Source organism: Papaver somniferum, chromosome 4, assembly GCF_003573695.1.
Source record: "Papaver somniferum cultivar HN1 chromosome 4, ASM357369v1, whole genome shotgun sequence".
NCBI lineage: Eukaryota > Viridiplantae > Streptophyta > Magnoliopsida > Ranunculales > Papaveraceae > Papaver > Papaver somniferum.
Genome location: NC_039361.1, coordinates 152,701,106 through 152,773,194, shown reverse-complemented (window position 1 = coordinate 152,773,194; position 72,089 = coordinate 152,701,106). Strand labels below are relative to the sequence as shown.

The window sequence follows — 72,089 nt, the reverse complement described above, 5'->3', positions numbered from 1 at the left end:
TTATGTTTTGTTAGGTGAATCATCCAAAAGAAGCGAATTGGCACTTAATTGTGCAACAAAAGAAGTTAGCCGTAAGTGGAGAAGGGCCAAAGACCAAGTGGAACATTGTTCGAACTTAGGAGTCCTTGATATCATCTCGAATAGGATGAAAAGACGAAGCCAATGACGAAAGAATGAAATCATTCCGACATCGCACGAAGAAATTACGAGCATTTGAAGCTGGTCAAAGTTGCGCAATTTCTGAACCTACAGAATTATTATATGCACCTGAGTTTTTACTTAGGGCAGCCACATAATAGGAATTACAATTCAGTCTTCTAAGACGACAGTTGAATGGGAATGTTATAACAGCAAGATTAGGATCTAGGTAGTTTCACGGAGCTGCTAAAGAATGGGTGGTCGAGACTGTTAATGGCGTTGCTACCATGGTCGTTTCCTAGGTAAACGATGGAAGAAATGGAGTAAGTTGCTGCCATTGGTAGTAATGATGATGCTCGTGATCATTGAGAGGTTACTGCCAGCGATAAAACAAGATGAAGGTCGGGAAGGAGAGCTGGCAGTGATGCTGACTGAAAGAGTGAATTCGAGAGATAAAACAAGATGAGTGAAGGAAAGTGGTGATTGGTGCATGGTCTCTGCTGCCATTATCGGCAATCGAAAACTGGGGTTGCTGATTGATGGACGTGGTTTAAAGATGAACACCTCGAGTTTGAATGGGGTTTGGCTGTAGCTCAGCAGAACATGGCAGTGTTGAAGCTTGGTGTTTGTGACTGGAGTTTGCTGGTTTATTGCCATTGATGATGGGCAGAGAATGACGATGGACTGTACAAGATACGAGCTGCTGATGGCTGACGATGGAAGATGGCATTGATGCTGGTGATTCTCATGCAAAGAGATGGACGAGCTCGAGAGTTTCAGGGAGAAGAAGTTATCTGCGAAACAGAAGGGCATGGCAGTTGCTACTGTTAATATCGGTGAGCTTGAGTTTGAGAAGGAAGTGCATCTGTGGAGGTTAACGATGACAAGACTTGAGTATGGACTTGCTGCCATTGCTGTACGTCATGTTTATGAAGATACAATGTTGTGCATGGTGATTATCGGTGATGGATAAAACATGGAGTTGTATGGTTTGGAATCAGAGAAAAGAGCTCGACTGGCAGTGACGAGAAGAAGTGGAAAAGTGAAACTAAGATGGAGTTCGAGTTCAGGGAAAGAAAATCATAAGAGAATCCTTTTCTCGGAGGGCCTGGTATATGTGGAGTTATTGGCTTAGGTTTGAAACTCAGAAATAAACTGTCTTCGCGGCAACCAGACTATCCGTGGAAGTTATTTGCCGGAGTGAAAATTCAGGGAGTTTGAAAAATCACGGAGATACTACTGTCCGTGAATCTGACGAGAGGAAAAAAAATCCAGAGAAAAAAATAAATCACGGACAGAGGATTGTCCGTGGAATGGCCAAGTCGAGGAACAAAATTCAGGGAAAAAGAATTCTTACGGTGGTAATTCTGTCCATCGGAAACAATAGGATTCTATTGTCAGCTGTACAAAACTGAAAGTTGAATAGGCTGGACTTCTTGGTCTTATATGCAAGCCCAATATCTGTTTGGGTTAGTATTGACACGGCCAGATTTTTGACGTGAGTATTAGGCGAGATTTTGGCAAGTTTGGTGACTACTTTACCCGGGATTTGGTGCACGGGCGCAACTACGGTTTGGGTACCTATAAAAGATACCTTCTAGTATTTTTGAGAGACATATTTTAATTTGATACAAGCCATTGGATAGAAGAACTCAAGAGAAGAAAAGGTAGGGTTTTGGAGCGATTCATCACCGTAACTATTTGTTTTCCATTTTATCATATATATCTCATGGGTTTTGCTAATCCCATGAGTAGCTAAACTTCTTAGTGATTGGGGATGAATCTAGCTCTAATACATGATTCAATTTAGCATATAAATCTATTCAAAAATTATTCATATGATTATTGTTTGTTTTTACTATAATAATTTTATGATTGATTGATAAATTGTTTAGGTGGCCAACTAAGTCAGTTTATTAGTGAATCTAATGCTAGTATAATGAGTTAGGATATCCGTAATTGTTGAATAACTCTTACACATGTATAAATTGTGAAACCTTGCAGAGGATTCTGTGGAGCAATCGCAAGTAAAAACAACCCTAGTAAGTGGACCGAGCGTACTGAGTTTAACTGCTAGGATCAAGCCTAAGTTCACAAATCTTTAGGCATTCGACTGAATTACATCTTGTAAGCGTACCTCAAGGTGGTTCGGACGGATAGATTTTGGAGACTAAGCGTATGTTTTCCATTGATATAGGGAATTTTGGGGATAGCTAAGCGTACCTGCTTTCCTACGGTTGGTAATAATATGTGATTTACAAAGAATAGATGAATATGATACTTTGATGCATGTTTAGTAAAGAAGAAGGATTCCTTGATCATATTTCTCTCCATTGCTTGCAATATGGATTACTTTTCATTGCTTTATTATTTATTTAGCTTTAAAAATCTCAAACAAACCCCCATTATGACACTTTTTCACAACTAAAACTCCATACTCTTCATGGGAACGAATCTTATTTGCTACTATTTATTCATTAGCAAAGTAGAATATAAGTGAATTAATTTGTGCACTTACGACACACATTAAATTTTGGCGCCGCTGCCGGAGAGCAGTCGGTAGCTTTAGTTGTTGTTTCTTTTAGTTTTATTATTCTTTTTTTTTTTAGAATATATTTTTATTTTTTGTTTTTAACTTTCTTTTCTAGTAATTTTATTTCAGGTACCATTGTTGAATTGTTAGTATTCATTGCCTGAGAATAATAGATGTTGGAGAATCCTTGTGATAGTGAATCTAGACCTTTGCCTATTTATCATATTATTAATGCTCTCATTCCAAGAGAAGATATATGGTTTGGAGGCTCTATCGTGAGTGATGGAAGAAAACGTCTTAATATCCGAAAACTTTCTAAGCAATATGATCATCTAGAAGAAGCCGGAGCATCAAAAGAGACTCTTGAAGAAATTAACAGAGTCATACGAATGGAATTACAACGTCGTTGGGATGTTGAATATCATGAGGATGACGAAGGTTCTTATGAAGATGAGGAATCCTTTGCAACAATGAAGAATTTATTCCAACTCCGGATCATTATAAGGATTCTTTTCCTATTCAAAAGGAGGAGACCGGTTACAACTTATCTGTTATTTTAAACGGTGTAACATACTCACAAGAAGATCTAAGGATTTGTACCGAAGATGACTTTCTTGGAGAATGAACCGATTCCGATGATAAGAATGTTGAAGACATGATGCTCGAATAAAACCAAGCTGAATGAATTCGTGGAAGACCCAATTAAGCTTGCCAATGATTATAACGATGCTGACACTTTGGTTGAAGCAGAAAATGATAAGATATGGTTGCAAGGTTTGAAAGAGGACCACGAGATACGAGAAGTAAGTAATTCACTTTAGTTATCTAAGGATGAAGAGGATTCCGCAATACAAGAGTTCTTGCAAGGTTTGACTAATCCTTTGCATATTGATTCTTCTCTTTTATCTCAATTATGCTTGGACGCATGTGCAGCAGAAGTTTTATTGGATTATTTTGCTTCTAAATATCCACCATTGGAAATACTTGATTTTCACATTTTTCAAGTTCACCAAGAGGAATCCATAGAAGTTCCCAAATTATTTGTTCTCTATACACTTCCAGGTGTAGAAAGGACTAAGTGTGGGGGAAACTTCTATCGAGTGATAGCATCACTATCATTATGTGCTAACATCGTTGTGAAGTTATTATTTGCAGTGCGGATTATTTTCTGGGTGGATCCTCAAATTTTCAGATTATTGGTATTTGAGGAGGTTCAACTCCAAAAGGTGGATGTAGACTCCCTTGAGTTTCAAGATATACTCCCTCTGGAGGAGTAGTAAGGAGAATGCCAAGTCGGGCTGACAACTTTAAACCAAGCGCTAAATGGGAGGCAACCCATAGGTTTTGTATCTTAAACCCTTTTATTTTTGTTTTTATTGTTTTTGTATCATATCCGCATGTTTAGTTTCATTGAATCCGGAATCTATCTTAGAAGATAATTATGACGAATGCCTTTTCGTCAGAAAAATTCAGACTGCGCGTAGTTTAATCCAAAGACCATAACTGTTATAACGTTTATCAAAACACTGTGCCCTTTTGAAACTTTGTAGAAAACACATAGATAAACAACTTTTGTGAAATGAAGTTTTTCAAAATTCCTTACCAATTTGCACAAGTTTTGCGTTTTATATGTTGTTACGTCAGAATTCAGAACTTTCGGCTTTACACACAATGTGAAGTTTAAGTGTGGAGGAGTATTTTGCATATAGATTTTTCACTTTTTTCTACATATTTGCATGAAAACTCCAACTTGTATTTAGTTTAGAGTCACATAGTTGTAGATGGGGAAAAACGATTTGCTGGTTTTTACGGAGTTGGGGAGATGATCGTGCAGAGACTCCTTGAACCGAACAAATGCTTAACCTCACACAGATGCACTGCAAGAAGGGGGTGCTTTAAGTTCGAGAGATCAATCTGTAGGACTCCATCCTAAACCAAGACAATGGTCGTCCCAGAGTCAATTCAGTCACAAGATAGGATGAGTTGATCTATAGGAGGAAAGCTAAGAAATGTGTGAGATCAATGGTGATCCAGATTGTAGGTGTGTTGTGTATTGTGCGTAAGAAAGTTCTGAATGATTGAATTTTACTCAATTGAGAGTGATTGCTCAGACGATGAGTTCGTGTAGACGAAAGATTTTCTGTGTAAACTTGTCGAGAAATTCTTGTTTTTTTTCAATCAGGATTCAGAGACCTTTTATATTGCTGAATTGAAAACACCATGATCCCATGAAGTGTGATAGTTGCTGGAGTCAAAGAGTGGGGAACTGGAAAATCGTGTTGAAACCAGTTGTTCATCATGCGGAGACTTGGTTAACTTTCCACCCACTACTTTGCTAACTCTTCCGACTGATTACACAACTTGCTCACATTCTCATCGTGTGTATGAACACACGTGTCGTAGACCGCCAGACCAAAACCCTAGTTAATATCCCCCATATTATGTGATTGACATCTCGTGACTGTGGAGTCAGTTGCTGAATTTATGGGACGATGAGTCCTTGTATTGCTGAGTTGAACATAATTTACAAATGTTCTGAGACTCATGAATTGAGCATGTCTGCTGAGACAAAAAATATCATTGTCGAATAAATGTTGATAACATGAGCAAACTGTGCTGCTGAATCGTTGAATATTGATAGTTGAGCCGATATTCCTTATTCTGATCAAATATTGCTAGTCTGAGCAAATGTTTCTCATCTAATGAATTATTGAATATTGATAGTTGAACCAACATTTATGATTTGAACAAATATTGCTCGTATGAGAAAATGTCGCTTGTATGAGCAATGCTGCTCGCATGAGCAAATGTTGCTCATTTAATGAATTATTGAATATTGACAGCTGAACCAATATTCTTAATATGAACAGATATTATTCATTTGAGCGAATTTTTCTCGTCTGAGAAAATGTTGATTTAAGATGCTGACATCTGAGCCGAGCATAATTATTAAGTGTTGACCATGGGATCAACGTAAAATTGTTAGTGTTTGAATCTGCTCAGAATTATGTTTTTTGCAGAGCTCTGGATTCGAAAACCCTAATTTTGATCAATTGCTGAATCGATGATAAATTAATGATTTACTGAAAATCATTCATGAAATGAAGGAGGGACCGACTATATGGGATAATGAATCGACCATGTAGCGCCCGGATGCTCAAGTGAGCAAAATACCAAAGTCTCCTGAAGACCAGTTGGTGAAAGGATGATTAAATGCTGGTTTAATCATTTATTAAAAATAGTGCTCGTGTGAGCGTCAGATAGTAGAACCTGATTATGGAGAGATGAGGGACCGACCAAAGGGTCATGGGATCGGCCTTTGGTGGTGGTGGGACCAGTTGATGGTCGTGTGAGAAAACTCCAAGTTGTTTGAGAAGAGTTTGGACCCAATATGAGCAATTCAGCAAATTAGGTCAAAATTGTTAAAATACGTGGGACCGGATCTTTGCAAGCCTCAGGACCAGCCTTGGTCGGTCAAGGAGACATACCCGTGTCACCATAATATCCGTATCTCAGTCCTGAGAGTTCCGATATTTTCTGATGCGCGTTTGAGCAACATTTTGAGAAAATATAAAGAAATCAGGGATTTTGCTGAAACTAGGAAAACTTCATGAGATGAATGAGTAAATAATAAAATTATGAAGGAATCATGAAGTGTGGGACCAGCTATGGCTAAGGCATGGCCGGCCGTCTAAAGAGCCGGTCCCAAGGCACTTTTCCTAATTTTATAATATTTTTCATGATTTTAGGGAAATATCATAAAATCCAAGAGTTTGTTGAAACCAAGGAATTTGTTGAGATCAAGGAGTTTCCATGAGATGAGGGAAACATAAAAAAATAATAATAATAAAATAAGGAGCGTGTGGGACCGGCTAGGGCATGACCGGCCGGTTAGGGCCTGGTCCCACGGGTTTCCCTAATTTTATATTATTTTCATGACTTGTGGGAGATTTCATGAATTCAAGGAGTTTGCTGAAACTAGGGAGTTTCCTTGAAGTGAAGGAGTTTCCATGAGATGAGGAAACAAATAATATTAAAATAATAAGACATGGGCGTGTGGGACCGGTCACGGCTAGGGCATGGCCGGCCGGCCAATGAGCCCGGGTCCCGTGTGTTTTTCTCCTTAATTTATATAATTTTCATGAATTTAGGGAAATATCATGAAATCAGGGAATTTTCATGGGATGAGGGAAACAATAAAATAATAAGGAGTCATGAGGTGTGGGACCAGCCATGGCTAAGGCATGGCCTGACGGCTAGTGGGCTTGGTCCCGCAACACCTTTCCTAAATTTTATTATTTCTTTGATAAAAGGAAACACCATGAGACTGGGGAGTTTCCTTGAGACGAAGGAGATTTGCTCAAATGAAGGGATTTTCATGAGATCAGGGAAAATAATAAAAATATGATAAAATATAAAATTAGACGTGGAACCGGCCACGGCACGACCGACCGGCTGGTGGGCCCAGTCCCCCAGCGTCTCGATTAATATTTTATTATTTCTTATTTCTTCCTATTTTGCATAGTTTCATCATTCCTTCGTGTTTTGGAATGCTCGTTTGCGCATTCAGTTGCTCGTTTGTGCATTATTGCTGAGTACACTTGCATCATTTTAGTCGGGGGTTACTCGAGAGCTGCTCATATTCCCACACGTTGAATATTTATCACTAACCCATGGAATTCTGCTGGGAAGAACCACAAATTGAAATGACGAAATATTACGAAGAATCGTAGAATATTGATGGATATTCAGTTAACGAGAGATAATTAATCGATGGCTCTATACTAGCAGGCATGCTGTCTAAGAGCATTAATTATATGAGAATTGAGAAACATGAGCTTGTTGAAACGTCATATTTCCTTTATATAGTCAGGGAAAACCTTGTTGCATCCTTAAGACGTTATTGCTCTATACTAGCAGGTATGCTGTCTAGGAGCCGTTCAATCTTTCGATTCTATATAGAAATAATTACTGATATTGCTCAGTATTCATGAAATGTGTCGGTGCCTCAACTGAGATACTATACATATACATATACTCTAAGAGACAGCCTTCTCAATCAGATATTTATGGCATGAGCTTTCATGCTTCAATGAGAGACATGAGCCTCAATACTCATCTGATTTCCGGATCAGGAGAATGTATAATTATGGTTTTACGATTTTAACCCTTGTCGAAAATCCACCATCTAAAATAGTATACATGTCGCTAAGATTACATCGAAATTCTCGCAAGAGTGACTGAATTTAAAGATGACATAGAACGTGATCGGGTTTCTTGCTTGTTTGAGAGTTAAAGTTGGATTTAACCTTGCCAGTGGAAAATGAGGTGCGGACTGAATACGACATTAGATTTGTGATCCCCTATGGTGGATACTATCTATTGTTACATCATGTGAAGCACCGACCTTCAATTCTTTGTACATGTCTAAATATGTGCTTTTAGAGTGTGTGTTATCGTATGTTAATTCCGGGTAGAATGGTGAGCTACCCAACCTCCCACCAATAGAAGCACTACTTTGATCTCTTGAGTGCTATTTTTTGCAGTTAGCACCATCCACTTTATCTCTCTCTACACCAACATGTCCATATAAACACTATCATCAACAACAAGAACGACATCAAAATTCGAAGGAAAGTTGAAGAGGTTCACGGTTTACAGGAAACGGTACAGAAATGAGCGTATTTTAGATTCAAGTAAAGCAACAAGACAAGGAGCAGAATTTCTACATGTTGAAGACTTATGTACAGGAGCGAAAAATATCAAGATGAAAGTTCAAGAAGTTTATGATATCAAGACATACAAGTTGTGAAGAAACAGGCGGTAAAATACTTACACCATGGCCTTTGTATTTTCATTTTTATTTTATCTTTATTTTTATTTGTTTTATTTTCTCTTGTCTTTAAAAAAATTAAAAAAAAACAGACAAGAGAAAATTTCTTTGAATTCATTACTAGTTTTGTTATTTTGTTTTCATTTAAAATCCAATTCAAAATCAAACAGAGCTCTTTGCTGGAAGCCTAGCGACAAGCTGGGGTCATATATAAAAAAAAAGTGAAAAAAAAAAGACAAGGAAAATTTGTTGTATCATATTGTGGCCTAAACCAAGAATCTGTTCTAGACTTGCTTCGGTCACAAAGTGAAGGAGATGGGGTTGATCTTAGGGAGGAAAGCGAAGAAGGTGTTGAGATTGTGAAGGTGTTGGTTGTTTATGACTTGTATCAGAATGATGAACTGGCTTGCAATAATGTAAGCAAGCAGCTCTGGATGTTTTCTGGATACGATGATAACACTTGGTTTTTCTGTGGAGATTTCGGTCAATATTTGGACAGAGCATTTACAGGAATTATGAAAACCGAATTTGGAAATATATTGCATATCTTGAGAAAATTTTCGGTTTTGAAAATTCCTTGGTGTCCAAACTTCCTTGACCTATAAATATTGAAGTTTGCATTTCGAGCAAACTAATCCTCAGAGCCAGCAAAAATACTATGTTGTGTTGTTACTGGTAGAGCCATATATTCGGAGAGGAAAGTACCCTAATTAGGCGAAATCTCTTACGACCGCTCGTTTTAAAGACTTCTTTGGGAATGGGAAGCTCTACGAGTAACGTTGGTGGGAAACTAGATAATTGCAGTTTATTATTAGTTTTCGATTGATTTAATAGACTAACGGTTGTTGAACTTTGATTGCACCTAGTTTGTTTATTCTTGGGAATATTCTCTTCTGATATAAGATTCACTCAAACTAGATCGAAGTATCGACGCGTATCTTTAGACTGTTTGTATATCTAAAGACGTCTTGTGATAATCCATCGTTAATAGACTCCATTCTGTGTGTGATTGATCACAAGAGATTCAAGTTGATTGTATGTAGGTGTTTATTGAAGATCTAAGAAGATTTGAAGACAAAGAAGATTTCTTATTTGAGTTCATAATCTGTAGTGTGCAAAAAACTTGATCGGCTGGGGATCCAACTATAATCGGTTTATCTTTGTGATAACCTTGATTGATTAGTTGAGTAGATCGGCGTCAATACGATTCTTTGTGATTCAAAGTATTGATTGCATGGTCTAAACTATTAGTTGAGTAGTGTTCATATGGATACCTCGGTTAACTATTGTTGAGCCAACAAAGGTGTACACTTTTATTTACGGTTATTCATATCTAAATGAAGTCACATTTTATTTGTGTGTAACAATCTAAGTTCGATCTAATGGTTGAAACATATTACCTTGAGTCTAATCAGGTTTTCATCTAACAGTAAATATTGAATGCTTTGTTCCAAGGTGACATTGATTCCAAACCTTGATTTGAAGACTACATAAAGGAGAACTCTAGCAACTAGGAAACCTAATCCCCACACCTCCTGTGTGATACTAGTTGCGACTAGAGTCGATTCTCCTTTAACCTTAGGTTTTTCACAAAACTCTTTAGGTTAACGACTTGAAGACTTCGTTGGAATTGTGAAGCCAGACCCAACTATTTCCATGTAATTGCGTATTCCGATTTAGCTGTTTTCTATCGTGATTGAGTACTATCTTCTCTAAGATTGGCTCGATATTTAATCTACGATAGGAAAGATAAAAAGTAGTCACAAACATCTTCGTATCATCGTTTGTGATTTCACAATATCTTGTTTCGCTACCATGCGATTAAGATTATTGTGAGGTGATTGATATTTCTAGGCTGTTGTTTGGGAATATAATTCCAATATATCAGTTGGTTCGTGTTCACCTTCATTTATCAAAAGATAGAACAAAACTCATAGGTTTATCTGTGGGAGACATATTTATCTATTCAATTGACTTTTCTGTGTGAGACAGATTGGTTTATCAAGTCTTCGACTTTGGGTCGTAGCAACTCTTAGTTGTGGGTGAGATCAGCTAAGGGAATCAAGTGCGTAGAGTCCTGCTGGGATTCAGAGACGTAAGGAGCGCAACTATACCTTAATCAGTGTGAGATTGGTTAGGTCTCAACTACATTCCATTCCAAAGTTAAATTGGAGTATGCTAGTGTTTGTAGCGGCTTAGTACAGTATGGTGTTCAAATCTTGACTAGGTCCCGGGGTTTTTCTGCATTTGAGGTTTCCTCGTTAATAAAATTTCTGGTGTCTGTGTTATTTCTTTTCCACATTATATTTGTTTATATAATTGAAATATCACAGGTTTTGCGTAGTTCAATCAATTAGATAATCCAACCTTTGGTTGTTTATATAAATTGATTAACATCTAACATTGGTCTTTGCTACGTTCAAGTTGTTTCACATAATAATCAGGCTCACGGATTTCTATCTGTTTGATTTGCTGATTACATTGTGAAACATAGATACAACTCTTGGATATATTTTCATTGATTGAGTCTGACTGTCTAGTTGATTCTTTTGGAATTATATTGGAATTATATTAGGTGTGGTTGTTCGACCCCCGCTTTTTCATATGTGAAAAGATGAGGGTACCCAAATATACCTCAATCTAAAACTTTCCCACCTATAAGTCCTTTCTTTTAAAATGATTGTCTATGGACTGAGTCGAGACAATGCAACTAATCGGTTCACACTTCGGGTGATCTTCTATGGATACGAGATCGAGACAATACGACAACAAGATAACTTGTGTGATTGACCATGGATACAAGATCGAGACAATACAACAACGAAGTATGATTACTTAATAATAGGTTCGGACTTAACCAAATACAATAGGATTTCTGTCGAGTGATTAGGAATTGATGTTTGTGTATTTTACTTCTACTTATAATAAAACAATTATAATTGCGGAAACAGAAAAGTAAAAGACACGGCAAGATTTTGTTAACGACAAAACCGCAAATGCAGAAAATCCCCGGGACCTTGTCCAGAATTGAATACTCTCAGGATTAAGCCGCTATACAAAATCTAAACCAACTTCGTATATTTGAGACCAAGCAACTAAACCTATAGTTCACCTAGTTCCGTATGTATCCCTACGTCTCCAACTTGCAATAAGTCACGTACTTGGAACAATTCGTTTGGTTCGTATTCCAAACAGTAAAGGAACAACAAATCTGTTCGGTAACAACTCTTTTCAAACAACGTAATATGAGTTTTACAAAATACTCTTCCGTTTATCTTAATAAACTCCTTTGTTCTTTGAATAAAGACAACGGAAGAAGAAATATCCATAATAAAGTTTCAACCAACAAGGATTTGAAGAAAAAGAGTTACAATGTCAAGATTCTACAAAATTCGAGAGTTATCATCAAGAGTTGAAGACCGAAGACGAAGATGAAGACAAGGATTGAAGACCAAAGAAGTTTCTATGGATGTTGTGAGAGTAGTGCTAGCTGCAAGTCGAACGGATAACGAGGTAAGTAAGCATGTTCCCGCCTTTGTTAAGTCCTTTTCTTGGAGATCGTCAGAAAAAAAAGATTTTCAAAGATGATAAAATATGTGGGTTTTAAAAACTATTCGGAGGGTTTTTCCTTCCTACTATTCAACGTGTCACATGATTCTCTCTTCATTCCTACCTGGACACATGTGTGACCCATAAAAAAGATGTTTATTATTGAGAGAAACTTCGTAAAACCCTTTTTGGTGAGGCAGAGTCGAGACTTTCGATCACTCTCGAACCTGGATTCGTTCGATAAGGAATGGTTATTTCTCTCTCAACTTTTAAGGATGAGATTGTGTTCATATATATGTCTAACATCTTATGACTAGTGTGCAGAATCTCTATATCTTCTTAGCGCGTTGGATACTATCATTTGGGAGAACAAGTAAGTTGGAAAAGTAGGTTTTGTGGGTATATCTCTAGTAAACCCTCACGAGACTATAACTCGTCCACTAGGGACACCTAGGGGTTTAAAGGCATGTTGCATTATCTAAGTGCATCTGTTTTCTCGACGATATGGAGTTGTTATATTATAGATAGTTTACTCGAGGACTAGCAAAATCCAAGTGTGGGGGAATTTGTTTAGTGCATATTTTGCATATATTTAGTGTTCGTTCCATGCTAGTAATTTCTTAGTTTCTTGCAAATTATTGTATATTACTTTTGTTTTCTCTTGGTTACTCTAAATCTTCGTCACTTCCAAGTACTCCAGTGATTCTGAATGTGTTTAAGTCAGCATCATAGTTACTGAATATCCGTAGCCATAAAAATGAGAAAACAGAAGCTCTTAATCATTGTTATATAGTGTCATAGTATTATTACACAGCCTCAAAGTCCAATTGTATCAAAACTTTGACAATAATACTATGGTGATATGTATCACTCCCCCTTAGTCAATACTTCATCTCACATGAAAACCGCTCCCTCTTACATAATGATCCGTAAACCATATGTATTTGTAGTGTGAACTACACATTAATTCTCCTCCTCTTTGTCAATAAAAATTAGGCAAAGGTACGAAAACTAGTGGGATCCTAATGAAATTTTCATAGAGATACTTCATGACCAAAAGATAACAACATATCAACTTTTGTTTAGATGCAATCATATAGTTGAAACTAAATGCATTCATCAAGGAGTTTATAAAGATACAAGATAACTCCTACAATATTCCACAGCCGCACTCCCCACAAATATTTATAAATTAAGCACAATTTCAACTCTTCACTTTCCTTTTATTGATGAAGTTCTCCAAAAGCTTCGGTTAATGTTCACCTTCAAACGGTAGAATGAAAATGATGACTGGTTCGTTTCTTAACTTCCTCTATCTACTGAGTGGTAGAGGGATTTCTACTGAATGGTGTAGTGCTTTGTTTACCGTTGGTATATGATTATTTGATGTATCCTGGAAGTAGATTCTTGAAAATCTTGGAAGGGAATGAGGTTGTTCGTCGATAATGATGTTTATGCTATTAGAACATTCTTTCCATTCCATTTAGTAAAGAGAGTCTTATCAGCACCACCTCTAGAGGATCCGTTTTGAAGTAAAAATGATGTTAATTTTATCATACCAAGCTCTTGGAGCTTGTTTTAGACCACATAATGCATTTTTGAGTTTAAGTACATGGTCGGGAAATCAAGGATCTTCAAATTCTTTAGGTATTTTCTTTTGAGGATGTTTTATAGTGTTGGATGTAGAATTTTAAAGTTGGAATTTACGGGTCCAGGGGATTTAGTAGAATTACGTTTCTCTCTGTATGTATGGTTGTCTGAATCCTTGGAATCACGTTTCCTGCGGGATTCAGTTTTCCAGTAAATCCTCCATATGGAGTCCGACCCCTTCCCCCTAAAATTTGCTGGGAAACTTATCAAGGGATTTATGAACCTACTTTTTTTTTTAAACTCTAAATTCCATATATATGCAATTTTAAGATTTGAGGGTAATGGTACAAAGACTTTAATACAAAAAAACTCTATAAATCCTATGAATTTTAGTTGAGTTACCAAACATGCAAGAAGTTTACATGAATCGTAGAATTTATAATCCCATGAAATTATAAATTCCTGAAAACCATGAATTCTGCAATCAAACCCACCATTAATTATTTTCTTTTTTGAATTGTCGGATCATTCTGTAAGGGTCGGGAGCCCCATATCATTTTGAGCCCTACACCAGAGCGTTGGCGAAAATGAATTTTAACCGCTGAAACATATTACCTTAATATGAGAGCTATGTTGAATAACCAAGGAAATCAAGCATTTGGAATGAGAGCTACAAAGTTTATTTATTTTGTATTCCATGTGCATTAATAGTTTTTCACTAAAACTGACAAAGAGGGAGATTGTTAGAGCACTGATCGGTCGAACTCACAAGCGTTGCTATCTCAAGCTTGTTGTCAAGTTTAGTTGCCAAAAATATATGTCTTGATTTCTAGTCTACTTATATCTAAGTCTCGGATTAGGATTGAAAGTGTAGTTGAGCATTATACTTCACGACGTTCATCGGTTGAAGACAGAGAACTACTAATGGGAGCTTGTAGAACTTCATCAACAAAAGGTATGTGGAGACTTGAACTCATCTATCACTCAAAATTCTATCTACTTTATCTCCTATTTGAGACAAAATTCATATAGCTATATAGACTTCAATTATACACATTTGATATTTCTAGCTAAGTTTAACTCGCTTACATATTTCCCGAAATATGTGTTAGTAAGCCTTCGCTTTAACCAAGTTCATCTTATATTCTTGACGAAAGTCAAAAGATGATCATGTGAAAATCACATGGTAACATCTTACATGATTTGTGTGAGACAATTATTTGATGTAGACTAGGAATGTTTCGTATTGATCATTCGATCACTTGAAAATTGCTTTGAAGCTAATAGTTTGTGTGAGACAGCTATTCCCGTCTTCCAAGAGTGTTTCAATGGTTGAAACGAGAGTTTAGAATAATTGGATATAAGCATAGTATGGTACTTGCATATATGTAATCCAAGTCCGGGAACCATCGCATGCATACCTGTGTGTACTGGTTGGTTTTGTGAAAGTCCGGGAACCTTGTATACATACCGGTACGCGTACTGGCGTGAGGTTCAGTTCCGGGAATTTCTGGTGAGTTTGGAAGGTATGTGTACCAGTTCGCGTACTGGCGAACCCAAACTTAGTCCGGCCACTTAGGTACGCGTACCCGTTTGCATACCTAAGTGGATAATGTTCTAAAATCGGTTTGTTCATGAACTAATACATTTATATAATAAGGAATGAAATTTTTTGCAAACCGTGGGTATAATGTTCATGACTTGATTCGAGTGAATCAAAATCGATTTTTTTTAATTATGTCTTGTATACTTCTATGAGAATATATACAATTGAACAACTCTATAACTAGTTTCATTTGAGTCAAGTGAACTAGTTCTGGTTAAGATGAATAAGGTTGATACGACATTAAACAGACTTTATAGAGGACAAGAAACATTGGGAAAACCATAATAAGTGGTTTCAAAAGTTTAACTTAGCAACATCCACAGTTCCCAAAACCCAAGCATACAACGCACTACAGTCAGATCCTTTCTGATGTCTGTGCCACACCACTAACAGCTCATTTAACAAAATTCTCCACAGCTAAAACTCTACACAAAAATGACCTACAAAGTAAACACTGTAACTGGGACACTCAACCACCACAAAGACCTTTACTATTTAGCAACAAACAATATTAAGTCATCACAGTTAACTTAGATAGTTTAAGCACAAATTCAAATAAGAACTCTCCCCCATAATATGTCATTCCCGAAAGAACAACAAGAGCGACCTTAATTTCGAAAGAAAAGAAGGATTTCTTTGGACATAACAAATCACATGCAAGTATGAATTTGAATCCAAAATACTTAATTAAATTAACCACAAGAGAATTAATGATTAATTTAACAGGAAATGCTAACATAAGTGAACTTATGGAGACTCAAGAAGTCAATTAGATTAATCATAAGAGAAACCATAATTAATCTAATCGGAATACACAACCAAACTAATAACAAAAGTAATCAATTTAATTGGTCATGCTCGACATAAGAAAACTTACGGAGAAACAACTAAATAACCAAACAAGATGATTAATTTAGTTGAAAATTCTCAACATAAAGTACCTCACGGAGCAACAACAAAGCCAAAACAATGACTCAGTCGATAGATCTCAACATAAGACACCTTATGGAACAACACAGTATATACACAAGAATTGTGGATCGGAGATCGACCAAATACCGTGGAATAATCAAGGACTCATTCTATTTTCCATCACCATTTGCACAATGACATACAATAGATATAATCCTTGAAAACAAAATATTTTAACCTATCTTCCATCAAAAATTGACATAATAAGCTTAACTTTTGTATTTGTCAAAAGCCCATTCATTCTTTTATCAATATATGAATATCGACTTACGAAAGACTTTACTTTTGACAAGATATGGGACAATCATAGTTCGCGGATGCAAACACACATATCCCATAAGCAATTGCAATGTATAAAATCATAAATATTAATACTGCAAAAATCATCTTCCAAACAAATTTAGAATTTAAACCAATAAATCTAAAAACATGAAGATGAAATCGTTGGACATAGCTATGTGTAATCACAATAATGGCTATTCCAAACTCTAGTTATTCTTCTAACAAAAACAGAAAAATAGAAGATTTACTAGATGAACTTAAATCAAAAACAGACTTTTATGCCAATGTCCAACACGAAATAAAGTCAAATAGACGGTTTTGGATCCTCATGAATCTTGAAATCGTTGAACTTTTGATAGACAACATCTACTGCATCTTTAGAAAAGATATCTTCATTGAGAAGGTCTTTAATTTGTGCTTTCATGAGACCAAGGTCAGACGTAACCTTTTCCAACTCAGTTCTTAACACATTAAGACTTTTCAAGGTATCAACAAGCAGCAGTTTTTCTTCCTTGTAATATTTAAGAAAGTCATGAACCACTTCAGCATAGATCATCTCCTCTTTCTCAACATCCTCATTGTATAGGAAAAGTAACATGAGGCATTAGGATGATCATCTTCAACAAGAGTTCTTTTCTTCCTCCCTTTGGACTCAAAACTAATACCTTTAGCAAGAAAGCCTCTAGCAAAACCATACGCTCGTGAAGAGGAAGACATTCTTGGCATATCACAATAACTTAGAGTATGCAAACGTGACTCAAAGGTTCGGTATTTAAAGGTTTCTTAGGGAAGAAGGTTTTTAGGGTTTTCAAACTGTTGACTCGTGATGGTAACGCTTGTACACATACGAATACAACATGATCCAAAAAGAATAAAAAACTTTTGCTACATGAGAAATCATACATGGCTCAATAAATTTCATAACATCAGTGAAGAAATTTAGAGCACAAGTGTAGCAAACCACATAATTGCAATAAGACTTGCATTAAAAGAGAGGAACGATAATAGACACTACAAATACTTTAGGAAATATTGTCTGCAGTCAAGTTTAACTATAAACGATAAGAGGATAACTCAACTAAGTAGAACTCCAAATTGCCATAGTATACCTGGTTTTTAGACATCTTGCTCAACAGGATTTTTATGAGAAAGTACATAATCCTTGTGATTAATTAGCACAAGTATGAGCTCTGAGCTCATTAAAAGAATTGTGTTTACGATCGAGTCTCTTTTTCCTTCTGAATCTAGAGAGAGATCCCTTTTTATGCGAGAAATTATCATAAAACTTACTGTCATCAAAATATGAGACATAGTTAGAGTTCTTACCAGAAGAATTTTGACTTGAGGAGGATGACAACCTGTCGACAATTTCTTTATATCCTTCAATTATCTCCATCAGGTTATTTCCCATATCATCAATTTTTCTTCTTTCTTCTGGGATTTCGTTCACATCAAGGGTAAAGTTGTTTCCAGAGGAATTAACTTGATCTTCTCTTAGGCGATTCTTGTTAAGACTTTTATTCTGCTTCAGGAAATTTGAGGAACTCATTGAACTGACCTTCCTGGTAACATACACAGGGTAAGAACGAAAACCAACTAGTTTAGACATACGAATGTCAGTTACACCTTTGATAATTAAGTCTAAGGTGTGTTGAAGTTGAACCAAGGAGGTTTTATTCAACCTAGAGTTTCTCTTTTGTTTAGCAGAGCCTTTTGTATTGCAAAAGAGGCATACTTTCTTATCACAAGAGTGACTAGACAAGGTAGTCTTAACAACCTCGTTAGGATATTTCTTCCTTCCATGTGATGTGGAACATCTTTGATCAATGGGAAGTTCAGACACATTCTTTTTGACGGGAAGGGATTCCGATTATACTTTTGGAGCTGGAACGTTTTTAGTCGTTGTAGAAGAACTTGGTATATTAGACTGCTTAGAGCATCCCTGAATATAGAGTTTCATCAAGCGATGTTCTATTTCCACGACATCTTTTTTGAGGCTTTCCTCGAGAACCATTCGTGAGGAGTGATCCTCAGTATTTTCTTTGAAATTGCAGTCCCTTATTACACCAAGGAGATTATTGACATGATGTTTTAACCGATTAATTCTATCATCTTGGATTCTAGCAAGATTTAGAATCAAATCACTCTCTTCAGCTATTTCCCGTTCAATTAGAGAGATAGACTCTTTTGAACGGTAATCGGAAAAACACATGTCGAAGCCTGTATGTCTTGTTTGAACACAAGGTTCGTCTATATTTGAGATTGAAGAATCTTTCTCTTTAATAGAAGCAGACGAGACAGAACTTTTATTTCTGGAGACGCGTTTATCAGAGATAGTATCGTCCATCCTCAGATCACTACAAACACAGACTTGTAAGGTCTTAAACGTGTTTGTCTGCTCTGATACCGATTGAAAAAATGGGGGTACAACAACCACACCCAATATTTCGGTTAGCAATCTGTATGTACAAACTTCAATATACTTTCTAGAGAATCAACTAGATAGTCAGACTCAATCTAGATAAAAAAAGTATATCAAAGAGTTTATATCTCAATCTCTCGATTTGATATATACTCAAGCAAATAGAAATCTGCGAGTCTTTATCAAATATAAGAGAGATAACTTGGATGGTACCAAAGACCAATATCCAAGTGTGAATCAATTTAAATCAACAACCAAAAGGTCGGATATTCTAATTGATTGAACAATGCACAACCTGTGATATTTCAATTATATAACAAAATATAATGCGGAAAAGAAATAACACAGACACCAGAATTTTGTTAAGGAGGAAATTGCAAATGCAGAAAAACCCCGGGACCTAGTCCAGATTGAACACACACTGTATTAAGCCGCTACAGACACTAGCCTACTCCAAACTAACTTCGGTATGGACTGTAGTTGAACCCCAATCAATCTCACACTGATCCAAGGTACAGTTATGCTCCTACACCTCTGATCCCACCAGGATGCTATGTACTTGATTCCCTTAGCTGATCTCACTCACAACTAAGAGTTGCTACGACACAAAGTCGAAGACTTTAATAAACAAATATGTATCACACAGAAAATTCTACGGTAATAGATAAATCCGTCTCCCACGAATATACCTACGAGTTTTGTTACGTCTTTTGATAAATCAAGGTGAACAAGAACCAATTGATAACCCGGACTTATATTCCCGAAGAACATCCTAGTATTATCAATCACCTCACAATAATCTTAATCGACGCAGTGAAAAAAGATATTGCGGAATCACAAACGATGAGACGAAGATGTTTGTGATTACTTATCTATCTTTCATATCGGAGATATAAATCTCAAGTCAATCATTACGATTGTACTCAAAACGATAGAATCAACAAGATCAAATCAAACAACTACGAGAAAGTGGTATCGGTCTGGCTTCACAATCCCAATGAAGTATTTAAGTCGTTAACCTGGTTTAGAGAAGAAAACCCAAGGTTAAAGGAGAATCGACTCTAGCTTATGCAACTAATATCACATGTAAGGTGTGGGGATTAGGTTTCCCACTTGCTAGAGTTCTCCCTTATATAGTCTTTCAAATCAGGGTTTGTAATCAATGTTAGCTTGGTAACAAAGCATTCAATATTCACCGTTAGATGAAAACCTGATTATATTCAAGCTAATATTTCTCAACCGTTAGATCGAAAATTTAGCTTGTTATACACAAATGAAACGTCCTATTTTGGGTTTATGTAACCGTTCCCAAACATGAATATTTATTGGTTCAACAATAGTTAACCAAATGGTTAGCCATATGAGCAATTTCATATTAACCATATTCTTCTTCACCACAACTAGTTCAAATGATTCAAATGAACTAGTTAGAGAGTTGTTCAATTGCTTAGATCTTATATAACCACACAAGACACAATCGAAGCAAAAACTGTTTGATTCACTCGAGTCGGTTCATGAACTTTATAGCCACGATTTGCAAAAGCATTCCTTAGTTTATATAAACATGAGTTCAAGAACAACCGATTTTAGATATAACCAACTCAAGTTCGCGGACTGGGTTCGCGAACTTAAGTTCACGGAAGGAGTTCACAAACTCCAGCAGAAATTCTCGGGTCGAGAACTTCCACCAGTTCGCCAACTGAGTTCGCGGACTTGGATCACGCCATATTCCGTTTCTCTTGATCAATAAAGTTCTCAAACTTTGGTTCAAGAAATAAGGACTTATACATATATGTGTTTCCACAACAACGCTTATATCCACCAATGGTTATATAATCTAAACTGTCATTTCAATCATTGAAACATTCTCAGAGGACGTTATATAGTCGTTATTCACAGACCATTTCTCGTCAGAGCAATTTTCAAAGTGATTGAAACATAACGTGACAGTCGTCACTAGGTAAAGATGAATTTGGATAAAGCGAAATCTTACCAACACATATTTCGAGAAATAGATATGCGAGATAAACTCGTCTCGAAATAGCAAATGTGTATAAACAAAGTCTATATATCAAAACGATTTTTGTCTCAAGAATAGGAGATAGAGTAAATAGACTTTTGAGTGATAGATAAGTTCAAGACTCCACATACCTTTTAGTCGATGAAGTTCCACCAGTTCCTTGAGTAGTCCTTCGTCTTGCATGATGATTGCCATGGAGTTCTTGAGCTCAACTACACTTTCTATCTTAGTCTGAGACCTTAGCTATGATAGGCTAGAAATCAAGACTTATAGCATTGATCACTAACATTGACAAACATGATTGAGATAGCAACGCATGCGAGTTCGACTGAGCAATGCCCTGACATATCTTACTAGGATCAGTTCCCTAATGTCTAGAGTTGGTCATACCAATTACAATATATCGATCATACCATCTCAGATGATTACTTAAGATCGGTTTCACTAATAAAGTCACACCAATAAAAAAGTCAGGCATTGTGAATAGTTTTACCAAGATGCATTAACAAGTTATGAGTGGTTATACTAAACACACATATTGGTAATCCAAAGATTTTCAATGAATAACAATACCAATAAGCCTAGCGATTTCCCTTTCGATTCATAAAACAAGTTTATGAATTGTACTTTCTTTAAACGAATGTAAAACATTGTTTCCTAGGACGAAATCTTCACCCATACCCATACATAATCACAATAGCATTCATACGATTATGTCGATGTCTTATATACGAAGTTCAAAAGATAAACGTTATACTTTATATTGTAATTCCTTAATACTATGTCTAACTAGAGTATAATCATTCACAGCTTCGTAGTTAAGTTTTCAATATGCACGAATTGGAAGATACATTAGGAATGAAACAGTTCAAGTCAAATATTACTAACCTCAAGAGGAAGGATGATTCCTTCGTTGTAGCTCTTTACTTCTTCACATTCTTTAAATCTTCACATAATACTTGTAAGTCTCATATCCTAGTAACTTTATAGCTAACTTATACGAAGTTGACTCTAGTAATTAATCAAGCAACTCTTTAAATGAGTTTTGATTCACTAAAATATGATACCCAAACTTGACATACCAACGCTTGGTGGGTTCAACCGAGCAATGCTCTAACAATATGCATCCCGTAGCCTTTCGTAAATTCGTTAACCGGCCGGGTGTTTATGTATCTCGTATCCTTTGTAAATTCGCCAGCTCTTCGGGTGTATATGCATCATGTGGACTTTTTCTTTCTCTTTTTTCCAACGCCTCTATTTATTATTATAAATTATCATTCATAGTGACAAAAAGGGGAAACACAACTTGCCTTAGTTGCTGGGCGCCATCGTTTGTTGCTGGGTTTTCAAGAGAAGGGTCGCGTTTCCTCACTGGTTTGCTTGCTTTATGTATGTCGTGCCTAGTTTTGATTCAATGACGAGGGAGAGGGTTGTGTTCAATTGCTTTCTTTAATATATCGATTTCTCCAGCTGCGCGTTTGAGGTTGAAAATGCTCCTAATGGCGAAGTACCCTATTGTTGGATGTCATAACCTTTGATGATAATGGCAGTACTTGGCCGCGCCCTTGTCCATTTTGTTCACATCTATCACCGTCGTTGGCAGATTGATTTTCTTGTTCCTTACCTATTTTTCCAAAAGTTTTATTATTTGCTCCCGGTTGCATGGTAAAGGAGGTGGAGGGTTGTCTCGCCTTGTTCCTCTTAGTCCCCTGGGTTTCCCTCGGTGGTTTAGAACGAATCCTTCCATCCTTTGTCGTTGTTGAGCCTTACTTTACGTGGTGCTTCGACATTGATTGTGTGTTTCCAGGGGTGGTATGTATGTGTTTCTTCAACACAGTCGTCGATCCTCTTTGCTGCTTCTTCCAACTCGACAAACGTATGGAATATGAAGTTGATCAGGCTCCTCTTAAAGGAAGACGTCGTCCCGTTTATGCAAATCTCAACCAACGCTCCTTCACTGATGTCCTTGTGGGATTCCAACACGAGATGCCGAAATCGGAAGATATATTTACCTATTTCTTCTCATACCCGTTGGCTGCACCTGCTCAAGTCCATTGATGTGATCTTTCTTTTGGATGAATAAAATTTCCTGAGGAGGACATGGTTTGCCATGATTCCACGCTTACTTCTTTTAGGTTATCGTACCAAGTAAACGATGCTCCCGTGAGTGATTTAGAGAATTCTCTCAAGCGTAACTTTCCATTAAAGGCCATGTCATTCATTGCAAAAAAAAAAATTGACTAAGATGTTCTAGTGCGTTTCCTTGCCCATCATATGCTCTGAACTTTGGTGTCCTTCGGGTATTGATACTCTTTGATGCTCGCTAGGTAGGGGCTATTCATGGCGTCGTGGTCGTCTTGTCTCACCACGCGGTAATTTGACTCTAGGTATCTTGCTACAGCTTCTCGCGACATTGTCATAGGGCTCGTGTCCTTGTGCCCTTCATTCACTGTCGTTCCTTCGGAGATGTCTTGGTTTGTTATTGTAGCATGTTCCATCCACTCTCTCAGCTTCTGTTTCCTTTGTACGCGTGTTTCCAACTCCTTTCGTATGTCTTGCAATGTTAAAGGCGAGGTCTTTGGTGGTTATGTCATTTGTTGTGCGCTCTTTCCTTGTATTGCTCTTGCTTTTTTATTTTGGAGTTCGTGTGTTATTCGATGTATATCCGCGCCTTGTGCCAGTGCTTCTTCTTCGCTGTCTTCATTATCTTCCTCTATTATTACCTGGTCGGGGTCAGTGGGCTGACTCGCCGATTGATTTCTTAGCGCGCATGTGCTAGTGCTTCGTAGGTGCATCATGGCGAGCTAGGCATGAGCCTCCGGGTGTGGTCGCCAAATATTGAGGGGTGAATATGGTTTTGGTCCTACCCGTCCTAACTGCACCAAATGACTACACATTCTAGGAATGGTATGAGAGAGAACCTCTTTTCCATTGTACTATGTACCTCCTTTTATAGACTTTCCCCAAAACCCTTCCTTTTATGACATCATGCCACATGTCTTAAAGACCCCTTAATTACCACTAATGCTACTCCTTCTCTTATACAACCTCCTTCTTTTCCCTTAATTTCCTCCTTATCCTTTTCTCCTCATAGACATTTCTTAGTGGACTTAGGCCTTAGTCCCCAAGTCTCCTTTGTTCATATTGGATTTGGCAACCCTTTAGCCCCTAGCCCTGTTAGGGGTAATAATTTTCATGTATCAACAACAGTCATCATAAAATATTACTAATTATTCTCTTTTTTAAAAAAAAAATTGTAATCATGAATTAACATATGCAGTCTATAATGCTGGATTTTTTTATAGTAATATTAGCAATAAAAAATTATTTTATTTACTATAACGGTAGTTTGAACATTGGAAAATTATTGTATTACCAAATACTTATTTTACACGAGAAATAGGAAGATGAAAAAAAAGGAAGAAAAGAGATAAATGAGGAGAGAATGGAGTCGAGTGAGTTAAATGGGGAGAGAATTTCGTGTTTGACTAGTTTTATTCTTTATAAAAATCTAAAGGGTACCATCGAAATATTATTTTTGTTAGTTTATTAATTATTGGGGTAATTTGTGTTTTCTCCCCCGATGAAGATTATAATTTGAGTTACCTCCCCTATAGAGATTAAATTAGCAAAATCTCCCCTCATTACATATTCTGTCCAAGACTAGTTAGCTAAGTCACCAATTTTATACGGGTGGTGCTTAGCTGTAAAAGAACAAGAAAAAAAAATCGAAAATGCTATTCTAAGCCCCACTCAACGCCCTACTCAGCGCCCAAATGACGTGGCGGAACATGCTGTCAAAAACACAAAAAACACGTCACTTTTGAAAATTAACCGGTTTGAGCAACTTTCGGCTGAAACCAAATGTCTCGCGCGGGAACCAAATGTTTTGAAATCTGAATTATCTTTTCTTTTTAAGTCCACTTTATTCAGATTCGTTTGTCAAGGCAAATTGATTTATGCTCATGAGCAACTCCCAAAAATAACGAAGCTATTCCTCTTCCATTCCTTAACAGTTTTAAATGGAGATTTAACATCAAGATTCGAGACGAAGAATAAAGAGGAAGTTTTTTAAAAATGGAGAAATAAGGAGTGGACTTCAACTGTGAATGTAATGGTTACTATAAAATACTCTGGTTGTTGTTCTTTTCTATTTAAGAGAAATGATTTAGCAGGCTTTTAGTTTGGTAGTAAATTTCTCTGCACTAAGGGTGTGTATGGCTCTACAACTGTTTGACAAAATGTCTCCAACTCAAGATGCTAAGTTTATCTTTTTACAAGTCTATAAAATGTCTGAGATTTGATTTCCTAAAACAGCTTATGTACGTAGTTTGTAGTGCTAAATTCAATTATTTTTTTCATGAACAAAAGGCAATATTACATTTCCATGCTATATGATGGCTTCTAATTAGTGAACGGTGAGCTGGTGAGTGTTGCCAGTTTTAGATGCAGCACAAGAAAGCACAATTGTGTTGTCTCCACTTAGCACACACAATGCACTAGCTAACATTTTTGTTGTTTGCACTTCTTGTGTTGCTATCATTCCCTCCCAGTTGAATGTACAATCCAATAATAATAAAAAAAACATCCCGCAGCTTGCAAGCACCACCAAATTTCAAATTGTAACTAGCATTATCAACACAAAATAACTTCAAATGAATAACAATTAAAACTGCATCACTTAATTTTCAATGTTATAAACTCATACAGTTAATAAGTAAGGTTGCTGAGTTTTGTTATTCACATAATAACTACCAAAAAAAAACAAAAATCAGCACAAGGTTCAATATTATGCACTATCCAAACTGTCCTCCAAACATCCATGGATTAAGCACGGCGTACAGATAAGAAAACGACGACCCTTGAGTCACTGCATTCGGGTCCTATAATAATCGCAACAAAAAATTCATTACCATTCGGGTCTCACTATTACTAAGTGATCTAACTGAAAATAAGAAAGTTTAATTTTTCTAACATCTTACCATCGGCAGTCCTGCATAATTTGAATGGGGAATTGGATATAATCCCCATGGTTGGTATACAGGCGCTTGTGGTGGTACTCCATTGGACACGACACCCTCTTGTGTGGCATATGTTGCTTGAGATTGCTGGAAAAAAACATATATGATCCAAATCATATTAGTTGAGAAACAAGACGAAACTAGGACATCCATAACGTAAATGATGCTACTTAAACGTGGGAGTTCTAACACTAAAGTAGGGCGTTTTTTATGTTTTTAACAGCATGTTCCGCCACGTCATTTGGGCGTTGAGTCGGGCTTAGAATAGCATTTCCGAAAAAAAATTACACCTGGGCGAGAAAAAGATATCGTTTTTATCTTGGTTGTCTTCTTCTTTCATCTCCGTAAGAACAGGCAAAAAATAAATAAATCTGAACATGGGTTTTGTTTAAACTCAGTTTCCTACGAGTTATGAACGGGTTTGGTCATCGGATCTAGTCTGCAGAGTTTATATTATTAGGACTGTTGTTTACAATTCTGGTTTGCAGGGAAGGAATGTCCAAACCTCCGATTCCCTATTACCAGGATGAATCCATCTCGACAACGATTACCACATGCGAAAGAATCGATCAAACCAAGGTGGAAATCAGAAATTGTTTCTCATAGGTTGATTAATTAAATCGATTTAGGGCGAATAGTGAAAGAAATAAATAGATCTTTGGTGGAAATTTGTCGAATCTGTAACTATGGGTTTTAATTGTGATTTGAGGTGGTGTTGGTTTAATAACCTACGTTAATGGTGAATATATGAGTGCGGATTAAATGTGTTAATAAGGTTCAACAATGGTTGTTGAATAGGGGGAAAGATCACCGGAAGCAAGCGACAAAGGAAGGAAGAAGACGACTTATTAGGGGATAGTTCCACGCGCGTCTGATATTTGCTTTTGAAGTTCGACAACCCCCATTAATGAAATATTTTCTGTTCAGAAAGAAAGAAAAGACGAAGATTGAGACGGTAATGTTGTCATTTTTAAACTCATAATAAATCTGCCACGGGTACATCATACGTGGCAGTTAACAAATCATTTAACGGAATACTGACCAAAGGAGGTTTTGTCAATTTCATTTATGGAGGGGAAGTAACTCAAATTATAATCTTTATCAGGAAAGGAATCGCAAATTACCCCTTAATTATATTTCTGATGCAAATTAAAGATGAATATACCCCTGTAAACTTGTATACGAAGGGTGACTATGTTTCTGATGCAAATTAAAAATGAATATACCCCTGTAAACTTGTATTACGATAGAGCTGTTAATGGCTACCCATTACCCGACATCGGAATCAGACCCGGTAGGGTCTGGTTGTGGATCCTAAAATTGGACTCATTAACAAATTAGGACCCGACGGATAATTACCCGGTTGGACCCGAATCTTAACGGGTCCAAATGGGTAATACCCCACGAGTACCGCTGGTACCGGTTATTCATTCCTTTATTCATCTTTTTAGCAAAATCACGAGTATTTTGCTAGTTTGGCTTTGATTTTTTTTTCATTTTTCATTTTTTTCATAAATTTAATCTTTATTTATTACACTAATAAAGAAATAATATATTTTTTTTTATAAAAATTCGTTAGAGTCGAGCAAAAAAAGAAATATATCAAGTTTTTGAAAAAAAATTTGTATGTTTCCAACGGGTATCCAAAACCGATGGATATCTGGGATTTTTAATGGATCCGATTCTGGGTCCATAAATTTTGGAACCGGACCCGAAACCGTACTCAACTTTCATAAGTAGGATCCGGGTTCAATTGTACTCGCAAGAAATCGGATTCATTGACAGCCCTAATATACGGGCATACAAGTTAACGGGATAAAAGGAAAGAGAGGAACCCAAGCACTTGACTCCTCCGAGAAATCCGAAGTGGCACCACCGACGCAATATTTGCTAACGATTTTTTCAATGACTCTGACTCTTCTTTTGTTTCTATCTACCGTTTTATTTTTCACTTTGTCAATCAATCATGACAAACCCTTGACTTTACTTGTACATCTCATATCAACAATTCAATAAAAAGGGTCCCTTCAAAGTGCCCTTCGTTTGAATAATGCTCACAAAACAAAGTGCAGCCTTAGAAATTTTGGCCAGAGTCCATCGAGATTATGGAAGCAATACATTAGAATGTTTTGAGAAATTATGCAGGAGCTAGTTGAGCTTGGCAGTTTGCGATTACCCCTATTCTGTAAAGTTTGCTTCCCCTCTGTTTAAAGTATCATTACAAGGAAATGAAGGAAAATTTGCAATTTCATCATCCGGCCCTATAGATATCAAGTAGGACGGGAAACATTTTTTTTGTCCTTCACTGTAACCACATCCTACTCAGAAGTTTATTGAAGCTAAAAGTTAAGAAACAAGCATCTCAATATGACAAAATAAATAAATACAAGAATTTCATGTTTACTTGGTATATGGCAGTGTTGATAAAATGTATGTTCTGTGATTCAAATGACGAAACCAACAAGAAACATCTTGCTCAAATAACTTTGCTCTATCTTAAAAACCTAGGTAGTGAACTAGTCTAGTTCGAAGTAGAAATAGTAGTCTCCAGTACACAGTTGTTTGAAGATTATTGAGTTGAAGAAATGTTAAATTCACTTTGTGGGGAGTGATGAAAATGGTAAAGAGTGGAGAACCATCAAGTTACCATCGGTTACCGATATCTCCAACTGCTTCAGTTTCTGAATCAAACAGCATTAATGTTCTTCCCAGTACTTCAGTGCTCGAAAAGAATTGTTAAGCAAACTCCTGAAGACTCTGCTAAAAAGTCTCTACACCAAGTCTCTTGACCAAGTACTGTGTCAGAGTCTAAAGCCTACAATATTGGCATGATCAGTCTCTGTATCTTTTACCAAAATCTGTAACAGAATATTGAAACTGTTTTAATATAAATAGAAATGCTCTCTGCACACTGAATGTGTGGAAGCATTCACCGATAACCTATCTTCTAACTTGGTATCAGCCTGATCCAAGCCATCTTCCGCTCAAAAAAAAAAAAAAAAAAACCCACCACCAAAAAAAGAAAAAACCCAAAACAACTTCATGGCAGAGACAACAAATACCCTAAGACAGATGCAGATTCATCACCTAATCACGTTAAAACACACAGAAACAAATCATATCCTCTGGAAGGCACAGTTCAAACCAATCTTAAAAGACTATGATCTCAGTGGCTTTGTAGATGGAACAAAACAAGTTCCTGCAAGGACGTTACCTGAAAGTGACGATATAAATCCTGCGTTTACAGCATATGAGCATCAGGATTCTCTCATAGTTGGATGGCTCAATTCAACTCTAACACCGGAAGTCTTGAGCAATGTAGCTCACCTAACAACTGCAAAGGAGGTCTGGGATAAACTAGAATCCGAATATGCACCAAAAACCTTTCATCATCAGATGAATCTGGAAAAACAGCTGCACAGCATGTCAAAAGGTAACAAAACTCTCAAAACCTATTTGAATGATGCTAAATCTTTGTTTGCTCAGTTGGCAGAATCTGGCTGTGCTGTAACAACAAATGAAAAGAAACAACCCATTAGTAATGGCCTTAACCAAAGCTTTGACCCTATTCTCACTGCGTTAAGCACTGTTGAGGATATGCCTATCGATACCTTTTACTCTCATCTGATCACCTATGACATGCGCCAAGAGTCTCAGTTGTCATTGCTGCAGTCTCCAGTAGCCAATGTAGTTGTCCCAAACTTTCCCTCGACAAGCAGAGGTGATCAACGGAAGAATCAAGTCCAACAAAAATATCCATATTCTAACAATAACATGAATGCTCGTCAGCAGCAGAATCAGAGACCTCCTCAGTTCTGTCAAGTTTGAATGATCCCCAAGGTTTCAAATATGAAGAAGACAATATGGATAACGATGTTGAGATTCAATCACCTGATAATTCTGCTATATGGAATTCATATTTTGCTGATAACGATGATGAAGCCAGCTTCATGATCTCTTCACCTAGGAGCTCAAATGCTCCTGACTTGATGATGGTGTCTTCACCCAAAAGAACACAACATATGGGTTTCAATCAAAACTACAACCACGGTATCGGTGAGCACGCATTATTGCATGGGAGAGTATATCCAAGTATTCACCACTGTCTAGCAATTCTTCTCACGTAGGAGGAACTTGCAGCATCAGTAATGGAGAATCAAAGGGCAAGCTTCAGAGGGTATTTTCCTCACCGCGGAAAAAGTATACGAAGTTACTGAGACTTGATCAATTTTCAAAGATGGATGAGAACACGAATGGCAGTTCAAGTTCTAAAGATGGTGGATTTGGGGATTATTCTACTCTGAACATGCCATCTCTGGGATTTAACGCGGGAGGCTGTGAGTCAGGGATGACACTTTCCGCAATGTTGAAATGCTTACCTTCATCAAATTCTTCAAATATTTGTGAGTCTACTGTGAATAAAGTACAGAGAGATCTGTCAATGACTCCAGAGAAGAATGTGAGTTTGTTCATTCCATATCATAATCCATCACCTGCACAGCTATCACAGCAACAGAAGCAGCAATATATGTTTGATCATGGCTCCTTCGGCCCTCTGTATGCACAGGTAGCGAACACCGCAAGACTCTCTCAACTATCTGATAAACTTACTTTTTGCTGTCGTCAATCTGTCATGCTATCAACATTTACTATTGACTAACAGGATAATCTCACCTTTTATGATTTCTAATTTCAACAGGAACAGGTGACTGGGCTACAATTGCTACACCTTCTCCTGGCCTGTGCTGAAGCAGTGGCCAAAAAAGACTACATCGTGGCAGAGGTATACCTTGTTCAACTCAACAGAATAGTGACCCCCCATGGTGACTCCATGCAACGAGTCGCCTGCTGCTTTACTGAAGCCCTATCTGAAAGACTTTCTGCTATTACCACTGCCAACCCTAACTCAACTGATTCAAAAATTGGCACACTGTTTCCTGATTTAAACTCACTGGACACTATCAGAACCTACCAAGTTGTCTACCAAGCTTGCCCCTACTTAAAATTTGCTCACTTCACAGCTAACCAGGCTATCTTTGAGGCATTTGAAGGTGAAGAGAGACTTCATGTAATAGATTGAGACATCCTTCAAGGGTACCAGTGGCCTAGTTTCATGCAAGCCTTAGCTGCTCGTCAAGGTGGTGCTCCATTTCTTCGTTTAACTGGCATTGGGTCCTCACCAACATCCCTAGGAGAGACTGGTCGCTACTTGACCGGGATAGCCCAATCTTTGAAAATACCATTCGAGTTTGAAGCAGTTTCAGATCCCTTGGAAGAACTAAATCCCCATATATTTCAAAGACGCCTAGGAGAGGCAGTGGCTGTGAGTTCAATCAACGTCCTCCATCGTGTCTCAGGTAATTCTCTTGCAAACCTATTAGGAGTGATCCATGACCAAACACCAGAAATCTTGACCCTCGTAGAACAAGAAGCAAGTCATAATGGACCTTACTTCTTGGGACGATTTCTCGAGGCATTACACTACTACTCGGCAATCTTTGACTCCATGGAAGCAACATTCCTATGCAACTCAGATGACCGAAAGAAGGTAGAGAAATATATTTATGCACCTGAGATCCGGAATATTGTAGCAGGTGAAGGATCAGACAGGGTTGAAAGACATGAGAAGCTTGAGAAATGGAGGAAAGTGATGGAAGTAAAGGGTTTTCAGGCTATTCCCTTAAGCGAAAACTTAGTGACTCAGGCGAATTTATTATTGGGGTTGTATTCTTGTGATGGGTATAGGTTGACGGAAGACAAGGGTTGCTTGATGTTGGGTTGGCAAGATAGACCCATTATTGCTGCCTCCTCCTGGCGTTGCTAATTGTCGTGTCTATTTCTTTTGCAAAGCAATGGATTTTAATAGGTGAGCTTTTTAGTATCTAAAACCTTGTGAACTTACATTTCTGTAGGTAATAACCTGTGAAATGCATTTTCATAGGCATACATTCTAGCAGTTCCAGTGTGGTAGTTGTTTCTACCTCAGAGGAACGGAGACAATGAAACAGAAAAATGGTTTGTTCCCCTTGAGCAAAAAATTAAAGATTACTTTACTAATATGTGGATCTCGTAATATCACTGCACTATGCACCGTGCTTTGGTTGTAAGCTATCATGAAAGATCAAACTCATAAGGAGATAAAAAAAATTAGGACTAGAATCTAAGTGCTGTAAATCAATTTATCCAATTTGTGTTGTGTCTATGTTTTTCACTCTTCTTTCTCACTGGAAACACAGGAGATTAGATTTAGTTGGACGCACCACATCACGGGTGATAAGAATTTTGAAAAAACATTCTAGGAAGTTAAAAAGAGTTGGAAGCTACTAAAGTACACAGGCACTACCTGGTTTATACATTATATATAACATAATTATTAATACAATAATGCAGAAACATAGATGAACGACACTGCTAGGAACAAAGTATGAAACATGGTTTTCAACTCACTTGTGTTTCCAGCAATGAAAACATCTTGGGTGGAGAGTAAATATCTTCAAAGCTAAACCTCCCATTCTGCATCTTCTCCGTCACATTCAGTCTTACAGTATGGTACAGAAACAAGAACTTTTCCTTGGAGAATCGTCCAGTTTCTTTTCTGTTCTTGCAAGTAAGAAACGAAACATCAACTTTGGAAAAAACAAAGAAAAAGACATGACGACAAATGGCTACAAGATAAGCCTTTTCTCTAACATTGAAGATCGCACTGTATGTCACAATCAAATATAAAAATAGAGATCGCTTATAGCATTCAAAAATGTAGAATAATGATGCACAATTGTGTTCTCACAGCACTCTGAATGTGGAATGCAAGAAAAAAAGAAAAAAAAACAGACAGTGTTAAGATTAAGACACAACACACCTGTTTTTGCCTTCCCTAAAGATGGCTGCACAACAACATGCATTGTGATAAGCCCTCCAGGGAGTTCGCCAAAAGGATTTTTACACTGGCCAACTGTCTTGCTATTTTCCAAAATTTTACCCGCGCTTATTAGTTTCACATCATTTGCCACCTTGGGTGCAATTTTTTTATCTACAAGAAACCAATTTTTTTAGTCGAAGCTTGAATACAAACACACCAAACAACATAAACAAAAAAACATTGTAAAGTGCCCCCATTCTGCTTGAATTAAATCAGGGATTTGCCCCTAATAATGAAGCTTCTTATATCCCTTCCTAGTAATATAAACTTTTTATTCTTCATTCACAAAAATGAGGTGAAGTTTCATTAAATTACCCCCGACAGGCCAACACCCCTAAGTTACCACCAAAGAGTCATGTTATACGAATGCAAATATTTAAGCAAAACTCAGTCTTTCTACAAAGTAACTGCAAAAGCTTCAACACAACTTACTACTCAGTTGAATACAAAATATTGTAATTGGCTTGAACGATGTAAATTACGCAATAACTAAGAACACCCGAACACTCGAATTCTCTAAACGATGTAATAAGCAACCAACTTGTCGGTTGCACAAACACAGTAGCAGTTTGTGTGATAAAATTGTTCCATATTTCATCTAAACACTTACAAATTTTAGTATTTCATTCCCTTACTAGTACATAATCACTAAGCTATATGACTCGTTTCGAAGTTTTCATGTATATTATTTTGTTTGCTAATTATATCAAATTCGAGAATACGAAATTTGTAACAATCAAAAGAAGTAAATACCAGAATTCAAACCTTTAGGCCAATCAGAAACTATACGTTCCTTGAGCATCGAAATAGTAGAAGCCGAAGAATATCGAATTGGACCAATATCTGATCCATCGTATAACCTAAACTTAAGCTCAACCAAGTCTTCTTCTGGCATCGATCAAACTACTGAATCAGCTAACCAATAATATCTCTGGGATTGAATTTAAAGATCAACTTAAGAAGCCCTTGCAAAATTAATGGATCGGAGGTTTTAATTTTGAGGGTTTTAGATTACGATCAAAAACGAAAGAAGGAAAAGAGAGATTGTTTTTGCTGAATAGGGTGATAGATGATAAGCAAAGAATGTAAGACTATTACGTGTCTAGCTTAAAAGTGTGTATTAGCTTTTTGGAAACCTGGCGTTGGGCCACTCAAAAGGATTTAGGTGCCAACAATAAAACAAAAAAAGTCACCCAAATGGAAAATGTAACCAGCCCTTATCTCGCGTAATTCGTAATGGTGAAATTACCCTTATATATTCGGAGGATATGATAACATTGTTATCCTCCGATTGTAATCGGAAGCCAAAATATTACCCAGACTTCCGATTATAGTCGGTGCAGTATTTCTTGGTTCGTGTTTTGGATTCAGCGTTAATCGGGAGTTAAATATATTACAAAACCTACCGATTATAAGTTGCCGCAAATTCAAATTTTGAAAGCTACCATAATCGGTAGATATGCTAAATCCAATACCTACTGATTATTGGTTTCTCCACATTCAACTTTCGTCAAATTAGCCGTTGGAGTTTTTGGGAAAAACAAAAAGAGCCGTTGGAGTTTTTGGGAAAAACAAAAAGAGCCGTTGGACCCTAAACCGATATGAAGAAACTCATATCTATCACCCCAATTGCACCAAACTCTTTCCTCTCTTCAGTTTTAATTTTCATAACAAAAAACATGGATATTGCTTTTGCCGAAGAAGAAGATTGTGCTATTTATAGAGCGTGGGTTGTGGTAACTGCTCATGATCGTGTTCACAAGCTCCACAAATCGGAATCCGAAGAGCAGATATGGAACCGTATCTTAATGGTATTTGAGGCCTTAGATGGTAATCGAATTCGAAGATCATCCAATGACATTAAGATGAGAAAGAATGCGCTCGATAAGGAGATTGACAAACTTGAAGATGAGGAACGGTTTGTTAGGAACGCTTTTCCTTGGTGGACGTATGAAAAACGAGTAAGTATCTCTGTAACTCCAACTCACATTAACAAAAGTTAGTACTAACTTGTTACTCATTCGTAATTTCGGAGAAATCTTGCGGATCGCCGGTATGTGGACCTCTACGGGAAACGATTTGAACATGAAGGATGCTACAAAATCAAGAGGGACAATTTCTATGGTCACTGGAAGTTATGATCTGTTTTAATATTTTTATGGTCAATTAGGAGTATGGATTTAGGTGCTTTTGACGAAATTGTAAGGTTAAGGCCGTTTGAACTTTATGTAATGGATGTAATCGGAGTATTATTAATAAAAAACCTAGCCGATTATACGAAATCGGTAGATTATTTTGTTAAACAATCTACCGATTGTAATATTCGGTTATGTTATGAGTCAACTTTCTTTCCGATTATGGTGTTGTTTGGTTCCAGGAAACAATTTTTTTTGTACTTGTGATATTCGGAGGATAGGTTTTTTGTAAAGTTCCGAATGTACGATGGCCCAAAAATCAGAATTTGGAAAAACTTATACTTTTCAAATTTTGTCTTTGAAATATCGGAAGTTAAATTAGTTACCAAAACTTCCGAATATGGGCTGTCTAACCTTCAATATTGGCCCTTGGAACCACCTGGAGCCATGGCGTGGTTTGTTTTGAACTTGTGATATTCGGAGGATAGGTTTTTTGTAAAGTTCCGAATGTACGATGGCCCAAAAATCAGAATTTGGAAAAACTTATACTTTTCAAATTTTGTCTTTGAAATATCGGAAGTTAAATTAGTTACCAAAACTTCCGAATATGGGCTGTCTAACCTTCAATATGGGTTTGTTTGAACTTGTGATATTCGGAGGATAGGTTTTTTGTAAAGTTCCGAATGTACGATGGCCCAAAAATCAGAATTTGGAAAAACTTATACTTTTCAAATTTTGTCTTTGAAATAATCGGAAGTTAAATTAGTTACCAAAACTTCCGAATATGGGCTGTCTAACCTTCAATATTGGCCCTTGGAACCACCTGGAGCCATGGCGTGGTTTGTTTTGAACTTGTGATATTCGGAGGATAGGTTTTTTTGTAAAGTTCCGAATGTACGATGGCCCAAAAATCAGAATTTGGAAAAACTTATACTTTTCAAATTTTGTCTTTGAAATATCGGAAGTTAAATTAGTTACCAAAACTTTCCGAATATACCACACAAATCATTGTCATTTGAACTTGTCTAACTTAGTTACCCAAACAAATTTCCGAATGTACAACAAAAATCATTGTCATTTATCTGCTCTTCTTTACTTTACGACCGTGACTACCTCCCAGTCCTGCACGACCACGGGTTTGAGCACCTTCAGTTGGAGCAGCTTCAGCGCTCGATGAAGCTCGAGTTCTTTTACCCGTCTTTGATACTGCCACCTTGGGCTGATGCCTCTTCGTGACTTTCTCCCCAAACTGGGCAGCATAATCTTCGTTATCCATATTATCAACTAGATCTCTAGCCTCTTTGATCTTCTCAGCTGGCATGGGATCTCCGCTCTTCAGGCATGCAGTTAACATTTTGGAAACACGCTTGAACCTATTCACCTGTTTTTTATACGTAATGACATAACATCAAACGGTAATTACCTAAGATTTATAGGAATAATATAAAATGAACAAAAATATAAGAACACGCACCAGTCTATCATAACCAGCTGGTTTGTCTTTGATGATACAATTATAACTTGAACCCGCCGCAGTAGTGTTGGATTTGATTTCACGGATAACCAAAGGATGTGATACCTTGTTATACCAACTCATATAGTCTGGAGAATTTTCATCACCTCGGGTGGTTCGTCTACCAGTGTCGATAATGAAGTCATTCCTCTTATCCCAGTTATCAAGAACAGTAGGTGGGCCTGTGTGAACAATCGTGAGATTATCACCACTAGAAGAGCACAACTCCAACTCCAATTTGTAGTAATCCCCCATTTTCTCCACAGGTTGCTGTTGTATATACCCGTGTTGTCGCATCACCCTAGAGGGGTTATACATCACATATCCTGTGGGGTGCCACAATCCAAAATAAAGGGACAAGTCCGACCGAACATTTATATGCCCACTGGATCGATCTTCCTTGTATGGATCAAAGCATACGTCCGAGGCCTTCAATTGGTCCAAAATCTCCCTCATGCGAATCAACTGCTGCTCTTTTTCCTAGAACGGTTGTCTTCAAATATATACTTTGTTCCTCTAGGAGTACCTTTGCACCACCCCGGGTTCTCTCCGGCCAACTTCAGGATAGGGAAGTGGTCATAGATCCATGCCTATATACATAAGAAACCAAGTTTTAGTAAATAGATTGTGTATATTCGGTAGTAATTTCCAAACTTTATTTCCGATTATATATAATCGGAAATAAAAGAATACCTATCCGCCGAATACCAACATTCGGAAATAAGATATCATATCCTACCGAATATGAGTCATTTGGAGTTTCAGTAACCTATAGTTTTTCTGGCCTGTATATTCGGTAGTAATCCAAACTATTTCCGATTATATATAATCGGAAATAAAACTAAGTACCTAGCCACCGAATAACAAACATTCGGAAAAAGATGGATCAATTCCTACCGAATATGCGTCCTTTGGAGTTCAGTAACCTCTAGTTTTTCTGGCCTGTATATTCGGTGTAATATCAAAAACATATTTCCGATTATATATAATCGTAAATAAAACTAAGTACCTAGCCACCGAATAACAAACATTCGGAAAATAAGATGGATCAATTCCTACCGAATATGCGTCTTTGGAGTTATGAATATGCGTCCTTTGGAGTTATGATATGCATCATATGTATTGTCTACCGAATAACTATAGAGTGAGTTATAGAGTTAAAGAAAAAACCTGCAATAGAGCCACGTTCCCGGCAACTTGGCAGGTTCCTAGCCTCGACGCCTTTCTCAACTCTTCCATCAAGAATGCTAGGCATGCCGTGCCCCAAGAATAGTCACCGACTTCATGGAGAGGATCCAAAAGTTGTATAAGGTTGGCGTCGATCCGGTTGCCAGAAGTATTGGGGAATATGACACATCCCAATACACAAGGAGATATGCAGTGGCAGCGTGGTTCACTTGCTCATCAGTTAACGTTCCATTCTTTTCCTTCTCCAAGGTGCCTCGGAACATATTCATCAAAGCTGTAATGTTGATCTGTCTTGTTCTATAACTGGCATGCCTCCTAAACTCTGCTGTTGTTGTCTCTTCATCCCAACCTAAGCACTTGTTAGTTAGAGAATAAAGTTGTGCCCAACTTAACTGCTTTGTGTAGTTAAACTTCACAGCTGTGCCTTGGTCGGGAAGGTTAAGAATCTGCACAACATCATCCGGGGTGATCGTCATCTCCCCAAACGGCATATGGAAAGTATCGGTCTCAGGATACATTCTCTCCACGAACGCCGATATGGCCACACGATCATGTTCCAACAATGAATTCTCGGCGGCATTAGCTAACCCCGAGTTGGCAACAATTGTCTTGAACCTTTCACATTCACCGGATAAAGGCCACGCAAGCATTTTTGTTGGTGCGGCGGTAGGTTTGAGTAGACGGACCGCATCTTGATGATCCTATTAAAGTACATAAAAAATCCTTAATACAAGTATTACGATATAACACATAGACAATACATTAATAAAAAATAGTAATTTTATTACCTCGGTTTCATATATTTCTCTGGCCCATGAGTCTTTGTATCCAAATAGCAATTTTCCTCCATCCGCTGGTAGTCCAAGGATTGTGCCTGCTGGAATACCCTTCTTCTTCAAGTGCTGAGGGACAAGATGTGATGCTTTCTTAGCAATATCCTTCCTTACAACATCTTTTCCTTTTTTGGCTTTTTGGGTACCACTTGGTTGTCCTTCTTCTTCTACTCTTGCCACTGGATCAACTGGTTCAACACTTGGTCCTGCACTTTGTTGAGCGGCTTGTTCAACACTTGGTCGCACCCCTTGTTCACTGCCTTGTTGTTCAACAGTTGGTTGCACTCCTTGTTGACTGCTTTGTTCTTGTTCGCTTTGTTGAGCACCTGAATTATCTTTGGCACTCCTTTCCCTCCTAGCACTAGCTGTCACTTTCTTCCTCCCTTCTCGACTTTGTCTAAACAACAAAGAAAGGAACAATATTTACAAACTATACAATCGGAAGACAAAGTATGGAAATATAACCCGAATGTACACATTCGGACGTAAGAATACACATATTGTTCCCGAATACAAAACAATCGGAAGATAACTCAACATATTTGCAACCGAATATACATCAATTGGAGTTCAGAAGCTGTAAATTTTTCATCCTACACAATCGGAAGACAAAGTGCACATCTATAACCCGCATGTACAAATTCGGAAGTGAAAAGACACATATTTTATTCGAATGAAAAACAATCGGAATATAACTAAACATGTTTACAACCGAATATTCATCAACTGGAGTTCAGAAACTCTAAAATTTTATCCTACACAATCGGAGGTATAAAACATTATATTATCTTCCGAATAAATACAGGCCCCAAAATGGGATTTTTCCTTGAGATTTTTTCAATATATACATTCGGTAGTGAGTGTTCTTCCGAATACTTTGTGTCTACTTAAATATATTCGGTAGCCAAAAAATTCATTAAACTACCGATTATTAGCAGTTTGTATCCAGGAAGATATGGCCACCAATATTCGGCAGATAATCATCAAATCTTTCTCCCGAATACTGTCGATGTTCTTGAAAAATGAAGAACACGACTACATTCGGAAGTAAATGAGCATGCATATCGTCCGAATCTGGATAAATAACCGAAAACCCTAGAATTTTTTTTTCTCGATTCGACGAATTAAAGCGAAATAAACCCCAAAAATGATAGATTCTTACCTAATTGGGGCCATTTGAAGTTAACGAAGTGTTTGAGTCTCGGAATCGCCACCACCGACTACATTGCCGGGTACTTGTTCTTCGCGTTCTTCTTCATTTGCAGCAAGAATTTCTTTATTTCTTGCTAAAATTCCAATGTTTGGATCGATACCCCGAGCAACATTTTTGGTTCTAGGTCTGTGGGTTTCATTTCTCTTATCCATTGTTTTATAATCGAATCGACGATGTTTTGATTTTACGATTCACGGCGATGTTTCGGTTGAACGAGGAAAAAAAAAAATTCTTCCACAATCGGAAGATAATATGAAACCGGAAGAAGAAGAGTTGAAATGAGTAGAATTGTTTTTGATTTGGTTTTTATACAATTTTACCAGAAGGGCATTTATGTAACTTCAATATCATATAGGGTACCCCTTAACTAGAGTCTTTGGCTGGGTATAAATTGATGGCCCCTAAATCCTTTGGGGTGGCCCCTAAAAACGCCAGGTTTGGAAAGCATTACTTCCGTTAAGGTCTCCGTTAATGACATTTACAGAAGAACTTCCTTAAATTAATCTACGATAAATTAATAATTTTATTAAGTTAATATTTTTTTGTCAGTCCCGATTTGGGCCAGTATGTTAAATTAATAACCCCACCAAATTTATAAAATAATAAAAAATTCAAGTTTTCAATAAGGCTCAACTAATATATAAATTAAAAATCAGTGTGATAACATTATATTATGGTGCTTATGAAAATAGACATCTTCGGTTATTTGTTTTTGTTCACATTTATAATACATTAGACTTCATCTTTAATTTTGTGTACTGGCCCAAGAAGTTCCGAAATGATTTTATTGTGTTTTCTTTTTCGTATTTTAATTTTAGCATTAAAGTATATACATTCATACACATGATATGCCATAAAATAATTAGAAAATAATCTGAAGTGAAAATAAAATCTCCAGATATTTGTTACTACACACTTATTTTAGAAATTTAAAGTTAAATTTAGTATGTTTCGATATAATAATAACTTATTAATTTATCGATAAATTAATACTTCGCTAAATTGATAGAATTTTGCAGTCCCAAGATTATTAATTTATTGAAGTCTTACTGTACTATGAGTATTAGAACTTTTATTTTCTTTGATAGCGATTAAAACACGGTGACAGTGAAAGACATGTGTCGGGTCTAGTTTAATCCCTCCAATTCCAGAGTCACAATTATGTTCCCAAGACTGGTTAAAGAGGAGGTTTGTGTCTAATGGGGAAATACAACCTCAATGTTCGGGTTCTACTTCAGTGTCAAGTTATATCCACGTCATTGTCATTCTGCCTAGTCCAGTACAACTTCGGCTCTGCACTGGTCTTTGTGGTCCACTTCAGTGGTGAATCCAGAACAAAAATTTAGTGGGGGACACAATTTATTTTCGAAGAGCATAACTAAACATGTAATTGAAAATATGATGATAAACCACATCATAACAATCCTAATTTCATCAATTCATAAAAAACGATACTGAAATTAAGTAGTTGAAGAAGAAAAAATGAAAAATATGAGTAACCTCATGGAAAAAATGAAAAATCTGAATTACTCTAGCAATAATCACAAGTAATGGGAAAATTTAATGGTTGGCACAAAATCACTCTTGGCCCCGCAAATGCACATAGCTTCAAATCAACTAAGATCGAAGCCAATCATATGTTCAGTCAACACTTTTCTCCATTTTCCAATATAGGATTGTTGTGCACAAAAAGAGGACTAAATCAATCACATTTGGAATATGATTTTTTTTCGGTGCATTGGATTTGAATAAGCAGGAGAAAGATTGAAAATACTAATTAATTGAATTTAGTCAGAGTGTAAATAACCAGGAGAAAAGAAAGTTGTTTTTCTCTTAAGCTTTGTAGTTCGTAAGACTAGAACAAAAAATAGTGACTGCATTCAAGTGAGAACCAAAGTAGCTTGGGGTTACCAACAGAATTATAAGTGGGTGTTATCAAATTTATGAAAAGAGAAACCCTAGAGAAAACTATTAATCACTTTTGTTTCTTCTTCACTGGAAATGGAATCGTTGTAGTCGAAACTGATTAGTATAGTCTTTAGCAGTTCATATCATTCATATATGGAGTTTAAACCAAAGGAAATCACCTTGTGTGCAGTAAATTAAGTAAATCTGGGAACAAGTGATCGTTAGGTTTTGGGTAGCTTTGTATTTCGCAGATTTAGATAGAAAATAAGGCTGAAATTAGTTTCAAAAAAGAATCGTATTACACGGGAAATTCTCGTAAATATGTGGGGAAGGACGCGATTTATGATGAAAACTACATAACATTTTTACTTTTCCAAAAATCTTGTGGGGACCAGTGATCCCACTGGCCTCACCGTGGATTCGCCCTGGTCCATTTTATCCAAGAAGTGAGAAAAGAGTTTTAGGAAGATTTCCCAACAATCTTTCCTATCATCAACAATACAACCTCATGGGTATTTTATGGAGACGTCAACGAGGTTACGAACCAATCAAAAAAAAAGATGAAGGGGGCTGGGAGTGGGGAGTTGGGGATAACATATGGACAGATGAAACAGTTCCTCACAATGATAGATCAGATCATATTCTTTGATTTAAGATTCCATGGAGATCTATACACTTGGTCAAACAATCAGCAAGGTCAAGATAATATAATGGAAATACATGACAGGAGAGGGCGTGCCAACCCTCGTGCGGGAGTCACTCACCTCCCGAGGATAGCTTCTGATCATGCTTGAATCCTTCAACACACCAACGTAATCGACTGGCAGGGGCAAAAAAAACTACAAGTTTGAACATCTTTGACTAACTCAACCTCACCTAAAGCAAGTTGTGGAAACGATCTGGACTCTACAGAATGACTCAAAACCTTTTCTCAATCTTGAAATAAAGTCCTTATGGATTGGAATAAAGAAGCATTTGGACATCTAGTAAAAAAGATTAGAAAATTGTCAGCACAAATTCAGATGGTACAACATCAATGTGTTATTCGAAATGGTGAGGAACTGAACTATTGTCTAAATCAAGAAAAACAATTTCAAAGCCAACACCTAAACCTACTACAATGTCTTGGAACATACTGGCACCAACGTTCTAGCATCCAATGGCTTCAATCGGGAGGAAACAATACGAATTTCTTCCATACAAAAGCAACCATCTACCGAAGTCGTAACAGCATCCAACAACTGCAAGACCCACACAACAAATGGGTAAGCGATAAAGATCAGGTAATTAGGATCATCCTTGATCATTTCACTGGCCAATACACGGCTTCAAGAACACTAATATATGAGGATTTATTCTCGGACATCACAGCAAGACAATGCGTCATGCTAACTACGAAGGCAACCACAACAAAGTTCAAGCAAGCTCTATTCTCCATTAATTCTGATAGTGCTCCTGGATCGCATGGTTATACTAGTAATTTTTTCAAAGATTTTTGGGAAACCACTCGTACTCAACTAATACCCATGGTCTACAAATTTTTTAGTAATTTAAATATCCACTCCCTAATGAACTACACAAACATTACACTAATACCCAAAAATGTACCACCCAGAAAAACTATCACAATTCAGACCAATAAGCTTATGCAACGTCTCATACAAAGTTTATTTCCTAGATTCTAGTCAACCGCATCCTCCAATTCTTAATAAGTCCATACCAAAGCGCCTTTGTACCTGAACAATCAATTCACAACAACATAGCAATTACGGGAGAACTATTTCAACTTATCAAAACATCAACACTCACCAAGGATCCCAAGATAGCTTAAACTAGGTATTCATGAAGCTTATGGTAGCTTAGATTGGGGATTCATCAAAACATCCTTTACAAAATTAGGATTCTCGATAATATGTGTGGATTATATCATGCTATGCATCACTTAAGTCACATATTCTATCAACATCAATAGTACACGAATTCATCACTCCAACGAGGGGTATGATACAGGGAGATCCCATAACTTTTTATGTATTCATAATATCTGCAGAAATCCTATCGAAAAATCTAGGTATTCTGGAATCCAAAAATCTAGTAAGAGGTAGACGCACATCTCAAAAGGCGCCACTTATCTTACATTTAATGTATGCAAACTACCCCTCATTACTTACAAAGCTTAAGAAAGTAATAATCACCTAAAGAGGGTGCTTCAATCCTACAGCTCCTCAACATGTCAAGTAATTAATACAATAAAATCTACAGTCATTCACCATCCAAGACTGAAACAACATCATATAAACGATATACACCAACCACATCGAACCCTCCGATATATTTGGGAGTTCAATTCAAACGCGGGAGCTCCCGTCATATATTTGACCCACTGGTTCAACGGATGGTTCGTAAGGCTCAAGGATGGATGTTATGCCCTACTCCGGCAGGGAGGTTGTCCTCATTAAAACCTCCTTAACCCCTTGTTCGTAGTGATTTTTAGTTCAGGGATAAAATTTTGAAACCCTGTGTTTAATGTACTTTCATTCTGCAGAGAAACAGAGCTATTTAAAAGTGACTAGAGACCAGGTCTCTTCACTTAAAATATGTATTGAGCAATTCAGTGTATTTATATGAAATTTATCCAGAATGGTGCGTGTAGCAACAATCCCAAATATTCTCTAAATTTCTAAGTATCCATTCTATGTTATGTTTCCAGCCGAACTCTTGATATTGACATGACATGACAGTTAATGTTCGCTCGCAGCTGAGTAACATGAATTTCCCGAAGTGTCGGGATCAAGAAGTGCATGGAAGTACTCAATTAGAGGCGCGCAAAGTTATGCTGCCCTCTGAAATATAATCAGTGATTTTGTATAAACGCACAAAATTCACCAGAAATTGATTGATTTTGTGTCAGCCTACAAAATTCAATCTTTCTAACCTAATTTTACTAATTTACAAAAATTAGGACCTTTTTGCGGCCTGTGCAATATATCGAATCCTATTGGTCGAGACTAAACCTAAAAAGCTAGGAAATCGATTCGCCATAGATTAGTAGGAGCAAAATCCTACCAAAAGTGAAAACAAGAAGTGAAAGAGAAACTGCGGCAAATAAAAACAGCAGGAGGAGGAGGCGCGGCCATGCCACTTGACTGGCCGGTTCTCCTCTAGCAGGCACCGCCTGTGGCTGGCCTGTTTTCTCTAGCAGGCACCGCCTGTGGCTGGCCGGCCATGCCTCCTATTACTGCTTGTTGGCCCCACTTTCCCATCGACCAATCAAAACGCTTCAAAAGCGCCACACACTTTTAATTAAAAGTGGAAGTTGGATGGTCCAATTACTTAATTACTTAAGGAATTGGATATATGCTGCCCATGTCAGTCTCAAAACGATCACGACTACACGTTTTGGCCAGCCAATTCGACGATCCTGGCCTCCCCTCATTGCAACCAGACAAGCTCCATGATATTCACTGGCGCGCCCATTTCAATTCCAACCAATCGGAATTTTTATAGTGACCCAGCAAAAACCCTAACTGCTAGCCAAAAGTAGGGTGGTCGCGTGGATAAAAAGGGCTTAAAGAAATTAAGAGCGCACATGCCAGTATTAAATCAATCGCGATCGTCCAACTTCGCCGGCCGAATTGATCGGCCTAGATTTAATTTCAACCAACGTCAAAGCGCGGATACGCTTACTAACGTCCCGACTATAGCGCTGGCTGGTCGAATGGTCCACAGGATGCCGCTAACACCAAAAACCGTTGGCCCAAAAATGGGTTGGCCACACGGCTTTTAAAACCTAAATTGAATCAATTACAGTCATTAACTACCGCAAATCATCTTGGCGGCCCAACTTCGCTAGTCGAATCGGCCGGCCTAACTCCTATTTTAAGCGGCCAACAAGATGCGGCCATGATCACTGTCCACCCCCTTCCATAAGTTGCAACTGGACAAGCCGCGGATTGCCTATATGGCCCCCGAACGGTCGCCCGAAAGTGGCTAGTCGCGTTGCATTTAGGAATTTTAATAAATTCAACAACACTCATTAACTTCCGCAAATCATCTCGGTCGTCCAACTTCGCTAGCCAAATTGACCGGCCTAGATCTAATTTTAGGTGACCAGTAAGATGTCGCCGTGATCGCTAGACGTAACTCTCTTATAAGGACAGACCGGCCTGCCTTTGGCGTGCGTTGTTAGAGCACTGCTCGGTCGAACTCGCATGCGTTGCTATCTCAAGCATATTTGTCAATGTTAGTGATCAAAACTATAAGTTTTGATTTTTAGCCTATTTAGAGATGTACCGGACTAGGACATAGATTGTGTAGTTGAGCATTAGACTTCACGGTGTTCATCATTTAAAGACGAAGAACTACTAAGGGGAGCTTGTGGAACTTCATCAACAAAAGGTATGTGGAGACTGAAACTCATCTATCACTTGGAAAGTGTATTTCTACTTTATCTCCTATATTGAGACATAAGTCGTATTACGATATAGTTTTCTATTATACATATTTGAGATTTCGATATGAGTTTAACTCGCTTACATATTTCTCGAAATATGTGTTGGCAAGCTTTCGCTTCGACCAATTTAGTTCATCTTATATTATTTACGAAAGTCAAAAGATGATCATGTAAAAATTGTCGAGTAACATCTTACATGGTTTGTGTGATACAATTTGGTGTAGACTTGGAATGTTTCGTTATGATTATTTCAATAACTTGAAAATTGCTTTGATGTTAATAGTGTGTGAAAACAGCTATTGTCATCCTCTGAGAAAGTTTCAATATTGAAATAAGAGTTTAGAATACTTAACTATTATTGGATATGACATGTTGTGTACTCTTGCACATATGTAATCCATGTACAGAACTATAGTATGCGTACCCGTATGCGTACCTGTTAGTTTGTGAATTCCTGGAACCTAAATATGCGTACCCGTTCACGTACTTACGAGAGGTTCATGTCCGTGAATTTATGCTAGGATTGGAAGTACGCGTACCCGTTTGTGTACTGCCGGATACCATTCTTGGTTCGGGTATTTCAAGTATGCGTACCCGTTTGCATACTTGAAGGTTGAAGTTCTAAAATCGGTTGTGTACATGAACTTAAACATTTGTATAATAAGGAATGCAATCTTTGCAGACGTGGCTATAATGTTCATGAATTGATTCGAGTGAATCAAACCTATTTTGCTTCAATTGTGTTCTTGTATACTTCTATGAGAATATAACAATTGAACAACTCTTTAACTAGTTTCATTTGAGTCATTTAAACTAGTTATGGTTAAGATGAATAAGGTTGATATGAGAGTAATCATATGGCTAACTTCGGTTAACTATTGTTGAGCCAACATGGTGTGCACGTTTAGGTACGGTTACATAAACCTAAATGAGGGTACATTTCATTGTGTGTAACAAGCTAAGTTCAATCTAATGGTTGAAGATATTAGCTTGGTTGATTCAGGTTTGTAGATGGTGGATTTTCAACAAAGGGCAAAAACCATAAAATCATGAGGCATGTTTTTGACACGGCTTTCAGGCATGCAACGATTCATATTTTACGAAGCCATGATGAATATGTTTTCGAAAAGCCTCCACTGGCTGAGCGTTCAATCCCTGGCATTTCGTCGTGACCTCTATGGAGAATTAAGTATTTGGGCGGTTCTCTGTAGATTCAGAGCTTAACGCCTTCAGGATGTCGGTGATACTCATTGTTCGCTGACTGCAAGAGAGAGACCCACCTCCACATAGAAGAATAGTTGGGAGGCGGACGCCTTCAGGACGTCGGTGACACTCACCGTCCCTGATTATGTGGAGAGACTGTGCATAGATTCAGGCGGTTCTCCGTAGATTGAGAACACTAACGCCTTCAGGTCGTAAACAACATCGTCATTCCCTGACTATGCACCGTTCAGAATAGATGTGACGCTTTAACCGGCTAATATCTTTTCTGCAATAGATTAATCCTGTCGTGACATTCACTACCGAGTTCCCAGAATAATCTATTATTGCTCCTATTCCATGGTCGAATCCACGGCCTGATCCCATGGAATGGCAACAACAATTGCTCCTACTCCATGGTCGAATCCACGGCTTGATCTCATAGAATGTCAATAAAACAATTGTGCTATCTCATTACTCCGATTTCATGATCGAATCCACTGATCTCATGAAATGGTAATAGATAAACCTAAATTACTCTGATTCTATGGTCGAATCCACGATCCCATAGGATGGTAATGCTTGTTTTATTATTCTGAATTCGTAGTCGAATCCACAGTTGATCTTGCGAATTAATAGTGAACAACTATTCATTTTTATTACTTAGTTTCATGAATTATTCTCCACTGAATTCATAGACTGGTAATAGTACTCAACAATCGGGCATCTGGACCATCACTGAGTAAGCCCTACAAAAATGGTGCGAGTGTACTCGACAATGATGCACGACTGAGCACCCGGATGCACGAACGAGTGTCCAAAAATATGAAATAATGAGGAATCCTTCACAAAACAGGAAAAACCAATAAATATTAATAAAATAATAAGAGGCGCCTAAGGCCGAGCCCACCAGCCGGCCGGCCATGCCCTAGCCATGGTCGGTCCGTGCCTCTCCCATTATTTTCCTTATTTTTTGTTATTTCGTGAACTCACGAAAACTCCTTGGTTTTAGCAACTTTCCTTGTTTTTGCAAAACCCGTGAATTCTCCATAACTTCGTGGATTCACGAAATAATATTATAAAATAAGAAGAGTTGTGCGGGACCCTGCAACCCAGCCGGCCGGCCATCCCCGAGCCATGGTCGGTCCCACACCTCACAATCCTTAGCTTTCATAATTATTATTCCCTAATCTCACGAAACTCCTCTGTTTCAACAAAAACTTATGGATTCTCCATAACTTCAAGGATTCATGAAAAATAATAAAATAGGGAAAGGTGCGTGGGACCGGACAACCTAGGCGAACGTCCATGCCCTAGCCATGGTCGGTCCCACACCTTGCAATTCCTAATCTTGCATAATTATTATTTTCCTCAATTCATGAAACTCCTGGGTTTGAGAAAATTCATGATTTTTCCATATTTTCTCAAATATTGCTCAAATCACGAAAAAACAAAAGCCAACATAGTCGCATGACTGGCTAGCCTCTCACGGAAATTTTAAATATTAAAACACTTTTATTTTAATATTTTCAAAATATTGATGAATTGAGCATACATGCTCATTCCAACAAAAATCGAGAATTCTCAGTCAAGATGAAACTCTTCTGAAAATTCACGATATTGCTCGAACGCGCATCAAAAAATACTGAAACCCTCAGTATAGAAACACGGACACCACGAAAACACGTGCACGCCTTCATGACCGACCAGGGTCATTCCTAAGGCTTGCACAAAGCCGGTCCCACACGTTTTCATAATTCCGACCTAATTTGCTCAATTGCTCATATTGGGCCCAAACTCTCTCCAACCAACTGGGGGATTCTCCAAATGAACAACAACTGGTCCCGTGACCACCAAGAGACGGTCCCATGCTCTCTTGGTCGGTCCTCATCTTTCACACCTAGGTTTTATCACATAATGCTGAATCCAGCAATATTTCAATAAATAATGAATCCTGCATTTAATCATCGTTTTTTTCACCAACTTTCAAACTGAGAACCCTGGTGCGTGCTCACTCGAGCACTGGGAACCCATGGACGCTCATCATTCCATGTGGTCGGTCCCTCATCACTCATGACCAATTTTCAGCAATTCACCAATTGATGAAGGATTCATAAAATTAGGGTTTCGGACAAACGCTCCACGAATCACCATTCTGAGCAAGTTCAAACACAAAATAATTTTGATTCAGCAATCAACATCCAAATTAATAATACTCTGTAATTCACCAATATTTTTGATTAATATTTTATTGGGCCACGACACCAGAAAATAATTCATCGAATTGAGCAATACTTGCTCAGTTGCTCGAATATTGATCCAACCATCAATGTTCAGTAATTCATCAGTAGTTTGTCGAATTGAGAAACACTTGCTCAATTGCACGTCAAATTATCAATATTCAGTATTTTGTTAAATTTAGCAATACTTTCTCAGTTTCAAGCCAAAATTATCAAATTCGTCGAATTGAGCAATACTTGCTCAATTGCTCGACAAACTCTCAATATTCAGCAATTCGTCGAGTTGAGCAATACTTGCTCAGTCGCTCTAGTCAGTAATTCATTGACATCTCACAGAACTACATGTTCAATCCATGAATCACTGAGCATTCACCACTTATGCTTGATTCAACAAAACTAGACTCACAGTCTAAATCAGTCAACAACTGACTAACTAATACACGTCTGCCTTGCAGACTCCACGATTCTTGAAATATCAATCATGTCACAAATGGGGGGATATCACTTACGGTTTTGGTCTGGCGGTTTACGGCACGTGGATTCATCCACAACGAGAAACGTGTGTAAGTTGTGTAAACGGTTGTAGGAGTTAGCAAAGTAGTGGGTGCACGATCAGTAAAGTCTCCGCACGACATGGAACTGACTTTACCACGATCTCCCACTTTCCCACTCTTTCACTCAATAAACCGTCACACTTACAGGGATCAGTGGTACATCATTCTTGTAATATAAATAAGTCTAAATCGAGGACATCGGAAGATCATCAATCATCGATTATCATCATTATCCGTCAACAACTAGATATAAACTTATTCACAGAACTCAACTTCAGGAGTTCAGCAATATTGCAGAAACCTTCAACACACCCACAATCCTTGATCATCACTGATCCCACACAAGTCTCAGCTTCCCTCCTACAGATCAACCCATCTCCCTCTTTGTGACCGAATTGACTCTGGAACGGCCATTGTCTTGGTTTAAGCCGGAGTCGTACAAAATGATTTCCCGAATCTAAACACCCCCTTTGCAACGGTGCGGTGCATCTGTGTGAGGTTCAGCAGTTCAATCGGTTGAGGAGTCTCGACTGCACGCTCGACTCTCCACTTTCCTAGAAAACTAGCAAACCATTGTCCCCCATCTACAAGGTTTTTCATCTAACGATGAATATTGAACGCTTTGTTACCAAGGTAACTAAGATTGCAAACCCTGATTTGAAAACTATATAAAGGAGAAGTCTAGCAACTAGGAAACCTAATCGCCACACCTCCTGTGTGTTACTAGTGTAGCGCCCCCTAAGCTAGCAGCTGACTAATCCAAGAGATTAACTAAATAAAGAGGCACTACGAATCTAATTCAAATACTTAAACATTCAATTAAGAAATTTGCTACAAAACTTATCTCAAAACTAACCCCGCTCAGATATATATATACATGAACTTCTCTTAAATGATACATATACAATAGTCAATTGGTTTACAGATACAATAAATAACATAATAAACATAGCAGAAGTTAACTAATTAATGGAGTCAACACTTGTGGCTTTCGCTGCGCAACTCTGATCTGTCTCTGAAAACTGAAAGTGAAAAAGGGTGAGCACAGAGTTCCCAGTAGGAATAACATTTAACTTTCAAGTAATCATTGGAATGATTTGTAAAACAATGAGTATATCGGTTGTCGACCAATTCCTTACACATCCCATATTATACACTGATAATGAAGTCTATTGGATGTCAACAAATTTCTTACACATCCAATAACAAATCATGTTTTTCCCAAAACACTAAAAGGCATCAAAAATACAGAAACAAACAATCATGGTATATGGAACTAACTCCTTCGACAAAACAATGTATTATTGGATGTCGACCAATTCTTTACACATCCAATTATATACATGGACAATGAAATATAATAGATGCCGACCAATTCCTTACACATACAAGCATTGATGTCGGCCAATTCCTTACACATAAATGTTGGTGTCGACCAATTCCTTACACACCAAAATGAAGGAGCGTATTCTATATACTTTCGGAATTTAAATAAAACAATGCACAATCAGATAATGCATGAATTTGTTAAACATAAACTTTAGTAAAATAAAACAACAATGGTTTCAAAAGAGTTAAAGTATTACCACCTCTTCTGATGACAAGCCACGCCTACCTCGAGATCCACGATCCACTGGTTCATCCTTTGAGTCGATCGTTGTTAATAACTAACTATTAATCACACAAGAATTCTAAGATTCTAGCCAAAATGGCTCACACAAGTATTATACAAGTATTTCTAATGATTCTAGGCCCATTTAAGGTTCTCCATATTTTATTTTTCTATCTTTAACATAGCTAAGGTTTACTAATTAAATTGGGTTGGTTCTATAGTCCATTATCTAAGTCTTCTAAATATCTACAACTTTGTAGAAGAAGCCAAAGACTACTTCAGACTATAAGGGTCTAATTCATCAAACTAGTTAAACTAGTCCTAAGCCCAAGTTTATTAAACAAGCCCATTAACTAAAGCTTAGTCCATATGAGTCAACTAACAGTCACTAACGGTCAATGGGTCAACTAACGGTAAACGTCAGTCAAAGGTCAAGTCAACAGTCAAGGTCATGTCTAGTCAACCGATCCAACTCGGCCAAGGTCAGGTGCACTGGTCAACCAAGGTCAAGAGAAACTCAGTGAGTTAACACTGATTCAACTCAGTCAGATTAACTGAGTCCGCTAAGGGCAAAATTGATTCAGACTCAATAAGTTCAGTCAGACAGACTAAAAGTTCTCATACAAATATAATTCTAACCCAGTTCAAATTCAAACTAAACAATACATCAATTCACTCATTCAACTTTTGTCTAAAAAACAACAACTCAATAATTTATCTTAAATAAACTTTATTCAAATAGAATTATATAACTTCAATACAACTGTAATTAAGCTTACCTAGATCTGCAGATGCAGGCTCTCACTAAGGCCACTGCTGAAACATCAATACAACCAACCACTTTCATCAGCAGTTATTAGTTTTGTTCACTACAAATCTCAACATTACACTTTCTTAATTAAACTTTATAACTCAATTACAAGTAATAATGCAGTTTACCTGCAATTGTAGTTCTAAGCAGGCCTCCACTGAAACCACCAAATTATAATCGTTCAATCTACTCCTCACTCTTTATTACAGTTATATCACATACCACAATAACAACCAACATTTCCACTTCTTTCAATCAGCATTAACATGACTTCTTCTTGACAAGATTAACAACATTTCTAAAACCAGCTTCTGCATAACTTTTCAAGATCTATCTAACGATACTAGTTTTATATCTAAATAATTATTAGATTAATTTTTATTAATTAACGTTCGTGTTACACTAATCGAGTTATTAGCGGATAAATCGTCTCTTGATCGACTCTTGACCGGTCTAATAGCGTTGACGAGCTTGAGGGTCCTTACAACTAGTTGCATCAAATAGAGTCGATTCTCCTTTAACTTTAGGTTTCTATCGAGACCATGTAGGTTAACGACTTCAAATATTTGATCGAGATTTAATCTCCGATAGGCAAGATAAAAAGTAATCACAAACACCTTCATCTCATCATTTGTGATTCCACAATATCTAGTTTCGCCATCATACGATTTAGATTATTTTTATGAGGTGATTGATAATACTTCGTCGTTCATTGGGAATATAAGTCCGGTTTACCAATTGGTTCCAATTCACCTTGATTTATCAAAAGACGACTCATAGGTATTTCTGTGGGAGACAGATTTATTTATTCCGATAGACTTTTCTGTGTTAGACAAATTTGTTTATCAAGTCTTCGACTTTGGGTCGTAGCAACTCTTAGTTGAGGGTGATATCAGCTAAGGGAATCAAGTATGTAGTATCCCGCTTGTTAGAGCATTTCTCGGTCAACCTCACATGCGTTGTTATCTCAAGCATGTTTGTCAATGTTAGTGATCAAACTATAAGTCTTTATTTCTAGTCTATTATGGATAAGTCTCGGACTAGGATAGAAAGCGTAGTTGAGCTCAAGGACTTCATGGCGATTCATCATACAAGAAGAATAACTACTCAAGGAACCGGTGGAACTTCTCGACAAAAAGGTATGTGAAGACTTGAACTTATCTATCACTCAAAAGTCTATCTACTCTATCTCCTACTCTTTGAGACAAGAAGTCGTATGATATATATATATAGACTTGGATTATACACATTTGGCATTTCGAGCCGAGTATACCTCGCTTATCTATATCTCGAAATATGTGTTGGTAAGCTTTTCGCTTCGACCAAGTTTATCTTTACCTAGTGACGAAAGTCATGATATGTTTCAATCACTTTGAAAATTGCTCTGACGAGAAATGGTGTAACAACTATATAACGTCCTCTAAGAATGTTTCAATGATTGAAATGAGAGTTTAGATCACATTACCAATGATGGACACAAGCATTGTTGTGGAAACACATTTATGTATAAGTCCTATTCCTTGAACCAAAGTTTGCGAACTTTGTTGATCAAGAGAAACCGGAAGAATGGCTTGTTGCCAAGTACGCGAACTGCCGACCTTCTCATCCCGAGAAATTCTGCTGGAGTTGACAAAATAATTGTGTGAGTACCAGACCGCGAACTGGCGGAAGGTCTTTTGCCGAGATTTTCTGCTGGAGTTTGTAAACTCTCCCTTGATGCTTAAGTCCGCGAACCTAGTATGCAAACTTAAGAAGGTTATATATCTAAAGATGATTTATGAACTTAAACTTAAAAAGACTAAGGAATGTAGTTTACAAACCATGGCTATAAAAGTTCATGAACCGATTCAAGTGAACTAAATCATCTTTGCTTCAATTGTGTCTTGTGTAGTACATAAGATTTCCTTGCAATTGAACAACTCTCTAACTAGTTCATTTGAAGTCATTTGAACTAGTTATGGTGAAGATGAACATGGTTGATATGAGATGCTCATATGGATAACCTTTTGGTTAACTATTATTGAACCAACAAGTGCATACGTTTGGGTACGGTTAACAAACCTAGAAGCGTGCATTGTCAAGTGTGTGTAACAAGCTAAGTTTTCGATCTGACGGTTGAGAAATATTATCTTGAATCTAAATCAGGTTTTCATCTAACGATGAATATTGAATACTTTATTACTAATATAAAATTAATTGAAAACCCTGATTTAAAAGACTATATAAAGGAGACATCTAGTATTGTGCAAAACTAATCCCCACACCTTACGTGTGATACTAGTTTGCATACTAGAGTCGATTCTCCTTTAACCTTTGGTTTTCTTCTTCTAAAACCAGGTTAACGACTTAAAGACTTCATGTGGATTGTGAAGCCAGACCGATACTGCTTTTATCGTAGTTGTGTGATCTTATCTTGCATCTTCTATCGTACGGTTACAATCAGATTGATTGGATTGAGATTGATATCTCCGATAGGCAAGATATAAAAAGTAATCACAAACATCTTCGTCTCATCGTTTCTGATTCCGCAACATCTTGTTTCGCTACCATACAATTAAGATTGTTGTGAAGTGACTGATAACTCTAGGTTGTTCTTCGGGAATATAAGACCGGATTATCAATTGGTTCCTGTTCACCTTGACTATTATCAAAAGACGGAACAAAACCTTTTGGGTTTATCTGTGGGAGACAGATTGATCCTTTGATAGACTTGTCTGTGTGAGACAGATTTTTTTATTCTAAAAGCCTGCGATTTTGGATCGTAGCAACTCTTAGTTATGGGTGAGATCATCTAAGGGAATCAATTGCGCAGTATCCTGCTGGGATCAGAGGTGTAGGATCATAATTGTACCTTGGATCAATGGGAGATTGATTGGGGTTCAACTACAGTCCAGTCCGAAGTTAGCTTGGAGTAGGCTAGTGTATGTAGCGGCTTAATACAATGTGTGTTTAATTTGGACTAGGTCCCGGGGTTTTTCTGCATTTGCGGTTTCCTCGTTAACAAAATTTCCAGTATCTGTGTTATTTCAATTTCCTCATTATATTGTTTTATCTTTATAATTGAAATAATACAGGTTGTCCGTTAGATCATCAATTAGATTAATCCAACCTTTGGTTGTTGATTGTCATTGATTGATCCTTGGATATTGGTCTTTCGTACCATCCAAGTTATTCCTTGTGTTTGATTAAAGACTCGCTGATTTCTATTAGTTTGAGTAAATCAAAACAAGAGAGAGATATTAACTCCTCGATATACTTTAGTCCATATTGAGTCTGACTGTCTAGTTGATTCTTTAGCAAAGTATATTGGAGTTATTCCATACATATTTCTAAGGAAATATTGGGTGGTGTTGTTAGACCCCCGCTTTTTCACCGCTAGGATCAGATACGTAAGGAACGCAATTGCACCTTGAATCAGTGAGACATTGATTAGGGTTCAACTACAGTCCAGTCCAAAGTTCATTGTAGTAGGCTAGTGTCTGTAACGGCTTAATACAACATGGTGTTCAAATTGGACTAGGTCCCGGGGTTTTTCTGCATTTGCGGTTTTCCTCGTTAACAATATTCTGGTGTCTGTGTTATTTCTTTTATGCATTATATTTTGTTATATTATTGAAATATCACAGGTTGTGTGTCGAATCGATCAATTGGGAAATCCAACCTTTGGTTGTTGATTGAAATTGATTGATCCTTGAACATTGGTCTTTGGTACCGTTCAAGTTACTTCTCTAATATTCAATCAGGCTCACAAATTTCTATTTGTTGATTGCTTATTGAATAAAGAGATAGAGATATAAACTCTTTGATATACTTTTCTCTAGATTGAGTCTGACTGTCTAGTTGATTCTCCAGAAAGTATATTGGAGTAAGTCCTCTCATATTTCCAAATGAATTGTTGGGTGTGGTTGTTAGACCCCCACATTTTCAATTGGTATCAGAGCAGGCAAACACGTTAAAGACCTTATAAGTCTGTGTTTGTAGCGATCTGAGGATGGACGATAGTGTCTCTGATAAACGCATCACCTAAAATAAAAGTTATGTTTCTATGAAATCTATCAAAGAGAAATATTTGTCAATCTCGAATATAGATGAACCCAGATTCCAATGAAACAGTCAGACATTAAAATGTGTTACCCTGACTATCTTGCTGATGAGTCTGACTCTGAAGTGGAAAGGAATGAAGCCAAGGGAGTGCAGTGATTCTAAAACTTGTTGGAATCCAGACTGATGATGTCAATCGGTTAAAACACAAAGTCGATGTCCTTGTTGGTATGGTGAATGAGCGTGACTCTCTTCTAAAAGTCCTTCGAGAGGAAAGTGCCTCGATATGTTCTTCACGAACACTCCTTGAGAAAAAACTTAAGGAGGATGTTTTGGAAATCAAACTTCTTTTGAGTAAACTCTCTATTCAAGAATGTTCCAAAGAGTCCACAATACTAACTGCTTCTGATAAAACTGTAAAAATTTCTGTTCCATAAGCAACATCAAAATTCCTTCATATTGAAAAAGATGTGCATGTGTCTTCCTATGATCAAGGAATATTCACATTACATGGAAGGAAAAAGTCTCCCAACGATGATATTGAGACTGTTCCTCTAATCACTCAGTGATCAAAAATTATGTCTCTTTTGTGATTCAAAGGACACGTTGAACAAAAGGAGAATTCTAGGTTTAATGACAATTTTATTGTCCATCTTCAACACACCTTAGATTTGATTATCAAAGGTGTAACTGACATTCCTATGTCTAAACCAATTGGTTTTAGTACTCACTCTGTGTATCTTACCATAAAAGTCAGTTCGGTGTATTCCTCGAATGTTCAAAAGAGAAACAGTCTCCCTAAACCATTTCGTCGAAGAAGAACTCATGGATATGCTTTAGTTAAAAAGGGAGATAATGATATCTTAAAGGTATTAGAAGAATGAAACAAAAAGGGAGATCTAGAAGACAACCTAAAACTGATGATAAAAGGTTATAAAGAAATTATCAACATGCTGTCAATTACCTCTAGACAAAATCCTTTAGGAAAGAATCCATATTATGCATCGTATTTTGATGATAACTTTGCACGTTATAATGGTTTTTCTCCAAAGTTCAAGAGAAAGAGGTTTAACCGTAAACAACGTTCATTTAATGAGATCAAAGCTCATTCTTGTGCTAATTAATCACAAGGTTGAATGCTCACTCTCGAAAAACATTTTGGAATGAGAATTTATCAAGTATACTTGATGGAAAAATGTTTACTCATTCTCCAGTTATTCTTTTATCGTTATTAGCCGATTATCATTTACAAAAATTTTTTGCACGAGTATTTGTTTGTTCTGTTTTGTTTTTAATTTCTCAAGTTATGTCAAAATTGCTATGCTCTAAATTTCTTTTTGTGAGAACAAATTTATTTGTGAGCCGAGTTTTGTGATTTTACTCACCAAGCAAATATTTTCTAAACTTGTTTTTGCAATTTTGTTGTTCTTGGTATTTTCACCTTTGAGGGTAAGTCTGCATACGTGCATGTACCCACTTTACATGGCACAGACTATACTTGGAAACCCTAAATTTTTTTTCCTGTGAAACTTTATAAATACCAAACCTTTTATGAGAGTATGCATACTCTCTTTTGGTTTTAAGAATGGGGTCTCCTTCAAACCCTTGGGTTTTACCAGCTGATTCTATTGATGATTCTGTATACCTTGAGTTTGTTTTAAAGAAGAAAAGAACCCTAGTTGAAGATGACGTACTCGAATCTTGTGCATCATGCTACTATGCTTTTTCTCACCAATATCGAGAAAATGCTGAGATGGTTTCTGCTGAAGTGGTTCATGGTTTTCTCACTGATCTTCAGAAAACTCAACTGAAGCTTGAGAATTCTGTGAAGGACATTAATATGCTACGAACTGAGTTGAAAAAGGTTAACTGTGACCTTGTTCTCATGAAGTCACATGTTAAGGATATTCTCAATGAGGATATCTTCTCTGAAGATACTGCTGATGTTGTCCGTTACAAGCTCGATGATCTCGCGACTCATAATGGTTCCGGTCGTGAACTCTGATTATTGCTTGTGATCTCTCTCTGGGTTTTAGAGTTGTTTTATTTTCTTTATGTCTAGGAAACTTTTTATGAGAATTTATTTCTTGTGTTTTTAAGAAGGATAACTAGGGTTTGGAATAGCCATTATTGTGAGTACACATAGCTATTTCCAACATTTTCATCTTTAATGTTTTTAGATTTATTATTTGAATTCTAAGTTATTTGGAAGATGATTTTTGCAGTATTAATATTTATGATTGTGTATATTGCAAATTTTTATGGGATATGTTGTTTACATCCGTGAACCTTGACTGTCTCATATTTGTTCAAAAGTTATCTCTATTATATGTCGGTATGAAAGTATTGATAAAAGATAGAATGAACTTTTGAAAACAAAAGTTAAGCATATTGTGTCATTATGCAAATATTGATGGAAGATAGGATGAACTTTTGTTTACAAGGATTAAGTCTATTATATGTCATTGTGCAAATAATGATGAAAAATAGAATGCATCCTTGTTTATTCCGCAGTATTGGTCTCTCTCCGATCCACATCTTTGTATATATACTGTGTTGCTCCGTAAGTTTTCTTATGTCGATCATGGCCTATTAAATTGATCATTTTGTGGTTGATTCAATTGAGATTTTTGGATACAAATACATGTTTTCATGTGATTGGTCATATCCAAAGAAATCCTTCTTTTCTTGTAAAAGCAAGGTCGCCTTTCTTGTTCTTTCGGGAATGACATTTTATGGGGAAGAGTTCTTTTTGAACTTGTGCTTTATTGCCAAATCTTTATGGGGAGTGCGGCTGTGGAATATTGTAAGGGTTATCTTGTGTCTTTATAAACTCCTTGATGAATGCATTTATCTTTGGCTTTATGATTGCATCTAAATAAGTTGGTATGTTATTCTCTTTTGGTCATGAAGTATCTCTATGAAAATTTCATGAGAATCCCACTAGTTTTCGTACCTTTGTCAATTTATATTGACAAAAAGAGGGAGAATTAATGTGTAGTTTCATACTACAAATACATATGGTTTATGGATCATTATGTAAAGGGGAGTGGTTTTCATATTGAGATGAATCAAAGTTGTGATACAATTGAACTTTAATATTGTGTGATAATACTATGACACTGTATAAAAATGATTGAGAGCACTTGTTTTGTCATTGTTATCGCTACAGATCTTCAACAACTATGATGCTGAGTTGAACACGTTTAGAATCATGGAGTACTTGGAAGTGACGAAGATTTCGAGTCATGTTGAAGACTCCAAGGAGATCAAACATTTGGATGGGAAGCTACAAAGTTTTTATTTATTTTGTAATCCATATGTATTGGTAGTTTTGTCAATAAAATTGACAAAGGGGGAGATTGTTAGAGCACCGCTCGGTTGAACTCGCATGAATTTCTATCTCAAGCATGTTTGTCAATGTTAGTGATCAAAACTATAAGTCTTGATTTCTATATTATTTAGAGATGTCTCGGACTAGGACATAGATTGTGTAGTTGAGCATTAGACTTCACAGCGTTCATCATTTGAAGACGAAGAACTACTAAGGGAGCTTGTAGAACTTCATCAACAAAAAGTATGTGGAGACTAAAACTCATCTATCACTTGGAAAGTCTATTTCTACTTTATCTCCTATATTGAGACATAAGTCGTATTACGATATAGTTTTCTATTATACATATTTGAGATTTCGAGCTGAGTTTAACTCGCTTACATATTTCTCGAAATATGTGTTGGAAATCTTTCGCTTTGACCAAGTTCATCTTATATTCTTGACGAAAGTCAAAAGATGATCATGTGAAAATTTCTGAGTAACATCTTACATGGTTTGTGTGATACAATCATTTGGTGTAGACTTGGAACGTTTCGTTATGATTATCTCAATAACTTGAAAATTGCTTTGATGCTAATAGTGTATGAAAACGGCTATTGTCATCCTCTAAGAAAGTTTCAAGGAATAAGAGTTTAGAATACTTAACCATTATTGGATATGACATGTTGTGTACTCTTGCACATATGTAATCCATGTCTGGAACTATAGTATGCGTACCCGTACACGTACCTGTTAGTTTGTGAATTCCGGGAACCTAAGTATGCGTACTTGTTCGCGTACTGGCGAGAGGTTCAGGTCCATAAATTTCTGCTGGGATTGGAAGTATGCATACCCATTTGTGTACTGCCGGAAACCAATCTTGGTCCGGGTATTTCAAGTATGCGTACTCGTTTGCATACTAGAAGGTTAAAGTTCTAAAATCGGTTGTGTACATGAACTTAAACATTTATATAATAAGGAATGCAATATTTGCAAATCGTGGCTATAATATTCATGAATTAATTCGAGTGAATCAAACCGATTTTGCCTCAATTCTGTTCTTGTATACTTCTATGAGAATATGGAAATTGAACAACTCTTTAAGTAGTTTCATTTGAGTCATTTGAACTAGTTATGGTTAAGATGAATAAGGTTAATATGAGAGTAATCATATGGCTAACTTCGATTCACTGTTGTTGAGCCAACATGATGTACACGTTTAGGAACGGTTACATAAAACTAAATGAGGATACATTTCATTTGTGTGTAACAAGATAAGTTCGATCTAACGGCTGAAAGATATTAGCTTGGTTGAATAAGGTTTTTCATCTAGCGATAAATATTTAATGCTTTGTTACCAAGATAACTTAGATTGCCAACCCTGATTTGAAAACTATATAAAGGAGAACTCTAGCAACTAGAGTCGATTCTTCTTTAACCTTAGGTTTCTATCGAGACCCTGTAGGTTAACGAATTCAAAGACTTCATTGGGATCGTGAAGCCATACCCAACTATTTTCTTTCTAGTTGCACATTCTGATCTTGCCCGTCTATCGTTTGAGTACTATCTTCTCTAAGATGTGGTCGAGATTTAATCTCCGATAGGCAAGATAAAAAGTAATCACAAACACCTTCGTCTCATCGTTTGTGATTCCACAATATCTAGTTTCGCCATCATACGATTTAGATTATTGTGAGGTGATCGATAATACTAAGTTGTTCTTCGGGAATATAAGTCCGGTTTATCAATTGGTTCATGTTCACCTTGATTTGTCAAATACGGAACAAAACTCATAGGTATTTTTGTGGGAGACAGATTTATCTATTCCAATAGACTTTTCTGTGTGAGACAGATTTGTTTATCAAGTCTTCAACTTTGGGTCGTAGCAACTCTTAGTTATGGGTGAGATCAGCTAAGGGATCAAGTGTGTAGTATCCTGCTGGGGTCAGAGACGTAAGGAACACAACTATACCTTGAATCAGTGTGAGAATTATTAGGGTTCAACTACAGTGCAGTCCAAAGTTCATTGGTAGTAGGATAGTGTTTGTAGCGGCTTAATACAGTGTGGTGTTCAAACTGGACTTGGTCCCGGGGTTTTTCTGCATTTGCGGTTTTCCTCGTTCACAAAATTCCGGTGTTTTTGTTATTTCTTTTTCGCATTATATTTTGTTATATAATTGAAATATCACAAGTTGTGCGTTGAATCGATCAACTGGGAAATCCAACCTTTGGTTGTTGATTGAAATTGATTGATCCTTGAACATTGGTATTTGGTACCATTCAAGTTACTTCTCTAATATTCAATCGGGCTCGCAGATTTATATTTGCTGATTGCAGATTGAATAGGGAGACAGAGATATAAACTCTTTGATATACTTTTCTCTAGATTGAGTCTGACTGTCTAGTTGATTCTCTAGAAAGTATATTGGAGTAAGTACTCTCATATTGCCAAACGAATTGTTGGGTGTGGTTGTTAGACCCCCGCATTTTCATCCGTGAATGTCTCCTGTCAGCTTCCCGAAAATGGCCGGTCACGCTCCTTTAAAGACATTAAGCTCCGCGACTAAATTAAACGAGCTTTACGTAACGATGCTTCACGAGCATCGATTATTTTGAGTTGCTTGCTTAAAAGCGATACTTTATATGCATTGATTATAAACAATGTTTTATAAATATCCATTTCACAAATAATTTAATTATTTGACTTAAAAGCATTACTTGATATTTCTTGCGGCAAGTCTCATGATTTGACTTGTAACATATGACCGCCTGCCGCCTGGCTTGTGTGTGATTGGTCAAAATAACTAGGTATTGAAAACAAGACCCACTCAGCAACCTGCTTCATATTTTCCACGAATACTCGAGACATCAAACATGTCACAAACTGGGGGATGTTCATCAGGGTATTTGTCTGGCGGTTTACAATATGCAGTGTGCAACAAGCCCATTATGAGAAAGTGTCAGGAAAGGCGGACAGTTAGTGGCAGCAGAGAAGTAGTGGGTGTAAACTGACCCGTCTTCCCTCATAGTAAGACGTGGTTTTCAACGTTTTTCACACGATCCCACTTCTTCATCACTCAACTCCTCCCACTTCCTATGAGATCAGGGTGCTTGTAACTATGACTGATATAAATAGGTTTTTAACCTATTTCAGTGAACAAGTGTTATCAACACAAGTATCCAGAAAAACATCAAGAACTGATAGCTTACGTTTTGCAAGCCAGATCCATATTCTGATACAAGTCATAAAACAACCACACCTTCATAATTCAACATTTTGATATCAACACCTTCTTTGCTTCCCTCCCTAAGATCAACTCTTATCCTTCATTTTGTGACCGAAGCAAGGCTGAAACGGCCATTTCTTGGTTTATGCCAGAATTGTACAGATTGATCTCTCGAATTTAAAGTACTCCCGTGCAGTGCATTTGTTTAGGGTTTAGATTCGTTTCTCATCAACACACCCAAATTTACCAAAATCAGCAGAATCAGTTTTTACCCTAAAACACCCCCACCTCCAATCGCCTCATGTCAACAAAGATTTTCCCCACCAATATACACAAGCAGATAAATCGATCACCAAAAAAAAAATTGGGGTCATGATTCCTCAGTTAAAAAACTTCATTCATAGAACAAACTAAACAAGCCAATAACACAATAAGGGCTCGACATAAGGAAAAGCAGTCATCACAACAAAGCATTACTCGTGAAAATAATTTGGAACATTCACGACCAACCTCTTTCTATTTGCACCGGCCTCTATAATGAAAAATATCTACAACATCAACCAATATTCCAAGTCCACTCTCATTCCTTCTTTCAGCATCCCAGTGGAAATAGATGGGTGCCCTCATACCATCATTCAAACAATACATATTTCAGTACATAGGAAAACCTAGATCCTACCTAATGTTACCCTGTCCAAACAGTAGCTGATATCATTGACCCTATTTCTCATAATTGGAGCCATGAACAACTAAATAACCTCCTACCTAACATTGTTCAGCATATCATTAATATTTATCTTCCCCTTGATAACCCCCTAGATAAAATCATCTGGCCACACTCAAAATCTATGAAATAGGCCACCATCTCCAGATAAAAATGTCTAATTCAATATGATATACACTCAAACCTAAACCTACCACCCTCTAAATTTTTGTGGACTCTTCCTTGTCGACCAAAAATCTAGTGTTTCTTGTAGAAATCTATCAACGAAGGTCTACCTACCTTATCCATCTTGCACCGAACCAATCTCACCAACTCCAGATTATGCCCCTGATGCAATACCGAACCGGAATTCGTTGAATACGTGCTTATTCACTGTCCTGTAATGTTATCGATCTGTAACAACCTTATCAATCAACTTTCATGACACCAACTCACCAATTGAAACCACCTAATTAACTTAGCCCCTCCAACAATCATTTGAAAAATTCTACAAAAATCTGTAGATATCCCTTCTATCACAGCTTACGGTTTTCTATTGTGGACTCTTTGGACGACTAGAGATGAACTTGTTCTCATACAAACACAATCTACTCCTCAAGACATCATGACGAGAGTTTTACAACAAAAACAAGAATTTGAGTTGGAAAAAAAGATAACCCCTACTAGGAGAATTACCATTTGGATTGCAAAAAGAAACATAAGAATATCAACAACTTTATCAATAGGATGGTCCAGCCTGGCTCTGACTGGATCAAAATAAATATTGATAGGGCTTTTAGGGGTCACCCAGGATTGGCAGGAGCAAGATTTATTTGCAGGCCACTCGAATGAGACAATTGTGATGGCTCTAGCACAATCTCTAGGAATAACCATTGCACTAACGGCCGATATGTGAGCAACTTTGATAGCAACCATAACAAACAAAAAAGACAGTGTCCAAAAGTATTGTTTGCAATGTACTCGAAAAATCTCATGTTCTTCATAAAATCCCAGATGAAGCTCCTTGCTACATTCCAAGAATGATTGTTGAATAAAAGAGAGAATGTATCAAATTCCTACCTGCGTTATTTAACATAATCATAGAGAAGGAAACCTAACGGCAAAGGGACTAGCAAATTATGCAGCGGACAAAAGCCAAGAGGAAAATTACATAACTATAATATGGGAACAGGCAATCCCACCATCAACCAAATCCTTTTTAATGACTCTATGGGTACCAGATAACCGCGTGTAATAATGAAATAATTTCTTTTTATATTCATGCCTAAAAAAATCAAAGTTACAAGAGAAGCTAAGCTCATGAACTAGTCACAACATCACAATTACAACTTAGAGTAAAGAGCGAAAGGCTAGTGTTAGAGCACTACTTGGTAGAACTCGCAAGTGTTTCTATCTCAAGATTGTTTGTCAAGTTTAGTTGCCAAAACTATAAGTCTTGAGTTTTAGTCTACTTATAGCTAAGTCTCGGATTAGGATAGAAAATGTAGTTGAGCATTAGACTTCACGACATTCATCGATTGAAGACGAATAACTACTAAGGGGAGCTTGTGTAACTTCATCAACAAAAAGTATGTGGAGACTTGAACTCATCTATCATTCAAAAGTGTATCTTTTATATCTTCTATTTGAGACAAAAGTCGTATAGCTATATAGACTTCAATTATGCACATTTGATATTTCGAGCTGAGTTTAACTCGCTTACATATTTCTCGAAATATGTGTTAGTAAGCTTTCGCTTTAACCAAGTTCATCTTATATTCTTGACGAAAGTCAAAAAATGATCCTGTGAAAATCGCCTTGTAACATCTTATATGATTTGTGTGAGACAGTCATTTGATGTAGACTCGAAATATTTCGTATTGATCATTCGATCACTTGATTGAAGCTAATAGTTTGTGTGAGACAGCTATTGTCGTCTTCCAAGAATGTTTCAATGGTTGAAATGATAGTTTAGAATAATTGGATATAAGCATAGTATGCGTACTTGCATATATATATTCCATGTCCGGGAACCATGGTATGCATACCCGTATTCGTATTGTTTGGTTTGTGAAAGTCCGGGAACCTTGTACGCATACCGGTACGCGTACTGGCGTGAGGTTCAGGTCCGGTAATTTTTGTTGAGTTTGGTGGTATGCGTACCCGTTCACATACTGGCGAACCCAAACTTAGTCCGGACACTAAGGTATACGTAACCGTTTGCATACCTGAGTGGATAATGTTCTAAAATCGATTTGTTCATGAACTAATACATTTATATAATGAGGAATGCAATCTTTTGCAAACCGTGGCTGTAATGTTCATGAATTGATTCGAGTGAATCAAAATCGATTTTGCTTCAATTGTGTCTTGTATACTTCTATGAGAATATAAACAATTGGACAAATCTAGAACTAGTTTCATTTGAGTCATTTGAACTAGTTATGGTTAAGATGTATGAGGTTGATTTGAAAGTGTTCATATGGCTAACTTCGGTTAACTACTGTTGAGCCAACAAAGGTGTACATGTTTGAGTACGGTTATTCATATCTAAATAAAGTTACTTTTCATTTGTGTTTATAACAAGCTAAGTTCGATCTAACGGTTGAAAGATATTAGCCTAAGTCTAATCAGTTTGTCATCTAACGGTGAATATTGAACGCTTTGTTACCAAGGTAACATTGATTGCGAACCCTGATTTGAAAACTATATAAAGGAGAACTCTAGCAACTTTGAAACCTAATACCCACACTTCATGTGTGATACTAGTTGTGACTAGAGTCGATTCTCCTTTAACCTTAGGTGTTTCCAAAACCCTATAGGTTAACGACTTGAAGACTTCATTGAGATTGTGAAGCCAGACCCAACTATTTTCTCTATAGTTGTGTGTTCTGATCTTGTTGTTTTCTATCGTGATTGAGTACTATCTTCTCTAAGATTTTCTTGAGATTTACTCTCCGATAGGCAAGATAAAAAGTAGTCACAAATATCTTCGTCTCATCGTTTGTGACTCCACAATATCTTGTTTCGCTACCATATAATTAAGATTATTGTGAGGTGATTGATATTTCTAGGTTATTCTTCGGGAATATAAGTCCGGTATCTCAATTGGTTCTTGTTCAACTTGATTTATCAAAAGACAGAACAAAACTCATATGTTTATCTATGGGAGACAGATTTATCTCTTCAATAAACTTTTCTGGGTGAGACAGATTGGTTTATCAAGTTTTCGACTTTGGGTCGTAGAAACTCTTAGTTATGGGTGATATCAGCTAAGGGAATCAAGTGCGCAGAATCCTGCTGGGGTTTAGAGACGTAAGGAGCGCAACTGTACCTTGATCAGTGTAAGATTGGTTAGGGATCAACTACATTCCAGTCCAAAGTTAACTTGGAGTAGGCTAGTGTCTGTGGCGGCTTAATACAGTGTGTGGTCAATCTGGACTAGGTCCCGGGGTTTTTATGCATTTGCGGTTTCCTCGTTAACAAAACTTCTGGTGTTTGTGTTATTTCTTTTCCGCATTATATTTGTTTATAGAATTGAAATATCACAGGTTATGCATAAGTTCAATCAACTGGTGAATCCAAACTTTGGTTATTGATTAAATTAATTGACACTTGGATATTGGTTTTTGATACCGTCCAAGTTATTTTTTATATTCTATCGGGCTCTCAAATTCCTATTTGTTTGATTTCATATTAAATTGAGATATAACTCTTTGATATACTTTTCTTAAGATTGAGTCTCACTATCTAATTGATTCTCCATAAAGTATATTGGAGTTAGTCCATACAGATTGCTAAGTGAAATATTGGGTGTGGTTGAGCCGACAAACACGCTAAAACCTCATAAGTCTGTGTTTGAAGCAATCTGATTATTATGGACGGGTCTATCTCTAATAACGTATCAGGTCATAAATTACCAGATGATTTTCAAAGCTTGAATTCACCTGAGAGAACTGTCACATCTAAGTCAATATCTAAATATTCTCTAAATGTAGAGACTGTTGATTGGGAAACACGCCTAGAAGAACAGGTGGATGAACTTTCTGATGAATAGGAGATTCAGATATTGATATAGATGTTGATGAGGAATCTTCAAAGTATGTTAAGTTTTTGGAATAGTTGAAAATAAAGAAGATTACAACTTCTCATGTCACACCTCTTCTGACTCCTCTCTGTCGAGAAAACAATAAATTGAAAAGGATTTACGGAGGTCTTTATGGTTGGAATTGCTCTTGCGAATCGATCCTGAAAGATTCTGAGGAAAACCTGAGTAGAAAGTCACTTGAATTTAATGTTTATCAAAAATACTTCTTTCTGGAAGAGAAACTTGCAGAATATGAAGCAAGGATTAACTCCTACAAACAAGTTTTGATGACAGGGAAAGCGTTTATCTCGCTCGAGAAAAACGCCTTGAGGATGATTTAACTGCTGCTCTTGATAAAATCAAGATGTTGGAAGATTACTTGAAAAATTTCAATATTGTTCAAGCAAATGAACAAAAAATCTAGGAGCAAGTAAAAATCATCGTGATACACGAGGATTGGGCTATAAGGGAATAGATGCTCCAAATATTAACAAAGAGGTAAAATTTGTCAAGGCTAGTGATTTTTCTCAACAAAATGTTTCCAATGATGGCAAAAGTGAAATACCTTCAATGAAAGTTAAAGTTCAAAAGAGCAAAGTATATCAACCTCCAAAGTCAGCACACACGAATAGAGGTAAGAACATTACTTATGTTCTCCACTATTGCGGAAATAAAGGTCACCTGGAAAGGAGATGTCGTTTCCGTATAAGGAATGAGAAACTTCATGATGTTCTTGTTTGGGCATCACAAGAAGTTGTGAAACCAAGATCATATATTAAGACTAATCCCCTTAACGTTACAGGTTGTAACTGTCCAACCTTTAGACAAACGAATTTGTGCTGTGATAAACCTAGATTTGCCTATAAACGTCATACGAATCCTTTTCAAAATCGTAATGTTTATCAAAAGGATAACTTCGTAAAGACGAAGACAAGATCTAATGCTACCAATTGGAGAAATAATAACTTGCAAAAGAATAGACAATCTGATTCTCTTCCGAGAATTCTAGAAGAGAGTGAAAAGACGAGGGTACCCAAATATACTTCAATCTAAAACTTTTCCTACCTATAAGTCCTTTCTCAGAATTCTAGAAGAGAGTGATAATTCCTATTTACTTGATAAGTGAATCCTATTGTGTTTGGTTAAGTCCGTACCTTTTTATCAAGTAAACATACTTCGTTGTTGTATTGTCTCGATCTCGTATCCATAGAAGATCACACGAAGTGTGAACCGAAATCACTTTCGGAGAAAGGACTTATAGATAGGAAAAGTTTTAGATTGAGGTATATTTGGGTACCGTCGTCTTTTCAGAATTAGACCATATTTTATTTTCAGGATTAGATTATATTTTCTAAATTGGGTTTAAATGGTTTGGGGTTTCGATTTTTCGTTTAAAAGATTTGTCCCTTGAGGTAGAACACTATAAATATGAAATCTGTAGATAGGCAGTTCCATGACCTACTTTTCCTACACTGTTGACGGGCCATTTGAACTCAAAATCTGGATTTTTAAAAAGCATTTGAAAGGTGGTTATTTATGCTTTCTAAATTGGGATCAAGATCATAATTACAACTTCTAACAAAGTCTGTGGAACCTCGACAATGCAGGCTATATGAGACCTATTTCTGCGACTTCTGCCCAGATTTCTTGCTGTATCGTTTTGAATTCTTTTACTTTTCGTATTTGCGAACATTAGACTTATTAGAATAATGAAAACCTTTAAGAGTATTGATTAAATTCAGGTGGTGAAGGTTAGGAAAAAAAATGTAAGCTTTAGGAAATGAATTAGAGTCCAAAGACCCGACCGTAGCTCCTAGAATTTGGGTTAAATCCATGATCCGAATTTTGAGGTGTTACAGGTTCAGTCACAGTATGCATACCGGTTTGTAAACTTTTAACCAAACCAAAGTTCTAGAGTTCACGAAACTTTTTAGATTGCTTACCGGTAGGCAAACTTTCCACCAAACCAAAGTTCCGGAGTTCATAGAACTTTTTAGGTTTGAGAAACGGTTTGGAAACCTTAAGACCGTCGCCGGTTCCGGAGTTCATAGAACTAAATCGGTTTGTGTACCGGTTTGGAAACATTGCCGATTTCAGGAACACAAAACTGTTTTAGTTCACGTACCGGTTTGGGTACTCACCCCGATTACGTAATCACAGTTCAAGAATGGTTTACATACGAGTATGCATACCGATCTGGTTCACGAGTTAAACAAATTTTCATATGATGTGCATAATAATATGCATATCACAAATCTGTAAGTCGATATATATTTCTACTCCGCTATGTGTACAAGTACATGTAATACAGGTTCAGACATATAACAGTTTTCTGAGTTTGTAAGACTGATACCTCTGTCTTGTATCCGATTTTATAATACTTTTATATTTTTATCTAAATCGATTCGAAACATTCCCGAATAACACCAATGACACATATCATTGTTCCAGGCTATTTTCGAATGATGAAACTATAAACATGATTTTGATTCCAAACAATAAATTATCCTCAACCGAAATTCATCAAGCATGAAATAATATTCATTAATCTTAGCCATTATATTTCGAGAAATTATCAAGATAAACTTGACTCGAAATTCTTGTCTAAGCATAATAATATAATTAGTTATGTGACATCGTCTCAGATGATAGAAAAGTGAATATAACTTGAGATATATGTGGTTCAGTCTTCACTTACCTTTTGTTGATGAAGTTTCCAAAAGCTTCGGTTAATCTTCGCCTTCAAACGGTAGAATGCAATGATGACTGTCGTGATCCTCTATTTCTCAACTAAATTTCTATCCTAGTCCGAGACTTAACTAATTGGAGGCTAGAAATCAAGATATAGTTTTGACAACTAAACCTGACAACAAGCTTGAGATATAAACACTTGTGAGTTCGGCCGAACAATGCTCTAACATCTTCAACTAACACCCCTTCCCTATATATGTTGTTATAGCACTGCTCGGTCGAACTCGCAAGCGTTGCTATCTCAAGCTGGTTTGTCAAGTTTAGTGATCAAAACTATAAGTCTTTATTTCTAGTCTACTTATATCTATGTCTCGGGCTAGGATAAATTGTGTAGTTGAGCTTTAAACTTCACGACATTCATCAATTGAAGATGAAGAACTACTAAGGAGAGCTTGTGTAACTTCATAAACAAAAGGTATATGGAGACTGAATCTCATCTATCACTCAAAAAGTCTATTTCTACTGTGACGGACCGGAAAATTATGCCTGGCGCGCCTGGGCGCGCAGGCCATAACTCCCCCGATGCGTCATGATGATGCTACAGTCCGGGCTTAAAGCTAGACAAATGCGCGTCCATTTTCCCTTGCAAGCATGCTTGTGGAACATGATGCATCTAACTTAGCTTCCACATCGTTCCAACTTACCCTTATTCTGCGAAGGGTTTAAAGCCTTGAAGGCTATGGCCGATGCACCATGCATGCATCACTGGATTTTGAGACTTGCACATAGTCCATTGACAACCTAATTCTATCTCCATTAGGCTTATGCAAGCTCCGCTAACTTGCATATCGATCTAGCTTACTTTCCGGGCCATGCCCAATGCGTCATTGGTGCATGCCAAAGTCAAGTGACTTGATAGGAAGTATGCGCATCCAAGGAATGGAATCCGAATTTCCTCATCAAGTTTGGACACAATCATCTCTTGCATCGAGCTACCGAGCCAGATGATATGAGAGACCAAAATGTCGCAATCATCTCACATTTAATTGATATGAGCGACAAAGTGCTGGACCGGCAATGCTGCAACTCATTGCGGATACCTACGTACCATTCCCTACTCTAAAGGGATCAAGCACAAATCGTAGTTCATCACGAAGGGACCACAACTTAATCCAAACTCGTTTGCAAGGCTGTGCCCTGGAAAAAATGGTAATAGCCTAGTCCGTATAGGCCGTTCCGTCAACATGCACAAAGTTTGTGCATTATCGGGTCAGCGACATGGCATAGTGATGCCTAAGCATCGAATTCCCTCTTCGCAAGACTATGCAGCTATAAATGAGGCTTACGCATCATTTATACTCTTTCGGCTAAGCTATGAAGCTTACTTGGTGCATGGTTTGCATATGCACCTTCAACCAACTACCCCTCCCTATATATGTTAACTTGCAATTTCTACAAGTATGGAAAGGGACCAAATTGACG

General features: G+C 37.1%; 1 protein-coding gene, 1 long non-coding RNA gene and 1 pseudogene across 3 annotated transcripts; 1 reads left to right on the top strand and 2 right to left on the bottom strand.

Moving 5' to 3' along the window:
• Nucleotides 1-25,707: 25,707 nt before the first annotated feature.
• On the bottom strand, nucleotides 25,708-27,128 carry LOC113274371. 2 transcript variants are annotated; one of them, XR_003322977.1, is made up of 3 exons: nucleotides 26,472-27,128; nucleotides 25,928-26,053; nucleotides 25,708-25,828 (listed from the first exon to the last, which is right to left on the bottom strand). It is a non-coding gene; the product is annotated as an uncharacterized LOC113274371 (long non-coding RNA). The 2 variants fall into 2 exon arrangements; XR_003322976.1 differs by having other exon boundaries at nucleotides 26,778-27,128.
• Nucleotides 27,129-30,089: 2,961 nt separating this feature from the next.
• LOC113271604 lies at nucleotides 30,090-32,194 on the top strand (annotated as a pseudogene).
• A 22-nt stretch (nucleotides 32,195-32,216) lies between these two features.
• On the bottom strand, nucleotides 32,217-33,980 carry LOC113271605 (membrane-anchored ubiquitin-fold protein 3-like). The gene is made up of 3 exons (XM_026521500.1): nucleotides 33,651-33,980; nucleotides 32,826-32,996; nucleotides 32,217-32,561 (listed from the first exon to the last, which is right to left on the bottom strand). The coding sequence occupies exons 1-3, from the start codon at nucleotides 33,778-33,780 to the stop codon at nucleotides 32,506-32,508; spliced, it is 357 nt and encodes a 118-aa protein (XP_026377285.1). The 5' UTR covers nucleotides 33,781-33,980; the 3' UTR covers nucleotides 32,217-32,505.
• Nucleotides 33,981-72,089: the final 38,109 nt, after the last annotated feature.

Bases quoted from the DNA above. Each gene is read 5' to 3' on its own strand.
- LOC113271605 (XM_026521500.1), bottom strand. From the start codon at position 33,780: ATGCCAGAAGAAGACTTGGTTGAGCTTAAGTTTAGGTTATACGATGGA. The intron at 32,997-33,650 runs GTTTGAATTCTG...GGTTTCTTGTAG, and splicing joins AGTTTCTGATTGGCCTAAAG to ATAAAAAAATTGCACCCAAG. The intron at 32,562-32,825 runs GTGTGTTGTGTC...TTGCAAGAACAG, and splicing joins TTTAGGGAAGGCAAAAACAG to AAAAGAAACTGGACGATTCT.